Source organism: Polypterus senegalus, chromosome 2 (genome assembly GCF_016835505.1).
Source record: "Polypterus senegalus isolate Bchr_013 chromosome 2, ASM1683550v1, whole genome shotgun sequence".
In the NCBI taxonomy this organism is placed as follows: Eukaryota; Metazoa; Chordata; class Cladistia; order Polypteriformes; family Polypteridae; genus Polypterus; species Polypterus senegalus.
This window is the reverse complement of record NC_053155.1, coordinates 66,524,028-66,596,116: the sequence shown is the minus strand read 5'-3', so window position 1 is coordinate 66,596,116 and position 72,089 is coordinate 66,524,028. Positions and strand designations below refer to the sequence as shown.

General features: G+C 36.2%; 1 long non-coding RNA gene across 1 annotated transcript; it reads left to right on the top strand.

Annotated features, from left to right (window-relative positions):
- Nucleotides 1–15,838: 15,838 nt before the first annotated feature.
- On the top strand, nt 15,839–54,204 carry LOC120524221. Its single transcript, XR_005632775.1, has 6 exons — nt 15,839–15,866; nt 17,085–17,176; nt 17,630–17,743; nt 53,088–53,166; nt 53,263–53,382; nt 54,050–54,204. It is a non-coding gene; the product is annotated as an uncharacterized LOC120524221 (long non-coding RNA).
- The last annotated feature ends 17,885 nt before the right edge of the window (nt 54,205–72,089 follow it).

The window sequence follows — 72,089 nt, the reverse complement described above, 5'->3', positions numbered from 1 at the left end:
TTAATTTTCTGTGTGAATTGTTTGTTTCGAATTTCACTAAAACGTTTAAAATTAAGACACCAGAACTATGTGTCATGCTAATGATGAAGCCTTTCTAGTAGCAGTATTTGGAACTATTTTGGAAACTCTCTCGACAAACGCAGCTAAACTGCCCTTAAATAGATACACAGACTAATAGATAGACATTATAAGGACACCTTAGAATGCAGCCCAGCCTGAAACATATATTTGTTAAAAATGAAAATACTCCAAAAATAAAGGTATGTACATTACAAAAAAGTGGTTTTGAGAGATGACACAGGAAAATTAAAAAAAATGATCCAACAACTTTAGTTGACTTACTGGGTGGTTGTAAGCAGGACATTGTGTTGAAAATGATTATTTAAATGTGTTATTTTATGTGGAAAAGACTGTGCTCTTTACAAATATGAAACCTACTATCCCTGAGTAACTAGGGGTGTTGCTGTGCTTTTGCCTCAGGATTTTATTCAAGACTCGCCACTTTCTGGAGTTTACATATTCCCCCCATTTGTTTTGGTTTTCTGCGGATACTCCAGGTTCCTCCTTCATCCCAATGAAGTGTGTGTTAAGTTAATTAATGACTAAAAACTAGCCAAAAGTGAATAATTGTGCCCTGCAGTAGCTGAGAATATCGTTGCAGGCAGATACCTGGGATAGGCTGCAGTAATTTGTGAATGTGTAATGAAGTAGGGTCCTTCAGGAATAAATAGGCTATGTTTGATAGAATACAGTACTGAGATGAAAGTCGAAAAACTGTGAAATTACCTGCTGTAGGTCTTGGTGGTGTTATGATATTATGTAATGAGTTTTCACACTTTCTTCTGAGCCTGTTCGTTACGTGCATTTACAGAATTTTTGGGCCACAGAATTTATTTCCAACATTATTTTTAGATAGTTATGAATTTTTTGTGTATATTTTCGACACCATCTAGATTTTCATTAACACCATAATTTTATGAGTCCTGTTATTAGTTTCTATTGGTGTGGCGTTGGAGGTTATGCCAGTTGACGAGTTATAAGGTCACCTGTGAAATCTCTATGTAATTGTTGCTGTGCTCTTTATTAGTGTTATTAGATATTTTAGGCTTCGACTTTTCAAATTGATTTTGCCGATAGGTAGGTTGCATTTTTGGTAACAATCTAGTTTTCTTAAAATTTCTACACCCGGTGATCTCCAGTATTCTCAGTTTGCTGTTTTTTCTTGACAGGTTATAGCAGGTGATGTCTGAAATATTGTTCTGATTATTTTATGAATATCAATTAATTCCCATATATTGCATGAAATTCAATCATTCATCAAATGTCTCATCACTTCTTCCAGAACAAGATAGCAGAAGGTCAGGGCCTATAGTTTTGCTATTAGGGGCAAGATAAGAACCATTCCTGGATGGAACAACTAGCTTTTGATGCATATTCTAGGGCATACACATTAAAACAAGCACTCACACTACCAGTATTTAAGATAAGCCAATTACCAATGCTATCTTAGCTAATAAGTCAATTTTTGAAATATGGAAGGAAACTGGAATACCCAGGGAAACGCATATTTATATGAATAAAATGTGCAATGTATATAAAAACAGTGAATGACCCGGTTGATGGTCAAAGTCAGGTTGCTGAAGCCGTTACTCATTAACGGAAACCATTAAAGCTCTATGCAAGACAGCGGTATTTTAAAAAATAAAATTCAATTTAGCATGTTAATGGTAAAAGATAAGTATTTATGCATGAAAGGTTAAGAACAATTGCAGAAAATTTACAGTTTATCATAGAGCTGGTAAAGTGTGCTGTGGGGTGTTGGGGTTTTTGATGTAAATACCCAGAAGAACCACTAACAACAGACTAAAGAATTTTTTAGGAAAACTGATTTACAAAATTTATTTTGAATGTGGTTGCCCATTCACTGTATTGTGCAGATTTGGTTTTGGACACAATAAATGTGAATTAAATTATATTTTATACTTTAGTCTAGAAGGTTCAGTTGATATGAACAAGATAACTTCTGACTATTTAACACTAGAACTTGGAACCAGGCACGAAACCTACTATTTCTGAGTAACTGAGGGTGGTGCTGTGTAAGTCATTCATAATTGCTTCATAGTGAGCAATGTTCATCTCTCGCGTTTTATTTTGTGCTCTATTTTTTCACTGATCATGGTGTTCATTTTCATCTTTAAGAATATATGACAATAATGAAAGAGGCGAAAGTGAGCTGTGAGTGCTCTCTAATGGAGAGACCCCCTTGATATGTGGACATTCACCAGCTCCCTGTGACCATGAATTACCTTAATGTTAGAAAATGGATGGCTTGATGAATAAACGATTTTCAGTTATTTTCCACTTATTGAGAATCTTTTACTTTTTTTCACTGATCTTTTTCCTTCCTGCTCAACAAGTGAACTTTTCCAGTTGCAGCATTGTAAATCTGCATTGTATTAGAGATGAACAATTTGGAACACTAAGAAGAAAAGTAAAATAAAATAAATAAAACAAATTTGGGTAGCTTCCTTAATTAAAAATTAATTTAAATCCTAAAAAGTTCCTTTGCTCTTCAAGGTTAGGTAAAAATACATACAATATATTGTTATTATGTGATAGAACTGACCACTGCATTCACTGACCTCAATTCATTCTTACTATTAATGTTGATACCATTCAGAATGAACATTTCCTGAAAAAACAGATCGGACTAAATATGCTCCTAAGGCTTAATTGTTGACCTTCCAGTCATGTAAATTACATGTAAATACTTTTTATTTAATGCTTAGGTTCCCTTCCTCCAGTATTTTACTTTTCTGTATTTTCTGTGTTTTTAGAAGACCTTTGGAATAATTAGAAGAACAAGTCTCTTGACTATAAATTACATGTGAATCTGTGACCATTCTGTTGGTGTAACAATTACAGCCTTGAGTGATTAAGCAATCCTCCAAGGAAACAAGGACTTGTGATAATAGGTTGGCTGTAAAATAATTGATTAATGTGACATTAGGATTCACCACAAGATTGGGTCTGTGGTTTTAACCGTCTTTCATGTTTTGAATGTTTTATTTATTTTTTTTTTTCACAAATCTAGATAGTCTAGTCAATATCCTTTTGTTGTACTTACTGACCATAAACTTGTCACATTTAAAAAAGGCTTAATAGCTTAATCCTGGACAAGCCCAATGGGCCTTGCTTCTCAATTGTTGTAATTCTCTTATAATGAATTATCCTGGAAGGAAGAATGTAAAAGGCTTGCCAAGATAATATGTCATCTCTGAGTATGAACTTAATCCTGAGGTTATTTAGAAAAATATAAGTTTCTTCCTATGTCTTTTAGAAAATCAGTTGGGTTCACTTTAATTACTACTCTAGCTATTCTGGGATGGGGTAAATGATGTACTAGCTTTGCAACCGTAAGCATTTAAATTACTGCATGTGTTGTAGGCATTTTTCTACATAATCCAGATGTCACCATGGGCAAAGGATTGTTCTTCTTCTCTGTGCACAAACAATTCACTCCAGGCTTCAGAAGAGGAATGTCCCTTTGTGCAAATTGTTCTCCTTTTCCAAAGTAATGAATGATCAATAGAGAAATGAAAGTGTAGATCTAATACATAGATATGCAATATAACAAATCCATCCAGCCAATTTCTGCTATTTATTGATGTCTGGGTTCCCTGGGTAACAGTCTAAGCAAAGACTTACCTGTCAACTGCTACAATTCCTCCAGGGAGATACCGAGGTGTTCCCAGGTCAGCCGAGAGAAATATAGTTGGATATGCCCAAAACGCCTTCCCAAGGAGGCATCCAGGAGACTTCCTAATCAGATGCCTGGGAGACTTCAAATGGCTATTTTGATGTGGAGAAGCAGCATCTTTTATGAATATGTGCACTTCTTGCCCTGTCTCTAAGACTGAGCGCAGAAACTCTTTGAAGGAAACTCATTTCTGTAGCTTGTATCTGTGATCTAGTTCTTTCATTTACTATCCACAGCTCATGACCTTAGGTGAGGTTAGGAGCATAGATCGACTGGTAAATCAAGATCTTTGTCTTTTAGCTCAGCTCTCTCTTTCTCTCTCTTTCTGTCTCACTCTTTCACTCTCCGTGATTCGCTACATTATTGTGGGGGAGGGATTTATGTGTCCGAATGATCCTAGAATCTATGTTTGCTGGGGAAATTGCACCTGTTAGGGTTACTCAAGGCAAACTTGCCATGGTGAGAAACCAAATGGAGGGCTGTTCATATGGCTAATATGGGTAGGATTAACAGGGATCCAGTCACCTTGTCTGGAAAAGGAAATCTGGGACTCTGCCCTGGGGCAAGGCCTGGGGAGGAGCTCATCAGTGAATGCTTAGAGGTCAGGCCTTTACCCATGGGACCTGGCATAGGGAGGAATATGGGTCTAAAATGAGGTGGACCCACCTCCAAACACCTGTAGAAGGAGCCATAAGGGTCCAATGTATTGTGGCTTGGGTGGTAGTTGAAGGCAAGAACTGATCCCCATGTACCAAAACTGTGAACATGAAAACACGAGGCACCTAATTGATGTGGTGTTCCATACCCCTGGCCCACATTTACATTAAAAAGAGCCTGAATAATGTTTCAGTTTTTGTGTTGCTCTCAATTTACAGATAATAAAATACCTCGAAACAGTACTGTTTTATTTATTTACTTTTTCAAAAAGGTGGTCTAAAAATATTACTTTCAAAACAAGAATGGTTCAAGAGAAATTGATTTGGAAATTGACTTATTTCTTTTCAACATTTTATGATTGATAATGAGATACAACACAGATTAAAACACTGCCCATACATATCATTTGTAATCCTGCAATATTTGGAATCTTTTAAAGGTTTTAATGTTAGTGGGTCTTTTCGTTTTAGGATTTCCTTAAGTGTTTCATGGAGTGCTAAGCTTTAAACTATGGGGGTCTTTTAAGTCACATGAATGTACCATCAGTCTTTGGAATTGAAATAATACACAACATAATATTTTTTCATCTGCTGTCTATGCACACAGTTATTCAAATGCCTCGATGAAAATAGCCAGCTGTAACAAACACAAATTAATCTTTGCAGTTAATGTAGTTTTGGCACTCCTGTGTCCAAAACATGACATTATTTAATATCCTGCTTTGACTACTGATATACTGTACCGAAAACGTTTAATGAATCTCTGTCTAATTTCAAAACTCACTTTATCCAATAAAGTGACAAAGGATGTTGGAACAACAGCAAATACAATAGTAAGAATTACCCCTGTGCTGTTCACCAGAGCTTCACTTTAATCCAAGGTGACTTATTATACAGAATTCATTAAAATTGTTTTCATAAACTGTATATATGTTTTACCATTGGATCACAGGCAGGATTTGTGACTTAAACAAGGTCTTACAATCTGTGATTAGTGGTAATTGAGCCATCAACCTTAGGGTTTACAGTCAGTCGTGGCCACTTGGTCATGCAGCATACCATCCTGACTTGGACCACCTATGTAATTGTTACACCATTTTATAAACCATTTAAACCTCATCAAATTTCATTAATCTTGATAAACTTTTTCTTTATTACAAACTGATATTTCCACAGGAGACTCTATTCCAGACTTACATATTACTTTTAACTGCAAATATACACAATCATTTTGTTCATCTGGTTTCCTCCGGGCGCTCCGGTTTCCTCCCACAATCCAAAAACATGCAGGTTAGGTGGATTGGCGATTCTAAATTGGCCCTAGTGTGTGCTTGGTGTGTGGTTGTGTTTTTGTGTGTCCTGCAGTGGGTTGGCACCCTGCCCAGGATTGGTTTCTGCCTTGTGCCCTGTGTTGGCTGGGATTGGCTCCAGCAGACCCCCGTGACCCTGTATTCGGATTCAGCGGGTTAGAACATGGATGGATGGATGGATTTTGTTCATCTTTCGAGCCACAAGTCATGGTAGGTATTTTCCAGTTAAACAGGAGTTGCTAAACCACTTGTGACTATGTCCCAATAATACAGCCATGTCTGCTTCTTCTGATCACTGCAACATCATCTAAATATAGAAAGCTAAAGTGAATTGCAGTTACAGAAAGTTCCTTTATTCTTAAAGATTAGGTTAAGAACTCTTAAAAGAAGAAATTATTAATCAATCCTCTCCTTAGAGTTGTTTATATTTCATAAACGTACAGTTTTCCTAAAATTTATAAATAATTCATTAATGATAACCTGATTAAAGATTAGAGTATATATTTATGCATTTTTTAATGGTTACTAAAAGTCTGGCTGGATTGTGCATCACAGCTAGACTGTTCGAAAAAGTTCATGTCAATAATAAGCTTAAAGTGGTTGTAATGAATACATATTTTAAAATCAACTGAACACTTGGTCAAAAATATGGAAACGTGCACAAGATTTACTACAGTATATCACATGTGACTGTGTCCTAATAAATCAGTCATGCCTGTTTCTCATGATCACTGCAATATCATCCAAATGTAGAAAGTCATGTTTGAAAGAACTTGGTTCTCCCATTCCTATGATACTAAATTAGAGTTTCTTCTAGTATTTTCAGCTTTATACACAGCAACCATTGTGGCCTTATACACATTTGTGACTTGGTTTTATGGATATGTTTACTCTCTTTAACCCCCACTATCTTACCTTTTTTATGTTTTGTCAATATCATCTCAATTAATACTTATTGTAGCAGCAAAAGCAGTGTTTTACTATTTTTTGTGACCAACTTTTTTTTGAGCAAAGCAGTGTTATAGTATTCAAATATTTGTCCTATCCCCAGTATAGTATACAAAACTAAACAATTTGCTATAATTAATCTTAAACAGTTAATTATTATAGCCTAAAGTAAGTATTCTTTTATTTAAGTGACATTATTTTCCTTTTAAGGTTGAGTCTCAGTTTTAACTTATTTTAATACAATTCCTGGTCATTTTTTAAGCTTTGCTTGTCATGTCTAATGGTAGTGTTCAGTAATTTATTTTCAATACTACTCTACTACTAATGAATAAAATGAAATTGTGTGTGGAATAAGGCTGCCTTTGTGAGATCCCCACGTGCAGAATTTAGTTCTTGAGATATATTGTAATGTAATGACCCTGATATGAAATTAAACAGTAGAATGAGGACAAAATGGATAGCACATCCAAGCACAACTCTCAGATTGATAAGATAGGGTTAAGAGTTCCCTGTGTGACTGCAGAATTAAAGAGATATGATGATGAATAGTCTATGGGACCATTTCAACTAGATGTACTCTAAAGCACTTTGGTAACTGAGGGGTACTCTTTAAAAGACATATACAGCAAACAAATTTTTATTTATAGAGACTTTTTCTTGCACTTTTCAGATTTAAGTATATCACAGTGCTCTTTTCATAGCTGATAAGAATACTTAAGTATTTATCACAATCAGTAATAGTTCACTAAAGATAACAGAAAATATGGATATGGTAAATTGAGTATTACTGACATGAATTTCACTTCCAGAAGACAGTGAAGAAGAGACTGAATTTAATAAACATTTGATCAAGAGTTGTGCAGTGAAAAGACTTTTACCATATGTGATTTATATTATTTGTGGACTATAGATATACAATATATTTTGATAAGTGTGATGGCTATACCATTTAGGAAAAAGAAACAGTTATAAAGACAACGCTAAAACCTTAAAGACTCCACATTAATGAAACTGATTTATGTGAATATGAAATTTTGCACAGCATATTAGAGGGTTAGTGACATGCTAGTGTCAGGCTTATGCTGTCCACAAAAGCAGAGGACCATTATTGCCATCCTCTCTTCCAAAGAAAGCATAGATTTACATGGGCCATCCTGTAAATAGTGGCAACAACCCAAAATTAGGTAAGAGTGCAGATCCAAACAAACTAACTGTTAGGATTATACCTAAAAAGGAATGGTCAAAACCACTAGGAAAATATTCCCAAAACTTGAAACTGAACTATCATATGCAAGAGCAATATGGAGACATTGTGGGGACCAATTGTAGTGGGGTGCAGGGAGATTATGATGTTGAAATGCAACAACTTACTCTTGTGCCTTCTTCCTCTCTAGCCAGGAATGCAATGACTGAGAAGAGAAGCAATAGAGGGTCTTCCAGGTACTCTCTGGAACCAACCTCATCATTTTCTCAGCCTTCATAGCAACTCAAAGTTGGACAAAGCAAAGTTGTTATTAAAACTAGAACTTGTGCAGAAGTTGCACTGGTATGGCTGGAAGTACGCACTTGTCTTATCCTTATTTCTGGTTTATTTTGACTTAGGTAACCATTTAGTAGGCAACTATCAGACACCCAAAAATAAATCATTACCACAAGTCTGTAAGTGCATAAAGTGTTACTAAAATACATATGTCTTTGACTTATGGGGGAAAATTACAAAATGGCTGGAAAAAAAATATAATCTGTAGACCAAGAAGTATGGAGCTAAACTAGGCTGAATAGTTGGTTTAAAGACTCCTGTGGTCTCTTTCCAGATCAGTACAACAGCATTCCTGGAAAGTGGTGGAAGATCTCATTGAGCTGATTGATCACCACTGAGAGGTGATGGGTGAAGAGGAACAGTGATCCTGAAGGTAAAGTGTCCTTAACCTAAAAACCTTTGAGACAGAGCTGACTTGGTGAAAAAGACACAGGAACATTAAATAACCCTCATTTAGTCCAGGCACTGTTTTTGGTTTGGGAAACCTTGCCATGGCATCACTAATTGCCCCAACTTTAAGGAGCCTATGGAGTGCAAATAGGCTACAGGCAAATAGTACTGCGCACTTAAGGTGTTTTCCCATTTGGCAATTACTTGGTGTGGACAGGTGGTGGTGGGTGGCTGTAAGTGATACTTTATGTTTTGGAGTTTTCTAGCTCAAACAAAATAAAATGTCAGAAAATAAAAAGGTCTCCTCTTTAGCAGCTCAGTACGAAGGGAACTGTGGTTTTTGAAAAAATCCCTTGGCTCAGTGGATGGCTATTTCCAAGATTAACGTGATGGCGTGGCTACAGTTGTATGCTTACAGACTTGCAACTAGGCTTCAGCTTTCCTAACAAGGATTATTGATGTTGAGGAAGTTAACACATTTTTTGATTTAGTGGAAGAGGTGGAATGAATGAGACAAATGTTCAGTACCTGTTGGTAAAATAAGTGATTAAGGCTATTGAGTCGCAACAGAATGCTCAACTGGGAAGCAGCCCAGCTGCAACTGTAACCAAAGCCATAGTTACAGCCGTGACCATTTCAAGACATTTCACATGAAGTATGTACACTAAATCTGAACCAGTACAGCAGTGGACACTAGACATTCCTGTCCTACTAGGAATATGTTTGCTTTTTGCTATTTACATGTTTCCAATAACACATAACAACATTTTTGCTGCTGTTGAAACAATTAATTCCTTTAGGCTAATTTTTCTGGGGTAAACATAATGCTAAAGCAGTTAAGTAACCTTTAACCCAGGCTGTAAATTCTTGGGTGGACCACTCTAATGTAAGGGAATGTTTCTGCAGCCATGTAAATCCAAGAATAATCTTAGGCTCAATGATTTCTAAAAGAGAAAGATAAGATTTTTTCATATTGAAGACATCCTGTTTATAAATGGATGGCTTGTGCAGTATATTCAATTAAACCTCTTCCAATAGGTCCTCTGTCTACTGAAGAAATCTGAAGATTGATTATTTGTGGGGTATTTGTAATTACTAATTAGTGAACCAGAATCAGAACTGATAAAAATCTCATGCTTTTTCAGATACGCAACCATACAGAAACAGTACAACATTTATTTAGAAATGTTTTCTTTAATAAAACTGAGGAAATACAGTAGCTGAGGTTTTATTTCTTTAGAAAGTCAATCTATTCTGATTTAATTTCTGTTGAGAAACATCATATAGAATCAGGCTTAGGGCATCCATATGTACTTCAACAGACATGAAGTGTACATGCTTATATTTACACTCAATGGAGGAGGTAGTTATCCTTTCATTCTGAAGCAGTTGATGCATAGGTAGCACATGCACTTTTCTGCCATTCTCTGAAGTGTAAGCAAAGGATGGTGACTAAGTATCTGTACCATCTTCATGAACCACTTACAATATGTTTTATCTACATACAATAAATAACTCTTAGCTAAAGATTGACAGACTTCCTAATGCCACTATGTGCAAAACTCATCTGAGTATTTCTTTTTCTTTTTAATCAACTACCTGATTTGTGTGTACAGCAGGATTTGTACTGTACATGTGCACTATTTTCACGCAGATGCAGAGGACATTAAATTTCACAATTCTGCTACATCTGTACTGGAGATGTGTGTTACTTTATTTTATTAAACCATAGTTTCTATAAATTTGGGATTGTATTGAAGTTGACTTTGTCATTAATAAATATAGATTTTGTGTTTTATTCTGAAAGATAACAAAGTTTCAATTTTACAACACATTGAAATATTAGGTTTAACAGAGAGAATTTTATTTTAGTTTAAGGAAAACAGAGTGAAGTGAACCATGGTGTATTACAGGGAAGTTAGCTGTGTTTATTTTTTTGTATAAAATGTAGCACCAAATCCCAACATACATTTTTACTTTCTTCATCATACAAGTAAGTTATTTCAGACTTTGCCTTAATTGTTAGTGAATGTAAGATAACTAATACAAAATATAAATGCTTTCTTTTTGATCGCTGTCTGCCATTATTAATAGCTCAATGAACCCTGAAATAAACACTGCAGGTAGTGGGTTCTGATCTGTTGGTTGCTACACCAGTAGTAATTTTCCTGCTTACTGGCTCTATGTTTAAAAGCGTTCATGTGATTAAATCTGTTTTAATCATGAAGATGATTATTTAAATTAAAAATTTATTTTTATATGGTATGGGGCAAATATAAACCATTTAACTGATGATTATTTCTTATCTATTAAAATACTGAAAGAACACATGAGCGTCATCATTCTACTTTATGCCTGTTACATATTTGTATGGTTTTAGAGTAACATAAAAGCAAAGCAATAAATAATGCAATTACTTTTTTTCAGGAAGTAGTTTTTCAAACAATGTCATTACAATTTCAGAGAAGCAATTAATTAATAAATTTATAATGAAGTACTTTCTTTAAGTAACTATCCCAGAATTTATATTTAATATTTTTCTCACCTTCTCCTATATCCTTTTTAGTCTATGTTCCTCCTTTTGTGAGCTTGGATACATGCAGAGTTCAATTGTGTTACTTGAAGAAGTATTGGAAGTGTACATGAGAAACTAAAGAAAGTTAACATATTAATATGCTTCCATTATCATTTCTTATGGGCACTGCCACTTTGAGGACCATTTTGGATCATTCGGGTGCATGGCACGTGATGTCATCAGTACGACTGTTTAAAGGTCAGCACAATGCATTTCCTAATCATCCAAGGTTAGATTAAACCTTGAGAGTCAGAGAATGTGTTTCTTTAGTTTGATTTTAGAGCATCGAACTTTGGCAATGACTATTCAGCTACAAATTTCTGCCTATTGTTGTGATTTATATAAAAGATAGAGTTGATATTCTTGATGAATTTTAGCTAAGGTAAAGATTCATCTTCCGGTCACTTACTTTAAAAATTCTGCCTCCTGCTCAGATATAATACTAACAAGACATGAAGAGAATACTTAGTGACAATTGTTATGCAAATTAGTCAGACAGTTGGGACTGCTACCTCATGGATGCAGCATTCTGGGTGTGAGTCACACACCCTTGCACATTTTCCTAGTACCTGCATGTGTTGTCCTCCCACATCTCATAGACATCCATTTTAGGTTAGTTAGGGATTCCAAACTGGCCCTGTATAAGTGTGAGGGTGAACGTATGTCCCCTGCAATAGACTGGTTCCCTGACATAGACAGTTTTATTGTGCCAATTTCTACCAGGAGATCTTCCACACCCCAGCTCTCTAATTCAGCATTGCCAGGGTTCACTCCTTCTCCATAAAGACTGGGATCACAGGGTGAACATGGAGAGAAGGGATTCTTGTTGCCTCAGAAGATGTCCTCATTTTTATTAGCTACAGTCAGGACAATGGGCAACCCTTAAAAAGGATAACCAGAAGTCAACAGGTTAGTTCACTGAGAGAGAGAGAGATAGATATTGTGTCTGCTGGACCTTCTGTCCCCATGGCAGAGAGACTGAAAGAGAAAGAGAGAGAGGGAAAGAAGAAACTAAATACTGTACTTGGGTGTAGGGAAGCATCTGAGAGACACCATTTGTCTTTATTTGAACACTGAAAATAAATACTATTTCTTCAACAGCATATTAGGTAGGAAATGACCCTGGACAGTGCTTCAATTTATCATGGGATACAGTCACTATTCTCACTTGAATCCTACATTCTCATTTTCTCTTTCATGCATTACAAATACCCTATTACAGAGTCAGAACTGTACGTACCCTGCAGATGGTTATGGGGTGAGCCGGGGAGGAAGAGGCAGTAGCTGGAGCATATTTTGAGGAAGAGGATTGTCAGGCACACAACACATGGACTGCTGTAGCAAACTGCAAAGGCCTTTGTTAAAGTTTGGGTTCATTTAGATTATTATACACAATTTACAATATTTCATTTACTTCTCTATGTTGTGGTACTGCTAATCACAATTGTTCTGCATCATATGTACAATATATTGCAACTGTTTGAACTGTTAAATGCAATGTAATAATGACTGTACTGTTATTTACCATTCAAAAAAACAGAAGTGACAATCAAACTTGACATGTATGAAGTACGTTTACTGAACTCATACAGTTTGTAAGAACACATTCACTTTCATCTCCTCTTTTCTCCTCCTCTCTTTTCTCCACTCCTATCTCAGAAGCACTGGGCAGGACCCTAGATTGAAGGGGATGGCTGTCCATTACAGGACCCACTCATCATACCCACCCAGGGACATTTAACAGTTGACAGTTAAGCATCTACTAAATAAGTAAATGTAAATGAAAAACATTATCTGTAAAAATTAGTTGATACTTCATAGCGCTTATTGGGTTTATAAGGTCATTATTGTCATGTTTATGGAGTACAATAAAACTCTTCCCTGCATGTGCTTGTAAACATCCAACATGTCACCATTCACTGACACCATGATTAGTGAGCAGAAGTGCTTTGAAGTGAAAAGTACCAGAGGCTCAATTGCATTTTCACAAGAGGTTTTTTGCTTATCAGTATATCTTCTGTATGAAGTTTGGACTCACTTAGAAATAACTGATTACTAATTGGCATGAAAACTTTTAGTGTTGAGGAAAAACCAAGCTTTTAAAACGAATAATGGTTAGATTCCTCATGGTGGACATCCATGGACGGATGGATGGATGGATCTTTCCAGTCTTGCAAAGTTATGAGAGGTCTAATTTTAGCTATATTCCTTAAGTGAAAAAATGCAGTCCTAGTAATCTGATTAATGTATGATTTAAAATTTAGGTCAGAGTCAGTAGTTACCTCTAAATTCTTTACCTACAACTTGACTTTTAAGCCTAAGGGATCCATTTTTTTCCCGTACCATACCTCTGCTACCCTCAATGCCACCCCAATCTTGCACAGCTTGTTCCATGCAGCTCCATGTGCTCTCATCAGCCTAGTGCACTGCATGCTCCCACATTTAAGCCGCCAATTCCACCTCACAGCTCTCATTTGGGGACAGAGCTGTCTCCATATGCACTCACTTTCTCCATCTCTGTAAGCTGATCCAAGCCAGGATCCTTCCACAGGTTGACTGGCAGGACATACCTAGGCCAATGGATTTCAGTGGCAGAGTAGGTCCTCCCAAGTGCTACCAGGTGAATGCCACACCCTACTTTTCACACACACTGTTTGCACATGGAGAAAAAGGTTACAAATGAAATGAAAATATATGTGCTAATGGTATACATTTTGCTTGGACCGAAACACCATTTGTTTTGGGAATTTGTTTGAAAGCTAAACTCTAAGTTTCATTGTGAATTCAATTTTGTGCCAGTCATTTCAGTTATCACTACTTACATGTTTCTCTCATCTCTTGTGACATAACTTTCCAACAAGTTTCACATTTTCTGGTAACTTGAAAACCTCACACATACCATTACAATGTTTTCCAGGACATTGCCAAAATTAGTCAAAGTTAAGTTCAAATGAATGTGCCCAAACCTCATTTTTGTCAGCCACACTTCTTCTTTCCTATTTCTAGCCAGAAAATCCCTTTATTGCATTCATTTACATAATACATATTACCTCATATATCACACTTTCAACCATAATATTCACCATTTTTGTAATCTCAGAGTTTACTTTCACCCTCCTCCCGCTACCTGCCATGTCTAAGTATTGCATCTACCCTTCAAGTTAGTTTTTTACAAAGGAATAATAAACTTATTAAGTTTTTCTTTTCAGTAAGTACTCCTATTACTATATGACCATTCCCAAATGGCCTCACAGCCAATAAAAAATAAAATCAATGAAATCCTCGGCATGCCTTGTCCAAAAGAAATCTGTTCGGTAAATCGGGAACATCAGCTGTATGTGTCTAAAACACTAGACGCTCTTTGTGTATAGATGAAAGTTTAAATTTAAGTAAATTGGGCTGAAGATCCACTTTTTTGAATTGATTTTTTTATAATATCCTGGCATCTTTACATTTGGAACTTCTTGTTACAAGAAATCTTTTAAAGACACATGATATTCTATATGGTGTTCCACAAGGCTCTAACTGAGTCCTCTGCTCTTTTCGATTTACATGCTTCTGTTAGGTCAGATTATCTCGGGGCATAACGTGAGCTACCACAGCTATGCTGATGACACACAGCTGTACTTATCAATAGCGCCTGATGACCCCAACTCTCTTGATTCACTGACACAATGTCTTACTTGTGGATGAATGGATGAGTAGTTATTTTCTCAAACTAAATAAATAGAAAACAGACATTTCAGTGATTGGCAATAATGGATATAATGAGGTTATTAAAAATAAACTTGATGCATTAGGATTAAATGTCAAAACGGAGGTAAGGAATTTAGAAGTAACTATTGACTCTGACTTGAATTTTAAATCACATATTAATCCGATTACTAGGATATCATTTTTCCACTTAAGAAATATAGCAAAACTTAGACCCCTTATAGCATTGCAAGATGCTGAGAAAATTGTCCACGCTTTTATTTTGAGTCGACTAGATTACTGCTCTCCTCTCAGGACTACCCAAAAAAGACATAAATCGATTGCAACGAGTGCAGAATGCAGCTGCTAGAATTTTAACTAGGAAAAGAAAATACAAACACATCACCCCAGTTTTGATGTCACTACACTGGTTACCTGTGTCATTTAGAATTGACGTTAAAATCCTGCTTATAGTTTACAAAGCCTTAAATAATCTCGCTCCATCTTATATTTTGGAATGTCTTACACAAGTCGTAGCCTTAGATCTTCAAATGAGTGTCTGCTTAGAATTCCAAGAGCTAAACTTAAAAGAAGTGATGAGGCAGCCTTCTGCTGTTATGCACCTAAAATCTGGAATAGCTTGCCAATAGGAAATTGCCAGGCTAATACAGTGGAGCACTTTAAAACACTGCTGAAAACACATTACTTTAACATGGCTTTCTCATAGCTTCATCTTAGTTTAATCCTGATGCTCTGCATATTCAATTAATTATCATGATTATTCATGGTGGCTCCAAAATCTAACCCCTACTTTCTCTTCTGTTCTTTTTCTGGTTTTCTGGGGTGGTGACCTGTGCCACCACCACCTAATCAAAGTACGATGATGTCCCTAAATTGATGGATTAAAGGCCAGAAGTCCACATGACCATCATCATCAAGTTCTTCCACGAGAACCCTGAATACCATGAGGACTGATTGAGGTCATTTATATCAGGTAGAATGCCTAGAGGGGGCTGAGAGGTCTCGTGGCCTGGAACCCCTGCAGATTTTATTTTTTTCTCCAGCTGTCTGGAGTTTTTTTTTTTTTTCTGTCCTCCCTGTCCATCGGACCTTACTTGGTTTTCTATGTTAATTAGTGCTCCCTTATTCTAGTTTTTATCTATTTTGTCTTTTTTCTCTTTCGTCATCATGTAAAGGAATTTGAGCTGCATAATTTGCATGAAAATGTGCTATATAAATAAATGTTTTTGTTGTTAATGTTTCACACCAATGCACTGACCAAGTCCAGCAGCACCCTCATCCCAGGGCAGTCCTCACACACCTCTGTTTATCCTCTACATGCATGTGTGCTTTGCTCAGGTTTATCTGTTTCTTCTTATGCATACATGTCTCAGTTTACTTTCGTAGATTTACATTTTGTCTATTTATTTGCTGGGTAATGCATTTGCAAATTATAGATTGCCCTGGTGTCTGGTGGAGCAAATGTAGAAAAGGCCAAACACAATAGGAACAAAAGAATAACATACAAAAACTACTAACAGTTACAGTTAAAGAAAAAATGTAAATTAAGTAAAAATGAGTTTGTTTTCATTGTCTAGTGGATAAACTAAACACATTGTTCTGTTTACAAATCATATGTTTCATTTCTAGTTATAATTACAAGATCAACTGGAATTATGTTTCTTTTGTTTTCTCAATTTCACTTCATCCTTTCTCCAAGAAAGTAAGTCTAACTAATAGTTAAATTAATTTTTTATATGACTATTTAATCCAAAGCAATTCACAAATTATAAATGTACAGGAGAATTGCCTACTATAAGAAATGGAGGCTTTGCTAGTGAGTTACTAGTGAAATTTGAATTGGTAAACATGTGCCACAGCCACTTTCCATTCTTCCTTTCAGACATGACCTAGACAATTAACACTTGTCTGAACAATTTTATCCATTGGTTAACTTTTTGATTTAAACAAAAAGAAAAGCATACAGAGGTGGACAAATATATTGGTATCCCTTCATGAAAAAAGAACAACCCACAGTTGTCTCTGAAATAACTTGAAACTGACAAAACTAATTGGCACCAATGATTAACAAAAATCAGACTTTCTTTAAAATTTTGATTTAATAGAATATTTAAAATATCACAAATAAAAAAGCATGGACAAAAATGATGGGACCCTTCACCTAATATTTTATTCTCTGTTCTCTGCACAGACTCAATGGTGTTTCAGATACTCACGGTGTGTCAGATACAGAAAAGCAGCACCAAGTTATAACTGTGAAAACTCCTCCATGTTTCACAGAAGGTATGACATTCTTTTCTTTAAAAGTACTGTGGCTTCTTTAGCAATTTTTAGTCTGTCTTTTTTATGGTTTTCTTTTTACAGTGGAGTCCTCCTGGATGTTCTTCTATTAAGCACACTGTCAATCAAAAAGCAACGGATGGCACGATCAGAAGCTGAAGGACATTGACTTTGGAGTTCAGATTGTACAGTATCTCTTTGAAAGTTATTCTTGGCTTTTTATCTGCCATTCTCACTATCCTTCTGGGGTGATTTTCCACTTTCGCTCAAGTCCAGGGAGGTTTCTTATAGTCCAATAAAATGTAAACGTCTTAATAATATTTGGAACTGTTGCCACAGGAATACCATGCTGCTTAGAGCTGGTCTTACTACTTTTGTCGTTAACATGCTTGTCTATAATTTTTTTCTGATCTCCTCAGACAACTTTCTCCTTTGCTTTCTCTGGTCCATGTTCAGTGTGGGACACATGATGATACCAAACAGCAGACTGGCTACCTTTCTCCATTTAAAGAGGCTGAATGACTGACTACGTGATTTCAGGCATGTGTGATACCAATTAAAGAAAACAAGGTAGTTTGAAAAATCACTCTAATCCAATTATTTATGATCTTTTCTAGCAGTACCAACAAATGTGTCCAGGACATTTAATAATATCTTTGTAGAATAAACAATACATTGTCAGTTTTCGCATCTGCTATGCTTTACTCAATGGTATATCAAAGGAGTGCAGGTATCCATGGGACAGCTGCTTTTCATTTAATCACTTTTCAGGAGGTATACAGCACTTTTTCAGTGAGCTCTTATGGTACAAGTTTGCCCACATCTGTACCATATAGAATCAAGTGAAACTTCACAGAGGGATTTTGGACAATATACATTCTTTGGCAAATGTTAGATCTGAGTACATAAAGGGAGCTCTGACACTTGAAAGTATACTTTATAAGGAGGATCTCGTTGTCATAGTGGACTCATCACTGCCTACATCTAGGCAGTGTACAAAAGCAATCAATAAATCAAATAGGATGTTAATTTATATAGCACAATATTTAAAATAAAAGTCAAGGGAAGTAATGCCTAAGCTACATAACTCATTAGGGAGGCTTCATCCCAAGTACGGTGAGCAATTTTCATGTCCATTTTACAAAAACAACATATCAGATGCTAGAGAATGTCCGGAGAAGACTGACTATGTTGGTTCTGGTACTAAGAGGTACAAGCCATGAGGAAAGACTGAAGGAGTTAAACTTTTCAGTTCAGAAATTAAGATGGGACTTGTTTGAAGTGTTTAAAGTTGTGAAGATTATTAGCACAGTGGATCCTTGTTGTTACTTTAAAACACAGTCGGTAACAGGAACATGGGTTTAAATTTGAAACTTGTAAAGGGGAAATGTTAGAAAGGTTTTTTGTTTTGCACCCTACACCATCATAATCTATCGTCTATGGGGGAGGAGGGAAAGTTTTAGATTCATCCATCCATCCATCCATTTTCTAACCCGCTGAATCCGAATACAGGGTCACGGGGGTCTGCTGGAGCCAATCCCAGCCAACACAGGACACAAGGCAGGAACCAATCCTGTGCAGGGTGCCAACACACCGCAGGACACACACAAACACACCCACACACCAAGCACACACTAGAGCCAATTTAGAATCGCCAATCCACCTAACCTGCATGTCTTTGGATTGTGGGAGGAAACCGGAGTGCCGTTTTACATTCATCAAAAATTTAAATCTCTGGTTTTTGATGGATCTTGACATTTTAGGGTCCCCTGATACCAAAAACATTGATATCTGAATGTGTGTCTGTCTGAATCTGTGTGCGTCTGTGTGTCACAGCTTCTTGAGGACGGAAAACGGCTTGACGGAAAAATACCAATGTTGAAACTTAAGCCTGTTATTAGATGACAATGTGTTGATTAGTTTTGGAGCCAAATCATGCAAGAGAAAGAGGTATTCTAGAGGAACCCTCAAATACCATAATTCTTCAATTAATTATGTATTCTTCTCATTTATTACTATCATAATGATCTATTTTATGTTCAGAAAGATCAGCATCTAAGCAATAAATAAATATTGAAATGCTATAGAGTAGTTCGGGTAACTTGGTTCCTTGGGCACAAAGCCTAATGACACTCATATTCAAATTTTTTATACTACAGACACATGAAACAAACTACCAATTAATGTAGTGAAGACTTGTAATTTAGATAACTTCAAATCTCAAGTCATCGTTATTTTGGAGAATCTAGGTGAATAAAATTAGTGAGCTTGATGTGCTGAATGTCCTGTTCTTGTTAGAGCGGTTTTAACATTGTAATTAGTACTCACACTACTAGAGTAAATGACAGACCATAAGGTGACTCAAGAGCCACTCACAGTGAAATGTGAACAAATGTTTCGTGCATATACATGATATGATGTTACTTTAAATATATGATTTTGTATTCATTATATGTGTTTGTATTCATCATCTGTTGCTTCTGTTATACTACTGACACCAGTCAATGGGATGCATAACAGTAAGGAATTTACTGTATTTTATACACATGATAATATATTTGAACACATCCCTTTTCTGAAAGGCAGTAAGTTATTTTTTATTAATAAAGAAAATTAAATGTAATTCCAGATATTTTGTACAATACCATGTTTAAAGCATGACTTTAATTGCTGTCCGTGAAAAACTCTTTAGAGATGGTATCCCAGTTCATACTAGAGCACACGCAATCATATCTACATGCACAACAATAATGTAGAAATGGCAATCAATGTGACCAAAGCCTGTGAACTGTGAGAAGAAAATGGGAATGCAAATTCCACAAAGAAACCAATCCAGCCTGAAATCATATCTGGTTAAAGAGCAGTGTGAGACAGAAAAATTATCCACCTCTATGCCACCAAATTGCTCCTCCATGCCACCATAGGCTTTTTCATTTATCCAAAAATATACAGAAGTCAATAAAATTGAATAACATCTCTTCAAATAACTGGAAATTTTCAAATCAATTTCAAAGTAATTTCTTGTGACAGAAGCCGATGTTGATATAAAAAAATGCAAGATTTAAAAATAAGATACTGATGAATAATTTCATTGCGGATATAAAATGCCTTTGCCAACAATGAAGAGGCGTTCATAGTCGGTACTGGCAGACAAATCTATGTTGAACTTGATGAATATTTAATTTTGCTTTGCCAAGGACATGTATGGTTTATCAAGTGATTTTTCACTCAGTTCAAAACTCCTTTCCAGTTCATTACTCAGTATCATTTTTTGGTCTTAAATATTTAAAAAGATAACTAAATTGCATTCGCTGTGATGGATTGGCACTCCATCCTGAATGAATCCCTGCCTTGTGCCCTTTGCTGCTGGAATGGGCTTCTGATAATTCTTCATTAAAGCAGTGGGAAGAAATGTATTGAGTATTGGGCTTCCTGCAAAAGAGCACATTTTATTATGCCTTTTCCACACTTTAATTTCAGGCTATGTTTTTTTCATTTCAGATGGCACAGCAGTTGATGCTAATTCTTCACAGCTCCAATGACCCGGTTGTGATTACTGGTTCGGTTGCTGCCTGTCTTTCATCGATTAATTTCTGATACTAATTGACCCTGTGATAGAACAGAGCATCATTTAGTTACAATCCCTACCTTATATCTAATGCTGCCAGCATATCTTCCTGTGGTTTCGTAGAAAACTGATAAATGGATGGATATTTCCACATTTCTAACTTTTATGTGCAAATACATGTTAAATGTGTTTCACATCATTCTGTAATTGTAAAATGCCACTTATCTACTCACACTAATCCCTATTGATTAAATTGTGCATGAAAGGCAGGCAAGGCCCAGATATACAGCATGGCTTTAAGTGCTGTAAAGTCATGACACTAACTATCAAGCTTCCACTTTTAAGCATATTAGCAATTTATTTTGATACTTTCATATTTTCAAATCGACATTATGTTGTAGATCCATTAAGTGGTGTCAGTTAACAGTGTTGAATAATATTTACAGTGTAAAGGGAAATACATAATGCATTAGAAATACAGGTATTAGAACAAAGCAGAACCACAAAATTACATTTCACAGATTAACAATGAAAGTATTGATTTTCTAACACAGGAGACATGCATCTTCAGTATGATTTGATTACTGTGACCAAAGCTGAAACAATATGGCAAGAGTTACAAATAAATAAGCCTTACTGAGAGAGTTCATCAAGTCTTTGTAAGGTGGGCTTCAGAGCTTCTCAGCTGCTTTATGCAGGCATTTCTAAAATGACATGAACTACAGTGTGACTCACTTGATATCAAAGCTTTTGGAAGTGACCAGCAGAATTATTAAACTGGAAGACAATATAATCCAAACATGTAAATTGTTAGAGTTTTGTATTGTAGTTTACAGTAGGTGTTAATTGCTTGAGAAAAGGGAACATTGTGTTCGATAGTAGTGAGATTAAGGATAAGTAGAAGATGTAAATGAAGAAGTTGCTGAATGAGGAGAACAAATGGGATAAAGATGTTCATTGTGACACTGTTTACGAAGTAGGGGGTCCAAAATAAAGGCAAATAAAGCAGCAGGCTAAGGTGGAAGGTGTCAGAAATGGTGAAGCCAGCAGAAGGTTCTGGAGCTCAATGGTTGACAGACCTATGCAACCTGATTGTGTGTGAAGGGTGGATTCCTGAAGTTTGAAAAAGAAACATGCCTATTTCATGTTACAAATGAAAGTTTGGTCCATTGGAATATCGTTCATGTTAAGTGACAAAGTTTTAGGAACATGTAATGAAGATGTTTGAGAGACTGCTGGAGAAATGAATTAGGGATGAAGTAAAAGTTAATGAAATGCAGTTTGGTTTCATTCCTGGAGAGGTACAACAGATGTGATCTTTGTTGTCAGGCAAATGCAGAGGAAGCATCTGGTAAAGGGAAAAAGCTGCATTATGCATTTATAGATCTGGAGAAGGCATCTAAAAGGGTACCAGGTGGTGAGGATCGAGAAAGTTAGGTTGTAATAATAGTGTATGCAGCGATGTCAATGTATGAGAAAGTATGAATGATGGTCAGGATAGCAGATGGGGATAGTGGGAGTTTTGAAGCGAAGCTGTGGCTGCACCAGGAATCAACTCCGAGTCTCTTGCTTTTCATAACAATGATGGAGGCAGTGAACAGAAAAGTATATTAAGGATTGCTGTAGGAGCTCTTGTATTCTGACAATCTTGTTTTAATTGTAAAAAGGTGAAGCAAAACTGAAGGAGAAGATAATGGAAAGGAAAGCTAGTTTGGAAGTGAAAGGCCTCAAGGAAGGAAAAATCAAGGTAATGATTTCAATCAACGGACAAGAGGTGTGGAAGAACTGGGTGTATGACTGTGCAGTGAATGGTTATGGCATTCGGACAAAAGCAGAATCAATCAAGTGGGTACATAAAAGATGTCAAGAGGGGAAGGGTGTTCTGCAGATGATAAACGAGATCTTTGTTTTTAGAAAGTGTGTAGAAATGGTGCAGAATGTTAATGTACTAAATTTAGATTTGGGAGTTATTTGGGAGAAAGCTATGGAATTGTACTTTCTGCATTTTGAGAACAAATGAAGGTGCAAGAAAGTTAAGAGTAACTCCAGAAAAAGGTTTAAAGTCAGCTTGTTAGTAAAGCAATTTTACAGCACAGATTTTTTTTTCAAAATTCTAGATTAATTCTGGGATCAAGATGGGCAAAAAGAATGTCACCTGCAGTTAAAACCAGCAGGTTTTGTATGACTCCTTTGTTGGTTCACTAACAAAAGCGCGATAGACATATGCGCCCCGACAAAACCGCGACTAACAAATGAGCGCCGACAAAGCCGCTAACTAGTTTTCAACAAATGTTCGAAATAACAAAATCGCGAGAGAGGCCAAGAGACTGGGACGCCCTTGCTGCAATCCTTCATACATATGCAGGGCATGATCTTAAGGACTATCTGCATGCGGTGCTGATGGCATGCCGCGTCTCATAAGATTAACTTCTAAAATAAACATTATTATATATGCTTTAAACTAGTAATTCATATTTAATGAAACCTTCGCGATTTTGTCGACGTGATTTTGACCGCGTTCTTTAATCGGCGCTATTTTGTCGGCGCGCATATGTCTATCACGCAAATGACGGGTCACAAAAATGTCATATTCTGCTGCATTGCAAGGCAGATCCTTAGATTTATTTCATAAAGTTAAATTTTACTTGGTTATTTTTCAATATATACATGTTACTAGATTTCATAAGTAATACTGAGTAATTTCTGTAGTATTCATCACATTGGATATTATACTCACTAACAAAAAAGTGCCATACAATCTTCATTCACTTTGCAAGGCTAGTCCATCATCCTGAAAATTTTTTGAAAATGTACATTTTTGTAACATGAATGCATAAGTGACATTCATTTAAATGGAAACAAATGTTAAGGGTTCCCTGACCCCAAAAAAGACTGGCAAAATACTGGCAAATGAGAGGAACTAGTTTAATAAAAACATAGTCCATCAAAAAAAAAAAACTCTAATAAGACATTTTCTCATCATAAAATATGATTTAATAAAGCTACTTACACATACCTCTTGATCTTCATTGGGCTTTCACAATCTTTTTCTTGAGCCATGATGCTCAACATAATGTAATACACATGACTAGTTGACTGAACCATAGTACATAAATGCAGCATTAGCCATGAGAATGACTGTGATACCAATATCCAGCTCTTCCCCAATCATCCAATCAACTCCATTCCTTAGGCTGCACTGTGGTACACTTGGAAGATGCTTGAAACTTGTGTCAGACTTCAGTGCGGCTCATTGGATGAAAAAGGGTATTAAATTATTTTCTTAGTAGACCAGAATATTTATATAACAGTTTTTCATAATTCAGAGAACCCTGTATTCTAAACTAGCAATACTCTAAGTATCAAATCATTCATAAATCATAATTCTGTTTTTTCATCCTCAGATTGTACAAGTAAAGCACAATGTTTATGTCCTGGTAATAATTACCACATATAAAACATCTGGCCAAACATTCAAAACTAGGGGTTCTACAAACCCCATACAATAAAAAAGCCCATTATGTGAAGACAGGAAGAGTAGACAGCCTTATTCCAAAATGAATGAAATTCATTTTTTTCCTCAGAATTCTACACACAACACCCCATAATGACAACGTGAAAAAAGTTTACTTGAGGTTTTTCAAATTTATTAAAAATAAAAAAACTGAGAAATCACATGTACATAAGTATTCACAGCCTTTGCTCAATACTTTGTCGATGCACCTTTGGCAGCAATTACAGCCTCAAGTCTTTTTCAATATGATGCCACAAGCTTGGCACACCTATCCTTGGCCAGTTTCGCCCATCCCTCTTTGCAGCACCTCTCAAGCTCCATCAGGTTAAATGGGAAGAGTCGGTGCACAGCCATTTTAAGATCTGTCCAGAGATGTTCAATCAGATTCAAGTCTGGGCTCTGGCTGTGCCACTCAAGGACATCCACAGAGTTTGTCCTGAAGCCACTCCTTTGATATCTCGGCCGTGTGCTTAGGGTCGTTGTCCTGCTGAAACATGAACCGTCGCCTCAGTCTGAGGTCAAGAGCGTTCTGGAGAAGGTTTTATCCAGGATGTCTCTGTAAATTGCTGCAGTTATCTTTCCCTTTATCCTGACTAGTTTACCAGTTCCTGCCACTGAAAAACATCCCCACAACATGATGCTGCCACCACCATGCTTCACTGTAGGGATGGTATTGGCCTGGAGATGAGCGGTGCCTGGTTTCCTCCAAACGTGACGCCTGGCATTCACACCAAAGAGTTCAATCATTGTCTCATCAGACCAGAGAATTTTGTTTCTCATGGTCTGAGAGTCCTTCAGGTGCCTTTTAGCAAACTCCAGGCAGCCTGCCATGTGCCTTTTACTAAGGAGTGGCTTCCGTCTGGCCACTCTACCATACAGGCCTGATTGGTGGATTGATGCAGAGATATTTGTTCTTCTGGAAGGTTCTCCTCTCTCCACAGAGGACCTCTGGAGCTCTGACAGAGTGACCATCAGGTTCTTGGTCACCTCCCTGACTAAGGCCCTTCTCCCCCAATCGCTCAGTTTAGATGGCCGGCCAGCTCTAGGAACAATCCTGGTGGTTTCAAACTTCTTCCACTTACGGATGATGGAGGCCACTATGCTCATTGGGACCTTTAAAGCAGCAGACATTTTTGTGCCTCGAGACAATCCTGTCTCGGAGGTCTACAGACAATTCCTTTGACTGAATGCTTGGTTTGTGCTCTGACATGAACTGTCAACTGTGTGACCTTATATAGACAGGTGTGTGCCTTTCCAAATCATGTCCAATCAACTGAATTTACCACAGGTGGACTCCAATTAAGCTACAGAAACATCTCAAGGATGACCAGGGGAAACAGGGTGCACCTGAGCTCAATTTTGAGCTTCATGGCAAAGGCTGTGAATACTTATGTACATGTGCGTTCTCAATTTTTTTATTTTAAAAAAATTTGCAAAAACTTCAAGTAAACTTTTTTCACGTTGTCATTATGGGGTGTTGTGTAAAGAATTCTGAGGAAAAAAATAATTTAATCCATTTTGGAATAAGGCTGTAACATAACAAAATGTGGAAAAAGTGTGTGAATATTTTCCAGATGCAGTGTATATATAACCTCTAATGTATATACAGGGTCTTCCTCTAGGTCTCCCCCTAGTGGCGCAGCCATATCAGAAACCCAAAGAATAATAATTGTCTACTCCTGATCCTGAGAAAATTTACTCCAAGGTCCTCTTGTCCTTTTGAGTACCTGAATTGGTTATGAGGAGTGACTCGATTTGGTCCTTGCATACCAAGTGTATTATATTTTTTCTAAGCCCTTGTGATGATAAGTTAATTTGGGCATGTAGATGCTAAATTAAAATATTATTACAAATATAAAGCTCCTGCTCATTTTTCAGTATTTACTAGGACACCAGTAGAGAGCCTCACTAACTGCTGATTGTTGCTGTCCCAAGTGCAAGACACAATGATTGCTTCGGTTTGGTGCAAAGCAAAGAGTGACATTTTGTCACACCATGCAGTATGGCAAAAGGCTGTTTGTTACTGCTTTAGAAAGGTTATCACTGAACAGTTAAAAAAAAAAAAGAATTTTTCTAATCAGATTTTCATTTATATACAGTAATCCCTCCTTGATCGTTCCAGAACCCCCTGTGATAGGTGAAAATCCGCAAAGTAGAAACCATATGTTTGTATGGTTATTTTTATATATATTAAGCCCTTAGAAACTCTCCCACACTGTTTATAAATATTCTCTGCACAGTTATACAGTAAACCCTTGTTTATCGCGGTTAATCCGCTCCAGACAGATAAATTAATTTCCATGAAGTAGGATTCTTTATTTATAAATCTAATAGTTTTGCAGTTAGAGCATTGAAAACCTGTTTACAACCTTCTAAATACGTTTTTTTAACATTATTAGAGCCCTCTAGACATGAAATAACACCCTTTAGTCAAAAGTTTAAACTGCTCCATGACAAGACAGAGATGACAGTTCATTCTCACAATTAAAAGAATGCAAACATATCTTCCTCTTCAAAGTGTGCGCCAGGAGCAGAGAATGTCAGAGAGAGAGAGAAAAGTAAACAATCAAAAATCAATAGGGCTGTTTGGGTTTTAATTATGGGAAGCACCTCGATAAAGTGGCCGCAATGAAGGGATCAATGTGAAGGTAGTCTTTTCAGCATTTTTTAGAGGAGCGTCCATATCTTCTAAGCCACTGTGCAAACAGCCCCTCTGCTCACACCCCCTCCGCCAGGAGCAGAGAATGTCAGAGAGAGTGAGAGAGACAGAGAAAAGCAAACAATCAAAAATCAATACGGAATGTAGGAGCTTTTAAGTGTGCGAAGCACCGCGCGGGAAGCATATCTTATATCATTAAGGAGTTTTATTAAATACGTAATATGTGCTCTGATTGGGTAGCTTCTCAGCCATCGGCCAATAGCGTCCCTTGTATGAAATCAACTGGGCAAACAAACTGAGGAAGTATGTACCATAAATTAAAAGACCCATTGTCCGCAGAAATCCGTAAACCAGCAAAAAATCCATGATATATATTTAGATATGCTTACATTTAAAATCCGCGATGGAGTGAAGCCGCGAAAGTCGGAGTGCAATATAGCGAGGGATCACTGTATATACAGTCATAAATACCATCTATTGGATACACTTTTACTAAAATTTGTAATATTCCATTTCATAAAATAAATATTCCATTGATTCTTCAAATTTCCATGAAATTTGGGAAAATCTGTAGTTCTTTGCTATCTGATACAACAATAAAGTCAGGTTACTGAATTTTAAGAATCATACCTAAAAGCATCAGAAAGACAAAATACAACATAAGCACAACTTTATTCACATGTCTATGCAAAAGCCAAACTATGCATCCTTAAAATAAAAAGTATATTTCATACCTACGAAGACATACAAAATAATATTTTTTAAAGTAAACAGCAATTCATATTGCATTTTGCTTCACAGATTGAAATGTACTAACACGAGAAAATACAAAATGATGTAATACGTGACAAATTAAAAGAAAACAGTGAAAGGCCTGGGGCAAAAAACAAGGCTGAAGGAAAAAAATGAAATGACTTTCAAATATTTTTTTCCCCCGTTATATATGACATAAATCAGCTTACTACAATTTAAAAGGCAAAGAATATTATGATTTATGGTGTCAAATTTAGTATTTAAATCTAGAAAAAGTACACACACATTATTGGAATCAGTCTGAATTCTTAAGTAATTATTTTTTTTTTAATGCAGTTCCAGTTGTTTTGTCATGGTAAGGTCCTAATGTGATCCAGTTTTCTATTTCAGATTTTTAATTACATAAACCATAACACAAATCTTTGTGTATATTGTAGTTCAATACTTTCTCCTTTCTTTAACATTTGTAACCCTAGGCAATTAGATAGGGATGCATTACAGATAATTTGGCCAGAACAGTAGAGTACAATCATTGTGACAAAACACCAGTGCAATCTGGATCAGGTTAAGCATCCAGTGTTCTTAGATTACCAGGTGGCTCTCAGTCTTAGTAGGTTGATCGGTTTTTAGTCTGGTGTAGTCTCTTCTCCAGAATTAGGGTTAGGGTGTAGTCTTTTTTCCAGATTGCCTGCTTAATGAATTGAGAGAAATGGTAGCATGCCATCTGGACAGATGGAGCAGCTAAAAGAGGCAGCATTGTGCCTTTGCAGGCTTTATTTATGCAGTTCTTCACACATCTCTTGGACTAGGGGGTGTGCAGTTCCCAAAGACTCGGCTCAGACACACTTAGACCACCCAGTCCAGTACTGGTTAGTTAATATTCAGTTCATGTTCTGATATGGTATTTTCAGCTAGAGGCTAAACACCTGCAATCAAAAGTCCTATCTTGATATGGTAAGTTTTAAATATCCCAGGCAAGTACTGAGTAATACAGCTTCTCTGTATTTAAAATTAGACCATTTCATTTCCTACCAGGTTAAACTTATTAAAATTAGATATGGTTAGATATTATTAAAAAAACATTATCCGAAAATAAACTAGATATTACTCTCCATTACACTGGCCTTTAATTAGCTGTAAAGCTTGTGTAATACTGTATGTATTTAAATTGGAGTTTACTTTGTTTTGATTTGATCCAATGGGTGTATTCTAGGTCGAAAGTGTAATTAAAACAGTTACTCATTAATGCTTAAGTTTGTTTATTTTTATTCAGATAATTAAAATTAGTGTGATGAGTAAATAGGAGGGAAACTGCTGCTTCTGTTGAGATCAACACTATACTTGATCACATATTATCAGATTCCTGCGTAAAGAGCATTCCAATATTTCCTTATCCTCTAAAAGTACTGATTGGGATAATATCAGGACAAACATTTTAGTTAATGAACAATCTATTGGAGTAATTTGCACTAAGTTGCTAAGGTATTGTTTTATATTCTTCAATTGGAAGAATCTAACCCAAACAAAATAAACAATGACAAAAGGATTATATATTTTACTTAAACTTGCAAAAAATCTAATTTGATTTGCAAGGAACAGCATATACAGTAGTGTGAAAAACTATTTGCCCCCTTCCTGATTTCTTATTCTTTTGCATGTTTGTCTCACAAAATGTTTCTGATTATCAAACACATTTAAGCATTAGTCAAATATAACACAAGTAAACACAAAATGCAGTTTTTAAATGATGGTTTTTATTGTTTAGGGAGAAAAGAAAAATCCAAACCTACATGGCCCTGTGTGAAAAAGTAATTGCCCCCTGAACCTAATAACTGGTTGGGCCACCCTTAGCAGCAATAACTGCAATCAAGCGTTTGCAATAACTTGCAATGAGTCTTTTACAGCGCTCTGGAGGAATTTTGGCCCACTCATCTTTGCAGAATTGTTGTAATTCAGCTTTATTTGAGGGTTTTCTAGCATGAACCGCCTTTTTAAGGTCATGCCATAGCATCTCAATTGGATTCAGGTCAGGACTTTGACTAGGCCACTCCAAAGTCTTCATTTTGTTTTTCTTCAGCCATTCAGAGGTGGATTTGCTGGTGTGTTTTGGGTCATTGTCCTGTTGCAGCACCCAAGATCGCTTCAGCTTGAGTTGACAAACAGATGGCTGGACATTCTCCTTCAGGATTTTTTGCTAGACAGTAAAATTCATGGTTCCATCTATCACAGCAAGCCTTCCATGTCCTGAAGCAGCAAAACAACCCCAGACCATCACACTACCACCACCATATTTTACTGTTGATATGATGATCTTTTTCTGAAATGCGGTGTTCCTTTTACGCCAGATGTAACGGGACATTTGCCTTCCAAAAAGTTCAACTTTTGTCTTATCAGTCCACAAGGTATTTTCCCAAAAGTCTTGGCAATCATTGAGATGTTTCTTAGCAAAATTGAGATGAGCCCTAATGTTCTTTTTGCTTAACAGTGGTTTGCGTCTTGGAAATCTGCCATGCAGGCCGTTTTCAGTCTCTTTCTTATGGTGGAGTCGTGAACACTGACCTTAATTGAGGCAAGTGAGGCCTGCAGTTCTTTAGACGTTGTCCTGGGTTCTTTTGTGACCTCTCGGATGAGTCGTCTCTGCGCTCTCGGGGTAATATTGGTCAGCCGGCCACTCCTGGGAAGGTTCACCACTATTCCATGTTTTTGCCATTTGTGGATAATGGCTCTCACTGTGGTTCGCTGGAGTCCAAAAGCTTTAGAAATGGCTTTATAACCTTTACTAGACTGATAGATCTCAATTACTTCTGTTCTCATTTGTTCCTGAATTTCTTTGGATCTTGGCATGATGTCTAGCTTTTGAGGTGCTTTTGGTCTACTTCTCTGTGTCAGGCAGCTCCTATGTAAGTGATTTCTTGATTGAAACAGGTGTGGCAGTAATCAGGCCTGGGGTGGCTACGGAAATTGAACTCAGGTGTGATACACCACAGTTAGGTTATTTTTAACAAGGGGGCAATTACTTTTTCACACAGGGTCATGTAGGTTTGGATTTTTTTTCCCCCAAAATAATAAAAAACATAATTTAAAAACTGCATTTTGGGTTTACTTGTGTTATATTTGACTAATGGTTAAATGTGTTTGATGATCAGAAACATTTTGTGTGACAAACATGCAAAAGAATAAGAAATCAAGAAGGGGGCAAATAGTTTTTCACACCACTGTAAGCTCTTTAGAATCTTACAGGCACTTATTAACGTTGCCCTCAATTACTGTAACACAGCATGGTCAGGTCACATTTGACCTAGTTTTGTGTTTGAAATCAGTAAAATCACCCAAACTTTCATCTGCTCAGTATGACACTTTGTGACTTTTACTATGTTTTACTCAATTAACTAAACATCCTATAATTTATACAGCTTCTAAAATTTTTTCACCTTGCTACTGTATGTCTTTTGTCAGCTTTGACAACATTCACTTTAATAGATTTTTCCACTGCATATAGGGTAGTAAGTTTGTTCATAACCCAGGGAAACATCCTAACAGTTCTAAAAGTTAACATCATCAGAACTACAGGTTAACATGGTCAATCAATATAATTTACGAATTTGTTGCCCAGTGCACTGTAATTGGGATGTCAGAACCGGGTCAAAACATACCTGTACGGCACAGCTTTGGGTCAGCATATGCAACTTGAGCAAGATAATACTTTGGATGGCCTTGTTAATTTCAGTGAGTACAATAAATCACATATCCCTTGTTATTTTGAGTGCAAATTAAATCAAATGTGTGTTCTTTATTCTTTGCTCTCTAGATGGTTATAGGAATATGTATTTGATCTGGTTTGAACACAATACACACTTTTAACTTACCCATTGTAATGCAATCCTTAGAATAAAATAAATAATAATAAATTGATGGATATTTGCTTCATTCATTCTGTGAACACACCTGGGGTTACTAGATGGAATAGTATATTTGGATTTTGTATACGGTCATTTGCAATTTAGTGGGTTTGAAAATGGAATTTTCATGATTAAAGGCAGCACATTGATTAGAACGGTTGTTTCATTGCTCCAGGAGATTGAACTCTCCCTTTTTAAAACCCTACAGTGGGTTCAAACAGGTTCAGTGAATAGATGGATGAATGAGGCTCTGGTAAGCAGACTTGACTATTAGACTTCTAATCTACTGTAGTCCTATATTTATGTTCATTAATATCCCTAGTATTCTTTTGGTTAGGGCTTCTTCAACAGACTTTATTCCAGATAATCAGAATTTTTATAGATATACCACAGAACATTTCTATGATACAATGAATTTCAATTAGAACCCATGTCATATGTGTGCAGTTTTAGGAAATAATATCAGTATGGTATAGGGATAAATGTTAAGGTTAGGGATTAACATGGTTTGGGAGAATTCAGTGATGTGTTCCTGTACTTCATTAAAGGTAATCCACCTAAAGCTTGCCATGTTTGGGCCTGTCCACAGCACAGTACAGTGATAGGGACTCTTTGTTTTAAAAACTGAGCCAATCCTTCAGTTAAGATAAGAACCAAAATTCTATCTCTCTGTGATCATAAAAGATCCAGAGGTATCTTTCAAAAAGAGCAGGGTGTTTCAAAATGTCCTGTTTAAAATGCCCACCATGGCCTGGTCATTCTCACCCCCTAATCAAATCCTATCCCTTATTGGCTAACTATCACTCTCACCCTTTCACCACCTAATAGCTTATTGGGGTGAATGGCTGAAGAATGGCTGTCATTGCATAATCCAGATGGTTACTACACCTTGGTGGTGGTTGAAGTGGTTTACTACTGTCTATATAAAGTGGTTTGATTAGGTTAGAAAAGCACCATATAAATTTAATTAATCAATTAATAATGTCAGTACAGTTTTAGGACAGTAATTAGATAGAAGATATGGTTAGAGGTTACAGTAGAAATATATCCACATTGGCATAGACTTAACGTAATGTGTTCACTTTAACACAGACCTTTTTAATATCTTAAGTATTGTATTTGTATTCTTTTTTTTTTGCAAACTGCACACATACAGTATATTACAAAAACACACAAACGATAACATAGTTAAACAAAAGTAGCTTCACACTGTGCCCTCTTTAATGTTTTCTACCCACATTCACAAATAATTTATCCTAAACTGCACTAACATTATGAGGCTGTGGCTATGAACACAGATACTTCTCACTGGAACAGTTAATTAGTTAAACAGTTAACATTTTGTTAATGAGAAAGTGTTTCTTCTTATATATATACATACTGTATACTGCTTATATCTTCTCTTGTCTTACCTTAAGTGCTCTCCAGTATTCCGCTCAAAAAGCTACTGTATATGTGATAAAGTACCCAATGGGAACTAAAACCGTATATACTGTATATCGAGACATCAAAAGGCTAAGAGAGATTCTGTTTGATTATTTTAAAATAACATTAATAAATCCTTTCGAAATTCTACAGAATATTTGATTTTTTTTTCCCTTTGGGTTATTAAGGGTGGGCTAGAATTCTGCCAAGTGGGTAAGATAAAATGATGACCTACCAGTGTAGTGTAAATATTGCAATAATAATAGAATATTGTTCCATCAGGAAGATCTGGAGTGTTTATTAATCCAAAATTGTATGACAATTAGCAACGATTTTTCATAATATGTTCAGACTGTAGGACATTACAAAAACATATGACCTAGTGAGGCTAGTCATCATTCACATCAATGACATCATTCCAAATTAGTGTCTTGTTAGATAGTCTTTGAGATGTCAGTGATGTACAATGTTTGGATAAATTACTGCATGCTTTATCCAAATAGGCAGTATCTGGACACTGCCCATATCTTCATCATAATTAAATGTAGTTTCAGACATACATATTAAAGAAAGATATGAAAGTTGCACATTTTTCATTCCTTCTTTTATTCTATGCCCTGAAAATTCCATAAAAATCAAAGGAAATTCCAAAGAACCTATTCACCAAAGGTGAATGAAAGTTCATGGTACAGGACTTCTTAAGAATCAGGCAGTTTAATAAAATGTGCTTCTATAAATGCAACAGACACTTTAGCAGGGTACTCTATGGTGATTACTTTCAGAGCTTTGTATAAATGTTGTAATGGACAGGAACCCAGGGGACTTAAAAAGCAATTCCTGCTGTACTAAGAGTTTTATGCATTTTAAGCATTAAATTATTAATTGAAAATAAAAAACAAACCTAACAAAAGAAAATTCTCCTGAAGCATTGAGTGAGCACAGCGATTTCTACTTTAAAAGCAATTTGTGTTAATGTGTTAAATCTATAACATTACTTAAACATTGTTAAACACACAAGGTAATATTGCAGCAGTTTGTATGACAGATTGTTCAGATATAACACTACTGGTTAGTAAATGATGATTCATAAATTACTAAAAGAAGAAGGAAAAAAGAAAGCAATAATTAACATGTGGTTCTTATATTTTCAAAAGTCAATGAGATATGTAGATATATACTTAAAGCATTGTTTCCTTCAATAATTTATTTATCGCTTTAAACACTGAGAGTGAACCTTAGAGACAATGGCAACAATGCACTTTGTAATTTAAGAGAATCTATTGATGTGAGGGAAATTAAGTGTCGCACTGTGTGATGCAAATGAGCACTGTGCCACAAGGGAAGAAGAAAATGATCTGCCATTAAAAATAATTAATTATTTACAAAATGTATTTATTTGGGAGCTTGTTATTTAATCATATTGCAGTCTAGTTGGGAATAGACACTAGAGATGGACAAATCCTTTTTTGCTTTTTTTTTTTTTTGGTTGTGACAAATATGTGCATCAGCAAACAATGTAGGCCTCTAAGCAACAGCACACAGACAACAGTGTGAGTGACTAGAAAGAGTGACAATGACAGGTGTGTTGGTGAACAACAGGAATATATCTAAAAACAAACCGGAACTTCTAGAATGCTTTCTATCAGGCATCTCCATCTTTACTCTTGAATGACACTTTTATAATTCTTTAAAAAAATGACAACAATCCAACAGGTTTCGGGTCATCCAATTCAATTAGTAGAATGTGGGTTCAAGTATCAAATGCAAATGAGTTGCAGAAAGTAGGAGAGTTGCATGTGTGTCACTTTGGATGAAGCAAGTAGCAGCATTAAAGAGCAAATTACATGGGAATCCAATAAAAATCTTTAGATGTCAGGGGAAGCAGTAAACTAGTTTACTAAATGTCCCGACTCTAGTAATATCTCCGAGTTTATTTTTGTTTAAAACACCCACATTTGTGGCTGAGACCTTCTTCTACTTTCATGACAATGTCCCTAGGATCTATTGCCGCTCAAAAGACCATGCACATATTACTTCAAAAAGGGTGAAGCATTTCAGGTTATTAATTGCAAATAATCATAAAAATCTGCAGCCACCTCTCATGAGAATTATTGAATGAGCTCTTACGCAGTTCCATTCAATTTATTCTTGAATAGCACTCTTCACTGAGCACAGGCTCAGAGCATTTGCACATATTTGCATCTATCAGTAAATTATCAAGCCATACAATATTTGCATACATATATGCACGCCTCAAAGTAACAAACAGGAAAACAGAAATGAACAACATGAACAAAATCTTATCATATCATGTCATCATAATTTCAGAACTGAGATATGGCCAGTTGACAATGGAGAAGTTGAAACAATAAACCTTAGCAGCACTCCTGGGTCCACTGTCATTGATAATCAGCAATGTCACAGCTCTGCTGATCTACAGGACGCTTACTTTCTCTCCTCTGCCTCCTCTTATGAGAACAGCACAAGTCTATTTTTTTTTTTCTCTCTCTGCCTTCTCATTGACAAAGCAACCACTCCACCAACTATCTACATACCTCCCTTTCAACAGGAAACTTACCTTTCAGTACACCTCGCAAAGCCCTTCCTGTATCCAAGCAGTCTGATGAACTAAGGGTGCATATTAATGGAGGAAAAGGGAGAGACACAAATGTAGACAACATACAAAGATAGGTAGAAGAACTTAAAGATTATGGAGTGACTCTCCCTCAATTCAGGTACATTTCTAGGAGAGAAATGCAGTTATGCCTAAATGTGACACTTGGTAGCATGCTGATTAGGATTATTTTCAGTAAAATAAAGGCTTTGCTGCAGTGTTTCTCAAACAAACCAGCACTGTATACAGAAATATATGAAGATTTGTGTTCACTGTATTTGATAATTATACTGGCTACAATTTTTCCAGCTAAAAAAAAATGTGTAATACTACCTGTTGTGCTTTGGTTCTAAAATGTGGCGGGTTATAAATAGAGGCAGAGATGTTTAAGAGCTATTCTCACTGAAATAAAAGTAATTAATTGGTGTAATACACAAAGGACATAATTATCTTTTTGGTAACCAGCACATATTTAATTACTAGTAATTGTTCTCAAAACCCTGTTATTCAAAAGTATTGCACACTAGACAGTGATTATGCATTCAAAGTACTAATCCCCACTTTTGGTGTTGTAGTCATTAGGGTCTGTATATCAAGGCTCTGTAATAAATGTATCAGCACGCAGACGCTGTGTGATCTCACTGAGAGAAAGAGACATCCTCTAGCATGTTACTTTAATTCAGTGTACTTCTCTGTATGTCACAATGGGTAATGAGAGAACATGCTGACCAATAATTAAAGAATTACACATACTGTAGTTTACCTTTTCAGACATGTGATGAGATTTTTCAAACACTCTATAGAAGTATAATGTTGATGTCAGAAAATGATGAAATGAAAAAAATGGCATTGAAGGCTGCAGTTAATCTTAATTATTACTTTAGCAGGCAGAATCTAATAGTACAGCAACAAAAAATGTAGCAGTGGTTAGTACAAATAGTAGTAGTGGCAGTACTGTCACCTGTACAAAGCATTGACATTTCAAACTACAGTGGAACCTCGGTTTACGAGTAACTTGGTTTACGAGTGTTTTGCAATTTTTTAAAAATTTTTGACTTGATAAACGAGCGATGTCTTGCAATATGAGTAGTATGGATACACTTTGTCTGCTCAGCGTCATGTGATCACAACTGAGCTGATGGTTCTTCTCTCTCTCACGCATCTCTCTTTCCTTATCTCTCTCTCTCTTGCTCGCGTGCATCTCTCTTTCTCTTTCTCTCTCTCTCTCCTTATCTCTCTCGCTCGCGGGCACGTCTCTCTCTCTCTTCTCTTGAGGGCAATTGTCTCCTATCCTCCGTCTGCATGTGCGCAATTATTTTTGGATACGCTTATAGGGCAAACTGCTACAGCACTGGGAGACTGCGATTGCTTTGGGACACTCTTCCGCGTGTCGTTCCGTTGGGTGGAATCCCACAAGAGTTTAGAAACTTACTCACACCAGCCATGATTCTTTTTAAAGGTAAAGTGCAGGTTAATTTGTTTTATGTATTTTTAATTTATATTTTGTATTAATCATTTTTATATAAGTAGTTTTGGGTTGTGGAAAAGAATCATCTGAGTTTCCATTATTTCTTATGGGGAAATTCACTTTGATATACGAGTGCTTTGGACTGCGAGCATGTTTCCGGAACGAATTATGCTCGCAAACCGAGGTTCCACTGTATATAAAAATGTAATAAAATAGATAACTTAATAATTACATTGGGTAAATACTACTGTTCGCAAAGTATACCTCATTAAAAATAAATAGATAATACTACTGCTCTTTTTTTATAGTTATTACTGCATTGTGCAAAAGTGTTAAGCGCTTTAAATAGTTGACAAAATTATTTGCCTTTGATGGCTATTTTATGTCATCTGGATTAATGTGTCAACAAAAAAGGAGTGTATTTTAGATTTACAAGCAGTGCTTTTCAAATGCAATAAAATATATGAAAGTGCATAGCATTATGAGTAGGTTGAATCACAGTCATTTTCAACAAATCTTGGACAGGGTTGCAGTCCATCGCTGGGCAAAAACACACACATAGCTACACACCAAATACACACTAGGTCAATGTAGCATCGGCAACTCACCTAACCTGCATGTTTTTGGGCAGTGGGAAGCAAGGTTATTATAGTTAATGAAAACTAAAATCAAAACTGAAACTATTATTAAAAAAAAATTTCCTAAACTGAAATAAAATAATTAACAAAACTGAAATGAAAAACTAAAACTAAATGAAACTATTAAAGTAGCTGGAAAGACTAACTGAAATAAAATAATTTACTAAAATATTTTTAGTTTTCGTTTTTAAATGAATATTCTTGCCGTTAGTCTGTAACCCTTGTACGTATTAACTCTAAAAGAGAAAGTAATCCCCCACGAGCTGCCCGCACATATTTATCCTGTGATCGGCGGCTGTGATGGAGGGCGGCTGTTCACACAGCATTTGTGGTGACAGAGTGAGCTGAATACGGGCATGTAAAGTGTGTGAAATAGAAAGCGATTTACGTGCCGCCTTTCTTTGTGCTTGTTGTATATTAGGATGTTATTTAAATGGCTGAAATCAGTTGTACTGGTCAACAAAACCTTTACCATTTGGACAGAAAAATCACGAGTAACGTTTCAGTTTATTTCTCACGTGACTGCTTTTTGTTGACAGCAATTCACCTGCCACTTCGCACGGAAGAAATCGTTTTTACTTTCTCATATACGAAGTACAGAGAAGGTATAGTAAACATGAAAAAAATTTGACCTCAAGATTTTAATGAATCTTGACGTTTTAGACCTCCCTGGGTCTGAAAATACATTTTTTTTTAGAATTATGTCTGTGTGTGTGTGTAAACACGACAACTCAAAAACGCAACTAGATGGATGAAATTCGGCATCTGGTTGTTACATCACAATTGTAGATCTGTATTAACTTTTGGGCCAAATCCATCACCCAGAAGTGATATTTTACCTGAACACATACTCATTTTTTTTTTATTTATGCAGCTGCAGAGACCGATTAAATCAACTTTACTTTTATAATAATTCTTCAATATATTATAAATTTGATTTGATGTTGATGGTTCCTTAATGTACATACAGTAATATAAAAATAGAATTCTTGTCTAGCGGTTTACTCCTCAAATATCCATCCCCATGTCTGAGTACACAAGAAAGTCTAGGGGAGACCATTCCCGTTTTTTGAAAATAAAATGGCACTGATCGAGAGACTGACAAGGTCATCATACAAGATCAGCATATTGTTGCTTACCAATCACTTTTGCTTTAAAAACATTGTTTAACAATGAAGTGATATAAACATAGGTACAGAGTCTGACAAGTGATGAAAAACTAAACATACTAATGGGTTTTTGTATTTATTTAATATTTAATAATTTATCTTTTTTATTTCATATTCACAACTTATCCATCCAACCCGCTATAGCCTAACTACAGGGTCATGGGGGTCTGCTGGAGCCAATCTCAGCCAGCACAGGGTGCAAGGCAGGAAACAAACCCCAGGCAGGGTGCCAGCCCACCACAGGGCACACACACCAAGCACACACTAGGGAATATTTAGGATCGCCAATCTACCTAACCTGCAAGTCTTTGGACTGTGGGAGGAAACCCACGCAGATACAGGGAGAACATGCAAACTCCACACAGGATGAACCCGGGACGCAAACCCAAGTCTCCTTACTGCGAGGCAGCAACGCTATTACTGCGACATCGTGCCGCCCTGAAAGTAATCCATTAGAAGAATTTTTTCAATGTTTTTCTGTCTCTCTTTCTCAGAATAGATAGTTGAAATAGCATATTCTTTTTGTTCTTAACATCAGTCTTATCATGCATATTGCATATCAGGGACTTTTCTGGCCTTACATCCAGACCTGCTGGGGTAGACACCAGGTTTCCTGCGATCTTGCCCTGCATAAACAGGTTTAGATAATGTCGTAGATATTGTTCTTAATCTCAGATGCTGTCTCTGTTGTTTTACTGTATGCCTGTCCATACTCTTATTACCTGCTCTTGCTCTGCTCATTATGGTTTTACTGTTTTTATGGTGGGCTATTCAAGTCTCACTGCCCCTAACCTTCACACTACATGCTTGTTTTTCTTTGTTTCCCTCAATACAGCTAAGTGGGTTCTGCACACTGATTCAAGCCTAAGAGCCCTGTTCTTCCTAAGCCTCTGTGATTTTCATTAGGAAATATTTTAAAAATTATAAAATTGTGTAAAATTATTCATATTCAGTATATAGTTTTGATTATGTTTGTTTCATTAGACAAAAACAAAACCAAATATTAAACCATGTGGCGTAGTAAGCTTCCACTAACTTTTAAACTCGTATCCAAATCCATTAAGTGTACAGTTCTGCCTGATTGTGACACAAAACTAAACTCCGTAGGAGCTCCATGCCATAATTACTAAAACTAAAACTGAAACTAATAGATTTACAAATAAAATAGAATTGCCTTTGTGAAATAAAAACTAAACTAAAACTAAAAATACACTATGAAGGAAAACTAAAACTAAACTGAATTTCCAAGAAAGGTCAGAAAAAATATAGAAATAAAAACTAATATAAAATGGCAAAACTATAATAACCTTGGTGGGAAGGGACCGGACCACCTGGAGGAAAGCCATGCAGACACAAGTAAAGTCCACAGAGGGAGGACCCAGGATGTGAGGCCTAGTTTTCCTTATTATGAGGCATCCCCTATACCACTACACCACTGTGCCACCCCAGTTGAATCAAAGTGATTAACTGAAACAGAAACAGCTGTGTAGATGGAATAAAACTTGACACAGGGCACAACAATAGTAGAAAAGTGAGATTGAGGAAGATGTGGCAGTTAAACCTACAGTCTTACACCATGGAAAAAGGGGGCGTAGCAGCAAGACACAAGGTGTTCATCCTGAATTACCAAGATCTTTCCCAAGCAGCCATTTCATGGCAGGCAAGTGTTTCCAGCTGTCCAAGTTTTTCTGTAGAAGCACAAACAGGCAAGTCTGAGGACTGGAAGCAAAGTGGCCAGACAAGGAATCCTGCAACAGGTGGTGTGGTCTCCACAGAACCCTGATCTCAACATCTTCAAGCCAGTGTGGATTATTTGCAGAGACAAAGGCAAGTAAAACAGCAAACATCTTTACTGGAACTGTGACAAGTTCTCCAAGATTGACCACTTCAGTGGCTTCAGAAACTGCATGCAAGTAGGGCCTAATAGTATTGCTGCTGTTTCCAAGGCAAAGAGTGGCCACACCAAATAATGATTTAATTTACACTGTATGGCCAAATAATGTGAGTGCCCCTCCAAATTATTGAGTTCAGGTGATTTCTTGTTAACAGGTACATAAAATCAAGCACATAGCCATGGAATCTCCATTTTGATTGACATTGGCAGTAGAATGGGTCATACTAAAGAGCTCAATAAGTTTAAACATGGCATTTTCATAGAATGCCAAAAATCACAACCTGGAAATTCTGATCTGCTAGATTTCCACTATTCAGTTGTACATGCTATTATTGTAAAGTGGATAGCTCAGCCATGAAATGGAAGATCACGCAAATTAACAAAGCAAGTGCTGAAGTGCAAAGCACATAAAATCTTTACTTTGTTGCACAGGAACTGTGCAGTAGGAGCGTCATGAAATGGGTTTCCATGACTGAGCAGCAGCACACAAGGGTAAGATCTCTATGCATAATGGCAGGTGTTAGCTGGACTTGTGTAAGGCACATCACCATTGGACTTTGGAGCAGTGGAAACACATTCTCTGGAGTGATGAATAACATTTAACTATCTGGCAGTCTGATAGACAAATCAGGGTTTGGCAGATGCCAGAAGAATGCTGCCTAATAGACTGCATAGTGCCTTCTGTGAAGTTTGATGGAGGAGGAATAATGATCTGGGGCTGTTTTGCAGGGTCTGGACAAGGTCCCTTGGTTCCAACTGAAGGTTACATTAATGCCACAGAATACAAAGGCTTCCAACTTTATGGCAACAGTTTGGCAAAAACCCTTTTCTATTTCAGCATTAATGTGCACAAAGCCAGGTCCAAGAAGGCATGATTTGATGAATTTGGTGTGGAAGAACTCAAGTTGTCTGGACAGAGCCCCAACTTCAACCCTATTGAACACCTTTGGGATAAACAGGCACACCAACTGCCAGCCAGATTTTCTTGTCTATCATCATTATAAATAACACTGAATACTAAGGGGCAGCAGTTACTTCTGTGTCATTCAACTGTGTACTTATTAGCAAAGAACAAAGTGTTTAATAGCAAGATAAAATAAGAAATTTATCCCAGTCTAACACACAGAAATGCTTGATTCATGCAGTAATGATATAACTAATTTCTAATTCTAAGTTGACAGACGAAAACATAAAAATGGGGAAATAACAGATTTGTTAATTAATGGATGGGTTAAATTAAAAGAAAAAATTGATTGGGAGGTGAAACTCAGAGCCACAGAGGAGTCTAAGGACTGAACTTGAAAACTTTGGCCCTAGGCTATGTTTTTCAGAAGCAACTATGATAAAATTGGAATTCATGTCACTCAAGAGCTAATGGTGCTGATCAATTGACATTTTACTGAAAGTATTGATAGTAATGACAAGTATTTTTTAAAAAGTGTCTAAGACATTTACACAGTACCGTATGAGCAAATAGCAGGGTGGCGTACCTTCCATGTTGCTTCCAATAAAGTAGAGTTTTTTAAGTATCTTTTTAAAAACTGGGGTCTAGCTTCACTGGTAATGCTATCTTTGTCATTGTAGAAGTAACTAAACTTAAAAAACTACATCATTATAATTTATTAACTGTACACTATAAACTGTTATTACAGTTTTTGTTTTGGGGTTTACCTACTTTTCTAAACTCCATCTATCTATCTGTCCATTTTTGTATCTGCTTATTTCAGTACAGGTTCACTTGGGGATAGATCTTAGATGTGAAAAACTGTTAAAAAGAGTGGGGTAAACCATGGATGGGACAACAGAAATTCACCGGGCACATTTACCCACAGTGTCTGGAATATCTGTTCCATGCAGACAAGGATTAGACATATTATCAATGACTTGACGTGAAACTGAATACTTTTGTGCAGAGCTATAAAACCGCTGCATTTATGATGCCTCTAACAGTTATCACATTCTTCAACTATATCTGTATTTACTGTGGAGATCGATTTTTATAAATTATGCCATTGCATATATGCAGAACATTTGTCAAACACATAAATCTAGTTATGCATTTTTAACCAACTAATCCAGGCCAGGGTCATTATCAATATCTTGGCAACACTGGTCATGGTGCCAGTCTATTGCATGGCACATTTACTCATTCACATGCCACACTTACTCAATCAGCAAACATAGGATTTTGGGGCTTGGAAGGTAAACCAGACTTCCTAGAGGAAAATTTCCACAAAAACTAACGTAGCATGCAAATTGCACCCTGGAAATGTCCAAGTTAGTATTCAAATTCAATATTCAAGACATATATTGTACACTAAGAATTTTATTTACATGGGTCTGTTTTTTTTCTTCCAAAACATCCCAAAGGCATACAGTAGCATTTTGTAGACAAGAAAAACAAGACCAAGATTGAGTTAAGTTTGTGTGCTTTTCACATGTAATTCTTACAAAAAGTGTATATTTTGTAATAGCCAATGCATGCACAGAGTAACAGAAACAGAAATGATGAACTCATTTTAAAATACAAGTCTCGATCCACTGTACTAATTCCCTTCATAATTTTAAACACTTCAATCATGTCACCTCTTAATCTTCTTTTGCTTAAACTGTAAAGGCTCAGCTCTTTTAATCTTTCCTCATAATTCAACCCCTGTAGACCTGGAATCAGCCTAGTCGCTCTTCTCTGGACCTTTTCTAGTGCTGCTATGTCCTTTTTGTAGCCTGGAGACCAAAACTGCACACAGTACTCAAGATGAGGCCTCACCAGTGCATTATAAAGGTTGAGCATAACCTCCTTGGACTTGTACTCCACAGATCGTGTTATATAACCTAACATTCTGTTAGCCTTCTTAATGGCTTCTGAACACTGTTGGGAAGTTGATAGCTTGGAGTCCACTATGACTCCTAAATCCTTCTCATAAGGTGTACTCTCGATTTTCCGACCGGCCATTGTGTATTCAAACCTAATATTTTTACTTCCTATGTGTAATACTTTACATTTACTGACATTAAATTTCATTTGCCACAAATCTGCCCAAGCCTGTATGCTATCCAAGTCCTTCTGTAATGATATAACGGATTCCAAATTATCTGCTAATCCACCTATCTTGGTATCATCTGCAAACTTAACCAGCTTGTTACTTAAACAAACCACACCAAGTTCTCTCTCAAACAATAAGTTAAATAATTAATTAAGGTATTTTACTGCATATGCCTCAGAACTGTTCAATAGTCAGGTACCTGCTTCCTGTAAATGCCGAAAGGGACTCTGCTCTGTTGGGCCTTTGAGCTAGGCCCTTAACCTGCAATTGTTGAGTGCTTTGAGTAGTGAGAACAGTGCTATATAAATGCAAAGAATTATTTTTCATTATTAATATGGACCCCCACAAAGTTTCTTTTGCATATCTTGAACTATTCAACTAAAGGGCCCATGCCCATCTCTCCTCTGTAAAACCCCGAATGCCACACTACTAAAGCATACATCCCCAAACATAAAAGGTTTCCTTCTATAAACCAGTACAGTATAATCTTTCTGTAAACCATGCCTCCCCAATAGCATTATCTGAATAAAGACTTCTTACAGAAAGTGAAACTAAATGCTTCCTAAATTTTAAAACTGAAATTTCCAAGAAGGTGGCAGGCGTTTAAAAACACAATTGGGAAGTGAGATAAACATTGTTAAATGCCTTATATGTGGCCTTTTATGAACAGCAGGCCAGTCCTGCTAGTAAGTGTAACTGTTAAGTAAGATCATACATATTAATGTTATTATTGGATATGATAAACTCATTTTAATTGATCTGTAAAGTCTAATCAAACTTAGCAATTGGTATCCTATTAAATCCTTATTTAATTACTGCAATAAGAAGTAAGCACTGGATGAGTTGAAAAACTACTTACCTTTTAACTCTGAGAAGTTCTTTTTAGTGGGTGGAAATTCTGCAGATATTAAGTCAATTCTGCCAACATAAACTTTATTTTTTCTAAATGTGTTAGAAATGTAGGTGTTGTTTTTTTACTGAGAGCTTTCTTTTAAACTCTAATTAATTAACTACCAAACCATTAACTATCAAATCACTCACAAAGTAACATTGGTTGTGTTTCAGGTGATACATGCATGGCTGAAATTACAGTGCATTGAATATGACTGTCAGTAAAAATGAATAGTGGTTTAGGTGATTATAAAAGTAGCTAGAAGGAGGTCAGCCAGTCAATCAGTCAGAATATATAAACTGTCATGCAAAGGATGAGGTAAACCTGAAATTGAAATTGAACTTGAAAATGAAATCAAAATGTAAGCATGGAACATTAGTCACTATGAGGTGTGGTATTTGAGTTTGAAACTATAAACCAGGTATCTTATTGTGTTATCAGATCACCTGTGACAGGCACCTAACCTGAAAAGTACCAACTGTGTTCTTAGGTTCGTTTCTTAATTGGGAATAGGAAGAAATGTCAAAACCAGCTCTAGTATGTTATTGTTATTTGTTACCTCTTACCTGTCTCACTGTCTTTACTGTACCTCGTATATTCAAATCTAAGAACCAGCATGCTGCACACTTACTTTTATTTTCACTCCTTCACTTCAACCCAATTTACCACCAGTAGAAAATTCCACAAAGCATCCTTCATGTCCTTGAGAACTAATCAAGGAATGATAATCCCGCACTTGGCAAAATTGGTAATCAATAATCAGACAAAGACATTGAGTTTAAGCTTTTACTTAAAAAATATTTTTTATTTGAATAATAATCATTAGAAGCAAATATAAGCAATACCAAAACAACCAATACAACCTGTGTGGGTTCATTCAGTCTTCATGCAGTCCCAGTTCTTTTCTCAACCACACAAAGTCTGCAACTTAATGGACAGCCTATCGCACAGCCAGCAGGTGATAATGAATGCCAAGTGACAGTTCTCAGATGGCCCATTTCCTTAGTTATGGATTATATATCCTTAACGGAAAACATCCAGCAATGAAGAAGATTTTTATGTCTGTGGCTCCTCTGAAAGCGTAAGAAAGGCAGCAACTGAACCAAATACTCCATTCTTGCAACAAAGCAGCAACTGAACCAAACTAGAAACTGAAGTGAAAACTGAACGGAGACTCTTTTTAAAAAAATACGTTCTGATACAATAAAGGGCAGCAACTCTCTTGCCTCTTCTTCCCCAAACACATCTAGTTTCCTTTCCGCTACCAAAGCGGGTAACATTTTCACAGTTTCTCAAAACACAGGAAAGTTATCGCACAAGGTCAAGGTTGATTTCCATGGCAATCAAAAGAGGCAAACAGGCTGCTTATACAAAACATTGCAGGGTTCTTCTTTGCTTGATACACTTCACTCCATTAATCTGAAATTTGTCAGCTGAAAAGGCTAAAGCAGTTTTACATACTGTACACCAGGTATGAGCTAAAACACCATAAAAATGTAACTGAGGTGCAAGCTGACTTTGCATGCCTAACAATTTGAAGACACCACCAGTGGTAATGCAGCTCAGTCATGTCACATGACTAAACCTCTGGCACATACTAGGCATTATTTGCATTTTGGGGTGTTTCACTTTACATTCTGATTGCCAGCTTTTATTCTAGTGGTCTGTATAGCAGCTTGAACCATGCAGTAATATGAGGATTACTTTATAAAAATAGATGGGTGATTTTGGTGGTTTTTTTTTTGGGAGAGTAAATATATGGTATGCAGCCTTTTAAATAGGTTAATTATATTCAAATAATTTGCTTTTTAGAGCTTATGTAAATAAAATACTGTATAATTTTGCATTCATATGTAATACATTTCATATTGATTTAGCAGTATGTAGGAGGTTTCAACCAACGGGCCTTCAATAATTCTGTCATTAACAGCTGGCAATGAAACTTCCAGAGTTGGTAACACACTGCTTTATAAGGAACCCACCCACATCACAGTATGACACAGGGGATGGGAAAGAGAACAAAAAGTGCTTTACACCTATATGGTTTTGTTAAGCCATTTGAAAAACAAATCTGTAATCTTCAACTTATTATGTCATTTAAAAGGAAGCTCTCGAGCACTTTTTTATATTCATAAAATAAGATTACATTTATATACTCTGTAGTTTGAAAGTTAGAATTCAACACAATACATATAGTTAATATAATTTGTGAAGCTAAACAGTTTAAAAAAAAAAAACCTCTAAGCAACCTACTATTTAAGCAGTAACTTTCACATTTCTATAACTATTATGGTAGTACAGTGATTAGTGTTGCTTCTTGTCCCCTCCAGCAGTTCAGGGTCACATGGCAGTCTGTATGATGTCAGTTTTCATTTTTCACCCATGCTTACATAACCTTTTTCTCAGAGTCTGTCCATTCTTAGTCAAAGCTCACTTAATCCAGTTCAAAGTTACAAAAAACATTGGATGTTAGGGAAGAACCAAGGTTGGATAGAGAGCCAGTGCATTGCAAGGTACACTATGGCAAAGCCAAACACAGTCACATTGTGCTGGCACCCTTAATTTATTTTAGGTTGACCAAGTGAATGTAAGTGTGCGATTTATGACAAGCTCCTTTAACATCCAAATGTGGTTCCTGCCTCATAATCAGTGCTATCTGAACAGATTTCAGTTAAAAAAGAACGTAAAAAATGGATATGGCATGTAACAACATATAGGCAAACAGTGCATTAAGTAACACAACATTCCCACAATATTCCTGCATAAAGAAATGATGCGATGGGCTGGAATTTATAAAGCCATGGGCAAATTGTTGCAATGCCAACATTTTACTGAATGTAACCTGTATATTGTATTGTGTTGTACATGAAATGTACTTAAAATTTATATTCTTTAGGTTTTGTTCTCCTAGAAGAAATAACACATATTTACAAAATCGATTACTACAGGATTTTGACAGTTTTTTGGAGTCTATTAATACCATACTTATCCCATTTGTGTTGACATATTGCTTACTGTTGGTTTGATCAAAGAGCTACTGTAACAGATTTATCATTTTTTGAAAAGGTCACCACGTGATTTCTTCCTTTAGGCTAAAACAAGAATGCTACAAGATGTCTAAACTCACTTTTTTACTATGAGCTAGTTTTTAGTGGACAAGCACTGTTTTCCCCAAAGCATGATTTGTTTATTATATTTATATTTATACAGACATTGTAGCCAGGGGCAAAGTATAGAGCACATCTGGTAAAATACACTGCTTAGGGCTGTGAAATCTAGGAGCTGCATTTATATAGCTAAAGCTGGAAGCAAGTTTTGAATGAAAGCCATGATGTTTTAAGTTCGCAATTGCATAAATATTAAAGTGTTAATTATTATATAAAATATTTTATACTGTATATTCCCTACAAAACAGGAAATAAAGATGGACGCTACAGAGAAATTATCAATTGCAACAATTCCATGTAAATATTTAGGAAATACGCACATAAAATGAATACAAGTCCATCCATTCATTATCCAACCAGCTATATCCTAACTACAGGGTCACAGGGGTCTGCTGGAGCCAATCCCAGCGAAAACAGGAAACAAACCCCGGGCAGGGCACACACACCAGGGACAATTTAGAATCGCCAGTGCACCCAACCTGCATGTCTTTGGGAGGAAACCCATGCAGACACAGAGAGAACATGCAAACTACATGCAGGGAGGACCCGGGAAGTAAACCTGGGTCTCCTAACTGTGAGGCAGCAACACTACCCACTGCACCACCATGCCGCCTTGAATACAAGTCACTACAACAAAAAAGAAAAAGAAGAATTGACCAAGTAGATCGAGTACATTACATAACAAGAATATGAATCAGAAATCATTATCTCATACTATCATAAAAGGAAACATATAACAATAAATTTTAATATTATAGTCAGAAAGTCACTCACATTTTATCTCCAATGAACACATAGCCATGCCACTTAAAATCTAACACACCTGATGGAAATTGCTTTTTAAGTCTTTTGTTTATTGTCCACTACTGGTACAGTGAAGAATATTATCAATCTACAGCAAAAAATGGTTATAGTACTCAGTTAAATAAACATTCAATAGAAACAAACCTTTTAAGAACTGCATTTGCAAATGTGGTACTTCTTTCATTACTGACATTCTGTTACAAGTTCCTAATTTTTTCAACTCAAGGTAATCAAACAACTCATAAAGTGTAACATATTATTTACATATCATATCATATACTGTACATGCTCTGGTAGGTGATTTCTTCCCTGTGCTTTTGTGTAAAAGGATGTTTGCTTCCAGGTTGTACTGCTCTGGGGAATCGTCCTAACCCTCTGGGACTTTGCATATGATAGAAGTTTGTAACAACATGAAAACCTACCTGTTTTATGTATTTGATATTCCTTAAATGTTTATCGAACAAGAGGCAGTCTTTACAGGTAGCTGGCTTAAATTTTTCTTAATGCAGGAACGGAAGCCACTGAACCCGATTCTGCATTTCTCCATTCCTGTTTTGTTTTGCAAAACACTTTGTGCTGGTACAGTCTGTGAAAGCCTCCATATAAAGTAAAAGTTGATTGTTATAGCTGAAAATTACTGTATATTAATAGTACATATTAATATTTATAAAATTAATTTTTAATAGATAGTAGAAAAGATCTTAATTACATAGTGTGATAAAATGCTTTGCTTGTATAAAAAGACAGAAATCCCTGTTTATTGATGTAAGGTTATGGGATGGTAGGGTGTGCACAAGCCCATTGCCAGTAGCAACTATTGAACTGTGGTAGCAAGAGAGAAATGGAATAGCTACCATCTGGACAAAAGATGGTTCAAGGTAAATTCTGGAAGCTATTCATACAATGTGTCTGGGTCACTGACCTTCTATGACACCTGTTACTATCTGATAACACTTTCAGCAACTGGCCTCTTTGGGTAAGGACCAACACTTAGTTTAAAGCACATAGAAATTTATTCTGTTATTACTAAGCCCACTCCTGGTTCTGTATCGTTTGGAGCAGAGGAAGGTATTACAAAAGAAATAGGCCTGCAACTTATTATGTTTGTTAGATTGGAATATAACATAATCATCCAGTACTCCTTTTTCTTTCACTCTAAACATTCCTTGGAAATGTGTTAATTATTTCGAGCAGGAGGGTTATTAATACCATGACACAGTCCTCTGTTTGTGCTTGTGACTGTATAAACTAGCCTTGGCCCACTGTGCTTTAAGTGTTTTTTAAAAGTAGGAGTTGTTCTTCCAATCATTCCTTTAATTCTTTAATTACTCCAAAATGTTAATTTGTGTGTCTACCTGCTCCTCCAAACCATTCAGGCAAAAATCCAGAATACCTTGAAGGTATTGCACTAACTATCCATGAAGAAACTCAGTAGGAGAAAAGCATGTGAATATCTGAAGTACCTCGCTAAACTGAAATGAAAAGAAGGTCCCAGTCCCTTCTACCTGATGCAACAAACTCTCTTACAATCTTTTTTAAGGTTTTGATTAAATTGTTCTAACCAAGCAGTGAAAGTAATTGAACTGAATTGAATGTAGTTCATTTGAATTAATTTTAGTTGATCGAATTGAATTAAGTTGTATTACCATGCAGATATAGGAAAAACAACAATATAGCACAACTGACCATAAAATCTGTGCAATATAACCTGTTTTGTTTTGTCTGACACCTACAATTAAAGGAAGCTTGCTTCCAGGTCAGAGTAGTTTTGCTGAAATTCAAGGAAAAGAGCTTTCAAATTATCATTCCAGCCAAATTTCTGACCATACTTATGAAATCAACTATGTTACATATAAGTAAAGATATGAGAAAAAGAATTGCAGAGAGAGTGTGCCATTTATCCATCCATTTTCCAACCCGCTGAATCTGAACACAGGGATCTGCTGGAGCCAATCCCAGCCAATACAGGGCACAAGGCAGGAACCAATCCTGAGCAGGGTGCCAGCCCACTGCAGGACACACAGAAACACACCCTAGGGACAATTTAGAATCGCCAATCCACCTAACCGGCATGTCTTTGGACTGTGGGAGGAAACTGGAGCGCCCAGAGGAAACCCACGCAGACACGGGGAGAACATGCAAATTCCACGCAGGGAGGACCTGGGAAGCGAACCCGGGTCTCCTAACTGCGAGGCAGCAGCGCCACCACTGCACCACCGTGCCGCCCTGAGAGTGTGTCAAGCCTATGAAAATGAATTGCCTGAACAGTGAAAGACAAGATGAGAAAGTTGTACAAGGAGAACAAATGTAACTGAAGAAGAAGCACACAGTAGACGTAAAGCTGAAACAGCAGCATGAAAAATTACAATGTGCTAATGACGACTACATTTTGGTACTCAGAATCGATTAGTCACCTTTGATTGCTCCTGTAAATCTGCATTTTCAATATCTACTACTTTTGTCCCTTAAGTAGTATTCACCAGGGCTCAGTTTCTCCAGATCATGGGTGGGTCTCCCCTAGAGTGCCTGACTCGGTGTAATGGTGTCATTTTTTTCAGCTGTTGTTCTGGTGGCAGTGGCTTCTTTAGTTGGTTATTTGGCAGATTGTTGATGCAGTGTTTTCTGGTGGGTTATATCGGAATATATATAAAATTAGAAAAGATAATGAAGTGTTATTAATAGAAAATTTTTAGGATGTCGAGGTTAGGTTACTTCCTGATCTAAATTGTTCCTATGCACAAAGGTTGACCTTGTAACACACTAGTACCCCATCAAGGGTTAGTTTACTGCTGGGATAGACTTAGAGCCTATTACAACTCTGAATTCAGTTGGTTTAGGCAGTTTTGTGTAATGCTAAACATGTCATTTTATTCAATTTTTCACTGACAATACCAATGGCAACCACAGCTCTCTAGTATAATACAGGGGAAATAAACAACATAGTCCAGTGTCTATGGAACTAGACTTGAAGCTGCATTTCACTGGCTCAACACTACCACTTACAGAGCAAAAATAAGTCACTTAAAGTAATGATGCTGTGACAAACATGGAACTTTTAAAATACCTTTGAACACAAGTTTGGAATTTGGTTCCAAAACAGGCTCACTACATAACCCTAAACAAGATACCTAATCTACCTGTACATCCAGTTACAGTATAGAATGTCTTGTTGGAAAAAGTACATGCTTATTAAAAAAAATAAAAGTATTAGTCCCAGTAAAATGTTGTAGGATGGTCACCGCTAAGAGTGTCATATAAACTAATGATTAAACCATAATGAGTAAATATTTAAATGAGATAAGTGAATAAGCAGAGGCAACACTAAACAACCTTCTACTTATGTTCATCTCATTAAAAAAAAGATGCAATGACTCAGTTTTGGACACTGAAGCCCAATGTGTGTCTGTCAATAAATGTCTGATGCTCTCTCCTTGAGCGTGAATTTCAGCACACAGTCCCACATACTAAGTCAGTGTGCTTGTTGCTTCTAGTCTTGAAGACTCAGTATCATATGTAGGAGGTGTCTGCGCAGATCTCCAGAATTCCATGTCTCGAATGGTTTTCATTATTTATAATACATAGTTAATTAATATTGGAACATTTTATTCTACAGTATACACTTAATAGAAAAAGGTTTATGTTTTTCTATGATTAATCTTTTAAAAAAGGGAATGATAATCTATTTCTGAAAAGAAATTGCCATGAGTATATTTTATTGTATAATATCATTATCAAACCTGCTTAATCCACTTCAGGGTCACAGGAGGTCAAATCCTATACTGGCATCACTGGGCACAAGTGAGGAAGTCTTGTACTGGGCATCAGTGTGTCTTAGGGTCCTTGCACACACCCACCCACCCACACACACACTCACACAGGGCCAGCTTGGATAAACCAATTAACCTGACCTTTTGGGATATTTGAGAAAACTGAGAGTTCTTGGATTAAAGTGTGCAAAACATATGGTAAGGGGATTTGAACCCAGGTCAGTAGATCCATGAAATGACAGCAATAAACACTGTGCCACTATGCCTCCCATGAATATGTTTGAATATTATACCAAACATGCTGTGAAAATGTATCCTACATCAATAACTGTAACAGTATTACTTAGTCACATCAATAAACATTACCCACTGGTGTAATTAAAATTAAATTTACCTTCACATCGCAGACCTCCCCATGTTCTCACGCTGAGCAATACACAGATATTCATTCACTTCGCTGCACACTGACTTGCCTATCTATTAACCTGACCAGCCATACTTCTATAATGCCCTCATCAGCCCAAATAACTGATAATTTCATTCTAAAATAAAAAAAAATTCTTTTTGATGTACGCTATTTAGTTTGATGTTGCAGATCAAATTAAAAACCAAAATATCTCTTTTTACTTTGTTGACTAGCATGTGTCCATGAAAAAACACTGAACAAAGAGAAGGTATGGAAAATTGAACAGCTGACAAGAGACTGTCTTCAGAGGAGGTGGGAAAGAGAATGTATTTGAAATATTTTTTTTTCATTCTGTATATTAGTAATTTATTTATTTAATTGATTTTTGCATTTTTTAATTGGTTTCAGGTAATTGTCATTTAGTGCTCTTTGTTTATGGTTGCTGCCGAGGCCGGATTAAGACTTCAATGGCTCCTGGGTGTCAAAGATCAAAAGGCCCCTGTTCATCTGCCCTCACTACCCCATTAGGTATATGAATATACTGACACACTATGAACGTCACATACTGTATGTCAATAATAAACCAAGTACTTTACAGGGATTTAAACAGGAAAAAAATCACAAACTTTACTTCACCTTCCTTTTTTATTTGTGTTTCAAATAATGTTACACACTAACTAATAAGTGGAACATGACATCTATGGAAAATCTTCTGATAGCACAGTTAATTCAGACCTATTGAATATTAATATAAAAAGCTTATGCCACTTTGTGATAAAAAGGTGATATGTGACAGAACATTTTGTGTTTGCATATTTGCATCAAAGAAAATAAAAGACAGCTTGTTTTGGGTTTGTGTTGTTTGTTGCATATTATTTCCTGTAGTGGCTTCATTGGCCTCCATATTGCCGTTGACATCTCTTAGTGTCTCCATGGAACTGGACTGCACATTCATGCTAGAAGTGGTGATTTTAGCTTTTTGTTTTTTTCACTCTCTGTAAGGTCAAACTCATTAGTCCCAATGGCAGTATTTATAGCTTCCTCAAATCATAATTTTGGTTTATATTTGGAAAATGTCAGGTATAGTTTTCACCATAATCTTTTGCCTCTCTCTTTTTTAAATTTTCTCTTTTCACTGTACCACTAGACTCTTATTTTGAATGATTGTCCATGCTGACTTTTTTTTTTTTTGCAGCACAGAGGTATATCAAATGTACAATCTCATGACCTACGAGACACCTGCTTGGATCGTGCCCCGCCTATGTCAGCTAACCAGGAGTAATAATTTTTTAAGAGCTTTTAGTTCAGGTATGATTGGACAAGTTTATAACCATGAGGACTGAAGTGGAGCAGGGATATGTGCACAATGGATGATTGCTGCGAGTCTCTGTAATTTTGGCAAAAATGTGTACTTTTCAGTTATTAGGCATTTTTGTCTTTAATATGCTAAGGCTACTTTGTGAGAAGAACCCTAGAATGTGCAACCAAGTCACTCTGATAGTAAATCCAGCCTTGGGCGCTGCCATATGTTTTTGTTGTGGCAACACGCAAAGCCGGGTCTAGAATTTTTGCTGCCCTAGGCAAAGTTGTAAATAGTGCCCTGCCACCCCTTTTGCTTTAAATGGAATCGTCACTGCTAGACTTGTACACTTGTAAACCTTTAGCCAGGACTAAGGATAACAAAATATGGAGGGATCCGATACAAAATTTATAATTTGAGAATGTCAAGGGGGTAGTTGATTACTTACAGCAATGTCTCAGAAAAATACGCTCTTGAGGAATTAGGCTGTATTAAAGATTTTTATTTATTTATTTATGGATGTATTGTATGTATGTATTGATTTACTGCATTTAACATTTTTCTAAATAAAATAAAACTGCATTTTAATATTTTCAGTTACATTTCAACAGTTTATGTTAAAGGTCTCTATTTAAACCTCCAGCCAAACATGTACATTATAATGATGGTGACCAGATATAATCTATAGTTATAATCCTGCCAAGGCAGCTCTGTAACATATGTCATTTAAATCAATAAAATATACTCACAAGCTTAATATAATCACAAACTTCAACAAAACTGAAGTATAATGATTAATTTTAAATAGGAATTTTTGCCCACAATTCCTATTTACTGCATCCTCATGTATGCAAATAACACAATATAACTATCCAATCAGTGCACAATGGTCTATAGAACATACCAAGAGAGATGGGCCAAGAGTGAATGTCATAAATAGTGGTGAATGACAGAGATCATTATTTGTCAAGTTTTAACACAAGTGTTAATGTATCCCCAATTGGGAAATTATTATAGTTTGAATTAAATCAACCTTTAGTAATATAGTCAAGAGCTGCAGACCTGTTGCCAGTTTGATTGTGTAATTTTATTGTGTCATGTCTGTGTCTTCTCTACTTCAGTTTGAGGATTATTTTTCTTATTACTATTATTATTGTTGTTGCTGTTGCTGTTGTTCCTGTGATTGTTGGATTGTGTAGGTCATCAGATGTTAAATCCTAGCATTACTAGTATGCGATAATAATATGAAAAATATCTTCAGACATTTATTGCATCAGAGTGTTTGTAGGTCTGTATTATTTAAAAAATAATGCCACCCGCTCCAAATTTTGCCACCCTAGGCAACTGCCTAGTTCTCCTAAATGGTAGAGCTGGCCCTGGGATTGCATGTCCAAGATGATTCTTATGATCCAGTGATTGTTCCTTAGCTATAAAACATCTTGATGTGGAGGTAGCATTATAATACTATTTGGATAGTAGCACCCTCTTTTCTGGCATGTATGTTTCTGTCCTGACAATTTTGGTTTTAGACTTTTGCTTTTATCTAGCGTTCAGCTTTATTGCTTATTTTCTGCAGATAGCTGGCCTCACCCAATCAGCAAGTGCTGTCACCTACTGCCTGCTACAGTATGTACAGCAAGGTCCAAAAAAGCTGTATGTTTTGTTTAGTTTTTTTCTTTGTTACTTTCCGCTCTCCCTATAATCATCCTACTTGAATCTGATTTAATAGGACGTTTTTCTGATCAGCTCGGATTTAATTAGTGTTGCTGCAAACATGAGGAGTCGTCTTTGGTACTCTGTCAATTTATTTGCGTCACTACTCTGGAGTTTTATATGAGTTCAAGTACCTGCACCCTCATAAATCACACATAAATGCATTTGTATTAATTATAAACAGAATAAGTATGCTGAGAGAGTAAATTATTAGAAACTGTATAGTAATACTGGGTATGGATTCCACATGATGTTGGAAAAATTCATTTGAGATTCTGGTCCATGCTAATATAATTTCGTCACTCAGTTCCAGCAGATGCGTGAATCTCCCACTCTACCACATCCCAAAGGATTCAGATCTGGTGACTTTGAAGGCCACTGAAGAACACTGAGCTCATTGTCATGTTCATGAAACCAGTTTGAGATGTTTGATCATAGTGGAAGTAGCCAATAGAAGATGGGTAAATTCTGACCATGAAGGGATGCACACGGTCAACAACAATACTCAGGCTGTGGCATTTAAGCAATGAGTAATTGGTATTAATGGGCACAAAATGTGCCAAGAAAACTTTCCTCACACCATTACACCACCACCACCAGCTTGCATCATTGACACAAGGCAGGTTGGGTGCATGGATTCATGCTTTTGGTGCCAAATACTGACCCTAGCACCTGTGTACCTCAGCATAAATCAAAATTCATCAGACCAGGTTACGTTCTTTAAGTCTTCAGATGTCCAGTTTTGATGAGCCTGAGCCAACTGTAGCCTCATCTTTCTGTACTTGGCTGACAGGAGTGGAACCCAACATGGTCTTCTGTGCATTCTGTGATCACTACAGTTGTACAGATTAGTTTTCACAAACCAGCTTATCTGGCACCAGCTATCATACAATGGTCGATATAGCCGAGATCACATCTTTTTCCCCATTCCTGTGTTTATGTGAACATTGACTGAAGCTCCTGACCTGTATCTGCCTGATTTTTTAGATTGTACTGCTGCCACATGATTGGCTGATCAGATAACTGCATGGATAAGAAGGTGGATAGCGGTTCCTAATAATTTTCTCAGTAAGTGTATTATAGTGTATTATAGTGCAATAAGCCAGAATAATAAGAATTTAATAAAGAAGAAAACTTAGTGATAACTACAGTGTTTAGCCAATATTTGCCAAATTTAAGCAGACCAAAAAGCAAAAAAAAAACTCTTTATTCAATAAATAATAAGAGGGGAAAAACAGATACTGAAGCTTGTGCCATCTAGCCATCTGCACTCCCATTTTCAGAATCCGTTTATCCATTAGAAGGTCATGAGCAGCAACCCTGTATAGGATGCCAATTAATCACAGGGTGCACACATATTGACACTCACTTATTCTGGGCCTGCTTCGAGTTGCCAATTATCTTTACATGAATATATTCTGGATGAGGGAGAATGAGCTAACTCCATGCCCCCTGAAGCTGTAGAGCAGCATTACTAAACTCAAACCACATAACACATGCTAGATAGCCGTTCTCCTTGAAAAAGAGCCCTTTGTTCCAAACAATACTTAGCAGAGTGCCTGCTCTAAACTGCTGGCTCATTACAAACATAGAACACATATCTCATTAAATAGTATCTTGTCACTTTAACACTTGTTCTTTCAGCTTGCCTTTCAAACTTCAGTTTCTTGTATATCTCTTACATCTTACGCATTGTGTATTTATCATCTTCGTGCTTGTTTATTGACAACAATTTGTCTTTGCCCTTTTTAGTAGGGAATATATTTTTCTTGTACCCATTTGTACTTATTACCTCATCCCATCATTCTTCGCGTTTTCTATTCTGGTATGCATATAAAGCAATGACTTGTTCATTCTTCGTAGAAACGCAGCTAAGACATGGCACTCACTTCAGTGCCCGAGGCTCAGCCAGACTCACGTCAGGTTGCTGAGACATTTTACCCTGCAGCCTTAATATGATTCATATACAAATTAATCACACAATCATGCAGAAACTAGTGGGAGTGTTACTGTGAAAACCACTGTTGTCAATTTACTCGTTCATATAATTTTTTTCAAATTAAAAAGAGACAGTAGTAACAAGAAACACATGTAGATGCATTAAAACTGCCATTTTACTGTATGGTATGAAGGTGAGAAGGCTATTGATTGCAATAAAAATCCATTCAGATCAAAATTAATAAAGAAATGTTTTGTCAACTATGAAAGAATGAAGTCCTTAAAATAAACTTTAAATTATCCATTTGGATGGCCCAAGTTCAAGCTGAAGTATATGCCACAGCACTTTTTTATTGATTTTATGTGAAGTAAACAACATTCCATAGACTCAAGTCAAACTTAACAAACTAGAATTCAACCCCTGACTGAGAGAATGAGAAGAGAGCCAACAGCATGAGCAAATCTTTACAAGCAATAAAGAAAGGAGGATATCCTTTTTCCCAGATATACATACTTATTCTAAGATTTGATTAATTTGATCTGGCCATATTTTTAAAAAGTTTTGAACAGATTCTCTAAGTGAGAATTTCATTTTTTTCCAATTTCAAATAGTATAGGACAACAGTTACCCGCTGACATAATAGGTGAGCTGAAATTCTTCCAGTTGAGCAAGATAAGTCTACGTGCTATTAGTGAAGGTAAGGTCATTACAGTTTGTTTTTGTCCTTCTCCAATTTAAGCCCATATGGGAGCAGTAGTTGTAGTAGTAGTAGTAGTAGTGAAGTAGTAGTAGTAGTAGTTTATTTATATAGCGTCCTTCACAGACAAAAGGTCACAGAGCGCTGAACAGCAATACAATACAAACACAAAAGTTAAAACAAAACATAAGCAAATTCAATAAAAATATAAATTAACAAACAGGAACTACTCAGCACTGATTAAAAGCCTGTTTAAAAAGAAAAGTTTTCAGTTGTTTTTTAAAAGAATCAACAGATGCAGCGGTACGCAGACTATAAGGCAGGCTACTTAATAGTCTTGGGGCCACAGACTGAAAGGCACAATCCACATGGGTTTTTAGCCGAGTGAATGGGACAACTAAAAGGCCCTGTTGCCCACATCTAAGAGTCCAGCAAGCTGTATAGTGTTGGAGCTGGCTGGTTAGGTACTCAGGAGATTGACCATGCAAAGTTCTGAAAGTAAGTACCTAAACTTTAAAATGAATTCTATAAAACACTGGAAGCCAGTGGATTGTGTGCAAAATGGGAGTGATATGATCATTCCGACTAGCACGAGTTAGGAGTACACCAAACACTGCAGTTAATGGATTGTGACACCAAGGCTGTCTGATAGGCATTCAAAGACTTTTGTCCAAATTGATGTTAATTTGGTACACTCCCAAAACATGTGGCCCAATGAGACTGGAGCTCGATTGGAACGTTCACAGGTTAAGTCTTGCCCTGGATACACTGTGGACAATTTTAAATGCGATAAATGTGCTCAATAAAAGATATATGCAAGTATATAGAACAGCACTAATAATTACTGTGACAAATTACTAATGAATACTAATGACAAATATAGCTACAGTGCTGTTCGTTCTGAGGTACTGATTGAACAAAACCTTGTTTCAAGTTTTCACAATAATCATTCTCATTCAGAGGCTGGTGTGTGTGTTAAGTAAACACTACCTAGAAATGGCAGCGCCTATAACACATCCTCCAAGTGTTGGCCCTCCTGGAGCAAATCATGAGCAGCTTGGGCATTCCATGGTATATTTTCTTGTGAAACGCAGATTTGGGTGTGCTACCAATGAAATAGACATGATGATGTGTAAGATGAAAAAAATGTTGGTTTATTATTATTATTATTATAAAAACAGTAATCAAGAAAGCAGGCGGGAGGCCATGAAACTGACAATTGTATCCAGAAGTGCTAGGCAAACACAAATTTCAAAAGCTGTAAGTGAAAAATAAACAAAAAACTTTTAAATCAAAAATCTTGGAAGCACTAGATTGGATGTCCTCTTAAGGGAAAGGTGCACAAAGCTAAAGCAAAGATCTCTAGTTAGGCTTCCAATTATTTGTCTGTACCCTTCCCATATTGGACTGCAGCATGATTAATACTGGGTAGGAACAGACAGAAAATGAAGCCGAAAGGAGAGCTAAGGGAGGAGCTCCAGGTAACTGCTAACAGTATGAGGCTCTTTTAGCAAATTCCAGGAGTAATTAACTTTGCATTTACTCAGTTTCAATCCTCAAGAGCCATGCAGTTGCTGCATATTTTCAGTGTGATCAGTCTTTTTGACCGAAGCCTCTAACTTTGAGTACTTTTTTAATAAAGCTGCTTATGTTGAAATATGGCTTGCGCTCTGCCCCCAGCCCCTCCTTTTATCAGCACATTGCACTTGGCTCCTCCTGTCTGAATCTGTATGGGGCCTGGGTAGGCCTATGCCCTCCCACTTTTCTCATTGGCCCACCCTGTTTTGTAACTTAGCATTTAGTGTACATGCATTTTAATACATATCTCCCTTAAATAAAATATAAATTTATTATAAATTTACATGGCAAAACTGCCTATGTTAACTTTATCACTATAAGAGTTAATTTAACTTTTAAAATATTTGGAAAGTGTACATATGGATAGAAATTTTACAGCATATGTTTATGAAACAAGCTTTATAAAATAAGATTGACTTTAAATGTTACCAATCACAGCCATTCAAAATGCATGCCATTAACAGGACGCTATCAACTAGCAACTTACTGAATTTACTATTTGTTGTAGGTCTCATTGGAGGGAAATGTGAACAATCTTTCAACAAAAAATCTTTTTTGGCTTTATTAGTAGAAGGAAACAACCAGTAGATTGCAAAATGTGTCTTATGTTGTCACTGAAAATTTTTGTGATACCCCAATGGTAAGTGAATACCCCACTACTGGCTGTGCTAAATTTAGTGATGGTTTTGCTACCAGCACTACAACTGAATGCTGGAAAATGTACAACCACTCCACCACCAAATGTTGTAGGATCGGCCGGGTCTCCTGTTTGCCTGATATTCTCACACGATGCGACTCGATCAGTTTTAAAGTTTCCAACTGCTATTACAGCTGATAAGGTGTGCAGTTTTGCACCTCATTGATACAATGGTATTTTGTGTATATCTTCAAAAGATAGGCAGACACTTTATGTTCACCTCTTCTAAATGGATTTAAATTGGTGTTAAGAAAAATAGACAAACAAAAAATGATGATGCCATTTATATTGATATTACTAGGCTTAACATTTTTTTTTAATTAATGTTTATTAATAATAAAATTATTATTAGACCCACTCAGTTTGAGAATTTGGACCCAGCCTTTTATGACATTCTGGCGCCACTACTGGTCTATTGCTTAACAACATTAATCAGGTGGCTGCTATGTGATTAAATGGAGCAACTAAATAAAAGAAGGAGCTTAACAAAGGTATTTTTCTCAAGTACTATGTAATGTAAGTAATATCCTGCCTCTGCAAAATAATTTTTTGAAGTTCCCTTTAAGTTTCCCAATAATTTTTTATAACTCTTTGCTTTGTCTGTTTTTTTAATTCACTTTTACATTGTAGTTTATCTTTTTATATCTTGTCCTTCAGCCTTCAGGTCTTGTAATTTTCTGTATTGGATTTTGTTGACATTTCCTTCTGCTTGGCCAATCTGGCCTTTTGACTTTTGAAATTCTGACTTTAAATACATCATTTCAATTGCTTACCATGGCTTCTTACTTGAGTCTTCATCAAGGTCTACGCACCATTCTAGATTCGTACTCTTAGTGTCTGCTTATTATTCCGAGAGCTAAGCTTTAAAGAAGTGGTGAGGCGGCCTACTGCTGTTATGCACCTAAAATCTGGAATAGCTTGCCAATAGGAATTCGCCAGGCTAATGCAGTGGAGCACTTTAAAAACTGCTAAAACCTGATTATTTTAACATGGCTTTCTCATAGATTCATTTTAGTTTAATCCTGATACTTTGCATATGCATTTAACTATCAATATCATTCTGTGTGGCTCCATAATCCGTACTAACCCCTGCTTTCTCTTCTGTTCTTTTTCCAGTTTTCTATGGTGGCGATCTGCACGACCACCACCTGATCAAAGCACCTTGATGTCCCTACATTGATGGATTAAATGGATGGATGGATTGAATCCTGAATACCATGAGGACTGATTGTGAGGTCATTGATGTTAGGTAGTATGCCTAGAGGGGGCTGGGAGGTCTCGTGGACTAGGTACCCCTGCAGATTTTAATTTTTTTCTGCAGCCGTCTGGAGTTTTTTGTTTTTTCTGTCCTCCCTGGCCATCTGACCTTACTTTTATTCTGTTAATTAGTGTTCCCTAATTTTATTTTCTTATTTATTTTGTCTTTTTTCTCTTTCTTCATTATGTAAAAGCACTTTGAGCTGCATCATTTGTATGAAAATGTGCTATATAAATAAATGTTGTTGTTGCTAGCCAAGCTTTTCAAAACAGTGCAACACATTACAGTCCAGTGGCTCATCTTTGCAGTCTGTGCCTAGGTATATTTTGCAGTACTTAATTGGGCATGCAGAGTTAACCATATTTATAAACATAAGCATTGTCATATTTTTCTCTGTCCATTCCCACACATGCCTACACAATGCTAATCCAGCATTGTCTTTTCATCTAAAATGCATATCAAATTCATTGTCACGTAAAACAGAAAGACAAAGTCACAGACCTGGAGACCTTGGCCAACTGGCTTCCTACCCCCTACTGGATTTTCTATAGTGGAGTCTGTGCTGGATGTCCAAGGCTTCTTTGCCCAAAATGATTTTTCCATATGCAGGACAGAAGCCTGGCAGTAGATCAGTGGCATCAAGTGCCACATCCAGACAGTGATAAGAGAAGAGGGTTAGAGGAGGGTTAGTAATGGTTTATAAATACTGTATTACTTATATTTCTGTACAAATGACTAACGAATAGAAAGTGCCTTATGCACAGCTAATCAGCAGCTCTAGTCAGGGTATACTAGACTAAAGTAGTAAGTCTTCATTTCAGATTTAAAAGCTGAGACTGAAGGAGTATATTTTATAATATACAGGAAGGTCATTCCATAGCTTTGGGGCTCTGTAACTAAAAGCTGTACTTCCCACTGTTATTTTATTAATCTTTGGAATCTTAAGTAGGCTGGCATCTTGAGAACTCAATGGGTTGTGTGTTTTGTAAATAATGATAAGTTCAGATATGTAAACAGATACCTTGGCCATTTAAGGCTTTACAGTATATGTTAAAAGGAGGATTTTGAAATTATCCCTAAACTTAACCTGGAGCCAGCATAAAGATTAAAGAACTGGAGTTACTGCATGTGTTTGTATTTTCTTACAGTAGCATTTTGAATTAACTGAAAGCTGATTAATAAACGATTAGAACAGCCAGTGAATAATGCATTACAGTAGTAAATCTTACTAGAAATAAAAGCATGAATTAATTTCTCAGTATCTTACATATTTAGAAAACGTCTTAATCTTTCAACTAATATGACACGCTAGTGCCAAAAATAACCTAAATTGTGCGCTGAAAACTAATGGTTGTTCCAACCTGAGTTAAAGAGTGACACAGTGTATATCTATATGCAATCATTTACACTACACTCAATGTATATTTGCAAGTGTTATATGTTCAGACACACCTTTTGTTATATTGCAGTATATTGTTCTTGTGGCTTCATGTTCAGAAACAGTCCATGAATCTAGTGCCAATGTCCATGTGCTGTTTGTGCATGTTGTCAACATGCAGGACCCATAAGGCAGTAGTGCTAACCACTTTGCCATCATGCAGCCCCATTTAGTCTACTAATGCTCAATAATTTTTTTCAAAAATTTCTTTTCAGATGCAGGTCATTCACAACAAATAAGTGTCGCTGTAACTAATCATTAGTACAAATCCTGTGTATGACGAAGAAACTGTGATTTACACCTGCACTGCCTTTGTGAAATGAGTTCCTGTTTTAGAAACTGTTTAAATGGAATAAGAGTCCTTAAAGTTCTGCCAGGAAAGTGTTTTAATCTTAGCAATACACATATTACCTGGGATGTTTTACATTGACTTAGAAAGTACTTTAAATAAGGAACTGCGTAAGACAGTTTGTTTTCAGTAAAAATAACAGTCATTATTGCCATGAAGAAGTGGAGTTGAGTATCCCCAGTATAATTCCACAAAGATAAGTATTTAAAAGTCAAAGGTCCTAAGAATAATTTTAAAATGAATTATCAAAGCAAGCCTTTCGAAATACAAAAATGATATCAAACAAATTAGTTCTTTGTTGTGAGATGGAAGGGTTTAAATAGCAATTCTTATTTGAAAAGATTATCATATCACTGGTTTTATGGGTTAATCAGAACAACAGATTTTATAATTTAACCTCTCCAGCTGATTAAAACGTGTGCACACAATGCAGTGCATCATTCAGAATTCATGCTACTCATAGCTATATAAAAACAAAGCCAAGAAATAACGTAAAGAAAATATGGGTAAATAGATAGCCCAGTGCCACTCAACCTGGTTTGTTCACCCAGCATTTCCAAATTATTGTCAAAGTGAGATTTTGAGATATCTTAGCTACTACTACTACTTTCAGCTATACTTTTTGGCAATTTGGCATTTTCTTCTATATATCTCTTATTCATATTGTACAGAAATACAAAGGCTAATTTTTGTCAAAAATTCTCAAATAAACAACTGTGTCCTTGTTGAAAAACTAAACTCTCATAATACTAATAGTTGGCAAACACCTTGCTTACTAACCTGCTTCATGATTTTAATACTTCAATCATGTGAGAATAAACCAGAAAAGGAACATTTCAAAAGGCTGGGGACCCAAAAGGGCTCCATGTGTATTAGATATTGAAGTAATGAGAGAGCGGTGTGAGCTCTCTACTTGCTGCCACTATGTCATTTTCTAAGTTCACTACACGTAAGGTTGTCTCTTTTGTTTGCACCTTTGGTTCATCAATTGAAAGTTGTCGGTTTTTAGCCCTTTGTAAGATATATGAGGCTCATTATGAGGTGTTCTGACAGACTGAATGAAGTTATAAGTTACTTATCTGTTTTTGGGTTGGTAGAGTTGGTGCTAATGCCATTTCTGCTATCCCCCTTCAGTTTGGTTCCAAGTAAAGAAAGATCTCACATCTGTTACTTCAATGTCTGTTTGAAATAAATTTTTAACTCCTTCAGACATTTCTTGGAGCTCATTGCCAACATTCCTGTAATTAACTTTGGAACTCTTCACTGCACTTTCCTTATGGTCAGTATATGCATTGAGTAATATTCTGACCAAAACTGTATGTAATATCGAAAGTGTGGTCTAAGAAGTGCATTAAACCTCTCTTGAATTGTAATAACTTCAGACTGAAGGTTTTCACCAAAATACTCAAAACTAAGGCCTACAGTGATTAAATGAGTGTCAGAGCTCATACTAGAACATACAATGAAACTCATCTGTAGTTCTGGTTTTGTAAAGATCCCAATGCTATAAAGAAACAACTTAAAGAAGAGGAAAGGTGCTGCCATAATGTGCAGAATGTAGTGCTCAAAGCAGCACAGAAGAACTTACAAGAGTAGAGACAATTATTGTGATTTTGCTAGGCAAATATTCAGAAGCATGAAATATCAGAGAACAAGAAGAATTACATTAAAGTCTAATTTTTAAATGGATTTCACCTTTGGGGGCTGAGACGATGTTTGGCTAGTAACTTGTTGTTCTGCGTATTGAAAAATAGGCTGTAAAAAGTCTGGATCTCTCATCAAAGGCAACATAATGCATTGTATGATGCAGTTGATGTATTTATTTATTTTGGAGTAATTCTTGATTCACGTAGATTATTACAATGCTTTATCAAATGTCATTTACTTGAGATTGTCTAACAAAATACTGTAATCTGAAAGCAGTCAGTTGTTTTCATCACATTATCCAAGAGTATCTGGAAGAATGTACAGGATGTGCCATTATGCTACCTTTTCTCCTGAATGGAGCAGCTTCTATCAATAAAACAACTGCCAATGTACTTCTGACCATTAGTTTTCAATGCATGAAAAGAAGTTTAAGTAATTTTTTAAAATAATTTCATAAAGGGAAATATTACTTGAACAAAGTAAAGATGATGTTGTGTGCAAACTGTTAATTCATTTTTTGAAACCCTGTAATGCCTAGTGATTTTCTAAACATAAATAAGCTAAAAATCACATACAGTAGTGCATTTGTACTTGTAAAGTTGTAAGACTTGCATGAGACTATTAAGCAATAAACAGTTAAAGGGGAATATACTGTATATAAAAGTAGAAGAATGTAATTAATGGGCAATAAAAAGCACCATTTTTAAATAAAATAATCCAGTCCAGTGGTCAAATCCCTCACTGATGGTCTGTATGGAATTTGTATGTTATGTATTTTTTTTTTTACATTTTGTACATTATTTTTTACATCTTTTGCATTTAGATGTGCTGGTTGAGCTGATTTGCATCTCTGTGCTGGCTTTGTATGAGTGAGCATACTTTGTGTGAGACCCATACAGGGTGAGATCCTGGATAGGCTAAGCGCTGGCTCACTGTCAACCTTTACTGGAAAAGTGGGCTTGCAAAATGAAGGAATGGAGTTTTTTTGGGTTTTACTTAAAACACTTTGGCAGCCCATAAGGTGAATCAGTCAATCTTCATTTTATGTTGTTTCTTTCATCGAATATATTGTCAAAAATCACTTCACGAAACATACACAAATAAAAGTCAAAGTTACCTGAAAGGAAAGCGCTATATAAAATGTTGTATTTCAAATGTATATTTTTTTGAAAGTATACTGTATGTGATGGTGTGTTTTTAATTATTTATGCATTAGTTTTGACAAATGACTGAAGCATACACTTTTATTATCCAGAAGTACTATAGCATGTGGACTACCTGATAGTAGTGAAGACCATTAAATTAATCCAAGAAAATGAACAGCAGAAGTAAGATTCTGAAGTATGAGTTCTGTGGTCATCACAGCCTTTAAAATAATTTAAGAAAGAGGTCACATAGAAAAGTCAATTAATGCCAACCTGCATGTATTGATTTCAAAGCATACTATTGTAGGTGATATTTGATTTATTTAATTGAGTTGTATAGTATTATAATGTTATATTTCTAGCTATGGTAATTAATTTTTAAAGAAAAATTACAGATTATTCGTATTTTTATTTAAGATTGGTGTCTTTACTGTACTAGTCTTTTGTTTATATTTTTAAAACTTTTCCATTTTTTCCAATATCTTTGCTATTGAAACAAATACATCCCATCGACAGAAGAGCAGTGACAGCCTTTGTAATGTCTGCTTATAACTCTAAAACAAATAACAATAAATATTCAACTGGTACTCTACAAAAATTGGAACTTTTGTATTGTATATTTTACAATTTTTTTTTTACTTTGTTAGTTTGGTAATAACAGTATGTCAATTATGAATATTGGATTTCAAAAGTAAAGTAAAGCAAAGCAGTACAACAAGCACATGCCATTTCCCAGAGAAATAAATGGAAAAAAATGAAATATTCACTGAAAGTATAAACAAGTATATTGTTAGAGAAAATGATTAAAAAAAGAAAAAAACAGCATAATAGAGTTAGATTTGGAATGTTACAATTAGCACAAGTTTGGGTTAGCAATTATTATAAATGACAACCTAAAACACAAAAGACAGAAAAGGTGGATTTTCTAATGCTATTTAAAGTAACACTTTGACAGACAGACTTCGAAAGTAACCCAAGGGTGGTTGTATTTATATATCTGTTATTTATTTAGTGTTAACTAACATTCCAAGGTGCTTTACAAGTACAGAACCTCTTTGTAATGTGATTTTTTCCATATACTGTACGTTTTTACAGTTGGAGCACAGTTTGGATTTACTGATCTGCACAGCGTCATATAATGAATTGGCAGCTTTGTGTCTTACAAACACTTAAATGTCTTAACAAGTAGGTCATAGTCTTGGTGTTAAGTTTGGAAAATATGTCTTATGTTTCTTTTTTCTAAGGGAGTAAAAATTACAATTTGTGATATATTTTATTACAATTAATTTCTGTGATGTATCACAGTGTATTACTGTCTAACTAAAAGATATGTCAATTCATTAGCATCTTCTTCTTCTTCTTTCGGCTGCTCCCGTTAGGCATAAAAAGAAAAAAACTCTTGAGTCAATTTATCACACTCAAACGTGTTTAACAGTGGTAATGAAATTCACATATCTCATTAGTCTCCACAGTAATACTAAGAATACTCAGTCGTGGTGTATAACATATTCTCTTATGTTTGTTATTTTGCCAAAATATGTGTTTTCACATGACAATACTGATGGATTGCATGTATATATACAGTATAATGCAGCCTTTCTTCCCTGTGAAATGGTAAACAGCAAACTGAACCCTATCACTACACATAAAGAAAAACTGGCCATTTTTGATTGGAATATCTCTCTTTCTCCTCTTACACCAATAAAATAAAATTGTTTACAGACTATTTCCTTTCTCACAACAGAAGAAATAGAATTCAGTGCTCCATTTAAGACTTTGTAACTGCAATCCATTTAGTTATACAAGTGCAGGCATTATTTTAAAAAAAAATTACAGCTTTAAAATTCAAATAAAAATATGATACTTGTCATCAGTTTATAGATAAAATATCACAAAAGTATTACAATATTATACAGCATTGTTCCTTTCAGAATCATATGTATTAGCCATTCAGGTGTAAAGCATATGCATGCTTGTTACATGATTTATATCTAGGAAATCCTGTACCTAAGGTTGAACCTGTCCTGGCCTTAAGCTTCGTTTTAGACACAACATGTATTTTTGCACCTTTTGGGAGAAGTCTTGATTTAATATATAATAAATAAACATAACACAGCATTCGCAAACCTCGTGAATTCAGTTCATGCTCATGGGGGCAACAGCCTATCCTGGCAGCATCAGGCACACTGCCAAATGTAATACTGGATTGGCCAACTCATGTATTAAATTTGAATTGCTAATTAACTTCATGTGCCCGTCTTTGGAATGTGGGGGCAGCCCACCATACCCAGAGAAAGGATGACACCGACACTCCACACAGACAGCTTCTGGGCTCAGGATTTGAACCCTCAATGCTAGATCCCGCTGCATCACTGTGCTACCTTATATTATACTGTATATATATTTTACATCAGCAGGCTCCAATAATACATTATGGGGCTCGTGTCACACTAAGAACAATTCAAAAAGACATGAAAAATGTTGGTTTAAGCATAAATGAGACAATGTTACTAATAATTCATCAGAATAATGAGTCTCATTATGAAAGCCCTGACTTGATTTTATTCTTTAAACAGTTCAGGAGCTAATAACTTAGCCTGCCTTTAGAATGTTTGTAACGTGCTTCAGTCCTGGGAAAAAAAGGAGGACCAGCATGAAAATGGAGCTGCTTCAACTAGATGTGTGGTCTTAATGTGTTTAATTTGAAAGTATTTCTTGAAAGAATAATTTTATATATTACAATGACACAGTATATGTATATACTATATATATGCATATTCTCTCTCTCTATATATATATATGTATATATATACTCTCTGTTTCTCTCTCTCTCACTCTCTCTCTCTCTCTCTATATATATATATATATATATACAGTATTTTAACATCACTCCCTTTAAAAACAAAGAGAAAACAAGATTCAAAATGTAATATCATGAAGGTATTTAATGCCAGCAATAAATACTTTTTATTCCCATCTAATTTACTCATTATATGCATATACAAAACATTTAGGAACAGTAAAACACATTTAAATTGTTTAATAAAGTGAAAACATCTGATAAGCTATATTGGGATTAAAACAAACTATTTAGTGCCTTCATTATTCTGAGCTCTGCTTCAGAAACCTTGTTAGCTTGGGAAAATAGGTGCAAACTTCTCAGGAAATGTGAGCACACATTGAGACTATTATGCATAATGTTTATTAAACAAGCCTCTAAGGATGTTTTTTTTGGTCCGATCTCAAATATTTCAGTGGAATTATGTTTCTACATTTCAGGTCCCAAGTTTCTTTCCCTTAAACTATGAGCAGCTGTAGCCTGTGCACGACTCCTGTACAACCTTGTAATGATTTCCTTCCGTCAGTGGCTACGGGGACTCCCTTTTCTGCCCTGTGGAAGAGAAAAACTCGTCTCTTTAATCCAAGCAAAATGCTCGATCGTCTCTTGTTGGTTTCAGGGTAGAAACTCAATACAAGGGCTAGGTAAAATGGAGGCCTCAAATTGGTACCATCTGGGAGGTAGAAACTTGGCAGGCTCTTTTAGGCAGGCCTGGACATAGATTGCCTGAAGCTGTTTTCTATGCACCTGTAGAAAAATGGACATTTTGGCATAGCAGAACAAAACAATATTCCTTCTCAGACAGACGGGCCAGGGAAAAAAAGACAGAAATGTATTCATGGCATTAACAAAGAAAAAAAAACTAAGCCATCAAAGCAGAATTACTATATCCTGGTAACTAAGAAATTAAGGGAAATTAAAATATTTTACACCAATGGGGATGACAGATATAAAGGTATTAAAGATATTTCCTTTATTACTGGAGTATTGTTGTTATCCTCTTCATATTCATTTTTGCATGCATATAAACCTTTTGGTGCTACTGTGGTGCAGCAGATAGTGTTTTCATATCACAGTGTTTGGGCAACTCTTCCATCACTAACTTGCATGATGGTTGCATAATCTGCCTGTATTCAGATGGATTTACTATGGAGAATCTAATGTTCTCTTGTAGCCCAAAGTCATGCATTCAGGTTGCTTTCTGAGTGATTCTGAGTGGCTCCCCATACAGGACTAGTTTCTGCCTTGACCCCTGTTCCCTGAATTGAAAATAGTTTAAGTTTATTTTAATATCACAGATGTAAACAAATGTTAAAATGATTGTGTTAAAATAATTAGTACTAGCCAACCCACGGCGTAGCATACGCCGCATAATTATCAACCTCTCAAGTCCATGTCGCGCGCATGTGTGTGTCTGTCTCTCTTGCGCACCTGTGTGTGTGTGTGTGTGTGTCTCTTGCGCGCGCATTTGTGTGTGTGTCTCTCACGCGCGCCTGTGTGTGTGTGTGTGTCTCTCGCGTGTGTGTGTGTGTGTGTGTCTCTCGCGCACCTGTGTGTGTGTGTGTCTCTCTCACACGCCTGTGTGTGTGTCTTGATTAATGAAAACATTCTTGGCAAATGCTTTCGCTCTCGCTCGAATTGTTGGTGGACGGGGCTCTGTCGTGCATATCCCATGGTCTATCTTGCGTGCCATGGTCAGCTGCTTAGTGAATTGTTAGTGGACGGGGCTCTGTGAGTTGGTGGGTGTGGCTCTGTCTTGCGTGCGTCTTGCTTGCCATGGACTTAGTGAATTATATATAGATATTTAGTCAATACTATTGTACCCTTCAACTTCTTCAACTGTGGCTGAAGCTCCTTTATGCACATTTTGCGTTACCAATTCAATATTAATGGTTACTGTGCAGCCCAGTTACAGTGGATATAGAAAAGAATCACCCCCTCTTCAGAATATTAACAATTTGTTGTTTTGCAGCATGAAACGAAGACACAAACAAAAAATATTTTTCCGGCTGCATTTACTCAATGCAACTTATAACAGCCAAGTGAAATATATAATAGCAACAGTAAAAATTCAAATGTGAGTGTCAATAGGCTTTGCACCCTAGGAACCAAGTTACCCAAACTATTGTATAGCATTTCAGTAATTATTTACCGCTCTGACATTGATCTTTCTGATTATAAAATAGGTCATTACAATAGCAATTGACGAGAAGAATTCATAATTAATTGCAGAATTACGGTATTTGCCATAATTCTTGAGATATTATCAAAAATTAATTTGAGGGGTCCTCTAGAGTGCCTCTTTCTCTTGCCCGATTTGGCTCAAAAACTAAACAGCATATCATCATCTCATAGCAAGCTTAAGTTTCAAGTTTGGTATTTTTCTTTCCAGCTGTATTAGTTCTAGACTGTCCTCAAGAAACTGTGACACACAGACACACACCCATCATCAATATATCAATGTTTTCAGTATCAGTGCACCCTAGATCATCTGTCGAAAACTGGAAATCAAAATTGTTGACGAATCTAAAGCTTCTCTCCCATAGAAAATAGGTTTGGGTGGGGGAGGGTGCAAAGCAAAAATAAAAAATCTGAATCACTGAGATAATTAAATGATGACCCCCACCTCCTAAAA